The sequence below is a fragment of the Hylobates moloch genome, unplaced genomic scaffold, assembly GCF_009828535.3.
Source record: "Hylobates moloch isolate HMO894 unplaced genomic scaffold, HMol_V3 SCAFFOLD_1, whole genome shotgun sequence".
NCBI classification, from domain to species: Eukaryota; Metazoa; Chordata; class Mammalia; order Primates; family Hylobatidae; genus Hylobates; species Hylobates moloch.
The window spans coordinates 92538951-92611039 of NW_026652276.1; positions in this window are offsets into that span (position 1 = coordinate 92538951).

Here is a 72089-nt window from a genome sequence, read left to right on the forward strand (position 1 = left end):
TCCATCATGGTAACTTTCAAATGTTATTTTCTAAATCTAGTTTCCTTGCTGTACTCTGTACTCATTTAATTGCCTTTTTCACATCTCTACTTGGAGGTCTAGTAGTCACTACAAACTTAACATGGCCAAAAAATAACTATTGATCCCCTTGCCAAACACACACACATATACAAGCCCCAGAATCTTCTTCTTACCAAGTTTGCAACATTTATATAAACAGTAATGTTATCCATCTAGCTCTTGGGGTCAAAATTCCAATTTTATTTGTCACTTTCCAATTCACATCCAATGCATCAGTATAAGTTGTTCTGCCTGCAGTACTGGTTTTGAATTTGAACTCTACTCTACAAGAGTCAAATATATTCTCTCTAGACTGGCCTTCTGTAATTGTCTCCCCCACCACAGTTTTTCTACCTCATTATAGTTGAGTAATTAATTTTTTTTTTTTTGCCTGTGATCTACCCACATCATACATGATCTGGTACTTGTTACCTCTCAAAGCCATCTCCCTGTACCCTTCCCCATGTTTGTTACTCTCAGACACACTAGTTGGAATATTGACTTCCCAGCATATGACTGCTCCTTCTCCATATTCAAAATGCAGCTTAAATGATACCTTCTCAAGAGAAGCTTTCCCAGGCCAGTGTGGCTAAACAAGAACTATAAACCTTCCCTTCTACAGCCATTTTTTCTCTTTCTTATTAACTTATTTGTAGCACTTAATATTACTACAGGGTACTCTTTTAAATGTTTTTATTTTATTTTTTCATTGTCTGTCTCATACATGAAACAAGATTCTTGGGAGCAGAGACTTTGTTTTGTTTCCTGAAATCTTAACTAGTGCCTAGCACACAGTATGTACTCAGTAAATATTTGGTAATGTATTGCTTGACTTAATCATCATTCACACAGAGATTTTACCTCTGCTGTTGTATCTTTCATACCTGAATAAAGTTCATGAGGCTTCACTAAACCAAAGAAAGGTAATTAGCTTTTGTTTTTGTTTTTATTTTTTTAGTGTTACTCAAGACAGAGCTAGACAGAAATGGTTTTAGAGCATTAGAGCAATTAGAGCAATCTTTAGGAACAAGTATTAAAATGTTCTGACATATTAAGTAAGATTTTTAGATGATATAACTACCTACATAATAAATGAAAGCGAACTAAATATATGAATAAGTAAAATGAAACAACTCATACTGTTAATAGATTTAACAGATGTTGAATCCAGTAGTTGCCAACTCAATTTAACAATGTGCACAACTGACTGGTAGTTGACAACGTTCTCCTATTGGGCACATTGCCTCTGCCCTTTCCACTCTCACTCTTTTCAAAGCATATGCATTGTGCAAAATGTTTTTTATTTGTATTCTGTCACTTATCAGTACTGACGGTGTCAAGCAATATAGCCTATAGCTATAAGGTCCACTATTATTGCTCAAGATAAATTACAAAAACACATTTGATACTCGGAGAGGATTCATATGAAAATAACTACGACCTATCAAGGATGATCACAGGAAAATAGTGGCAGTAAACAGAAAGAGTCATGCTTTGCTTAAACGTGTTCAGTCCCTTATGAAACATAAATATAAAATTATCTGTGGTTGTTTTATAGGGATGGAGAATATATATTTTCTTTCTTTCTTTTTTTCTTTTAAAAACTAGACAGCTTCTCCTATGGAACTGTTGAACTGAAGACAAACTTTTCAAGGTGTTTATTGTTTCCAGGAGAATCAAAGAATTTTAGAAGGTGAAGGATGGATTTCCAATGTTTCTTGAACCAGTTTTCAGAGATAAAATTGGCGCAATTTATCCCCATTATGTTGAGACACTTCTCTTGTAGGTTTTTCTTTCAGTGTTTATCTTTTCCTTCTGTCAATACTGCTGACTAGTCCTGTAATTTTCTAAGAATCAGTTTTTAATTGCAAGCAAGAGACAGAAAACAGAAACACTCACAGGAAATGTGGGTGAGGACTCTATCTTATAAAGATTTTGCAGAATAAACTCATACGGTTCTCTTATGTGAGTGCCACAGCAAAGCCCACACAGATTGCAGAGCCAAGCTAGGATCTGTTATGCCTGATGATTTGAACAAATCCTCACAATCCTGAAATGGTGGTTATTTTATATTTCTTCTTCTCTTTTATATGGATAAACTAAGTCAAATCGGGTGTGGGAACAAGCAACTAAGCTGCCAGAGCTAATTCCCCGGCACATTTACACCACCCACTTTTAAAATAAAAATGCCAACCTGTTAATCAGTTTACTGTTAAGCCCTTTGCTTTAGTAACAAAATATATGCCAAGCCCATGTTAAGTGGACTAGAGGTCTTCTGATGCTATGCAGGACATAAAGCAGGCAGGCAACAGTCTGCTATGAGGCAGAATTCAATTTGGAGGATGAGAGGGTGATGGAGAAGAGTACACATTTAAATAAGAAGAATGGATATTATAAAGCATTTTAGAGTTTTGAAAGCATTTTTATATGTGTTATCTCATGAAAACATTAAGAACTCTATAAGATATTACCCAATTAAGAGCTAAACTCTTTAAATGGCAGAGAAGTAGAGAATAAACTAAGGTTGAAAATAAATGGGAAATGAAGTAGTTGGGGCTATGGTACTGAAACATCTGGGCAGGAGCCTGTGATTATGTATTCAAATCTCAGGGAAGGGTACAGATTTTCCAAGGCTCATTCAGCATAGTATTTAGTTGCCACATGATGCTAACCAGGGCTGCCAATAGTGAAAGGTGACTTAGAAACACAGACCCTGAAGGTGAAGAAATCTTAGGATCAAGGTTAATTGTAATAGTAAAGATTAAAGTGGCATGCAATTCTGTGGAGAAATCTATGTTAGATTTGTTACTAGAAATACTCTGTTTATATTCATATTGAAACGTATGTTTTTTTCCAAGAAATGCTGCCATAAAATATTTAGCATGTTTTAAAATCAAGGGCATGTTAGGATTGAGGAAATATGGAATATTTGTTTAATTCAAGATAATTTTAATTTAATACAACCTCCTTTTTCTGTTCTGCACACCAAAGCATCCACCAGGCATTGAAATGATATGTATGTGTGGTATTTTTATGCACTGTTTATTGCTCTTGAAAAGTGGTGCCCATATATTCTAGAGCTGAATATTGGCAGTAGTATGGCTCTTTTGGTAGAGTAGCCATACCTCCCCTGATTACCTGACAGGTGTATCTGAACTTAGAGCCAACCTCAAGAGTCAGAATTATGCTCCAATTTGATTTTCCTTTCCTTTTACTTTACTTGTTCTTCAAAGGCAACCTTTTTCTATCACAGCAAGTCCTCACTCAGTGTTGTCCATAGCTTCTAGGAAACTGACTGTAAGCAAAACAACTTAGAACAAAACCAATTTGACCACAGGCAAATTGATATAAACAAGAATAAAGCTTCTACGACATATTTCTGATCATGAAAACATCACTACACTTCATAAAGACCCCAAGCACTTCTCAGATTAACCATTGAAATAAATGTGAGCTATACAAACATTTAAGAACAATTAATAAAAGCAAGAATGATAATTATTGACTTGCTTATTCTAGTTCAGGATCACAGGTAGCCAGAACCTACCTCAGCAGTTTAGGGCTCCAAGTGGAAACCAGGCCCGGACAGGACACTATCCCATTGCAGGGCACATTGACACTCACGCCCACACTCAACCAGTCTGCTTTCATGGAGACATGCCAATTCACTTACCGTGCACATCTGTGGGATACGGGGGAGACTGGACTACCTGGAGAAAGCCCACGCAGACATATGGAGAATGTGCAAACCCCACAGGGAGTGGCCGCAGCTGGGAATGGATTTCTTTTCTCATCAATGTTATAAGGAAATGATGTTGAATGAAATGCCATTATTCTAGGACAGAATAATATATTTGAAAAGAGCTGATATTTATAATGAAATGTCAAAATCTTTTTTATTTTACCATGAAATTCAAATCTTTGCCTCCAAAGCAGATGCAAAATATCTGAAATCAAACCACTTTACATTTTTATTAAAACTTGTACTAATGGAAAGATAGTCTCAATTCAATGTTTACTTTAAAAAGCAGTCTTCTGTTGAAAACAGAAGTTTGGGTCATTCATTCAAGGACTTGGAAAACGTTTTCCAGCTAGACTTGAACTGTTTAAATTTAGAGGGAAATGTGTTGAATTTGGATTGGTATGGAAAGAATTTCTAAGCATTCCTAAGTTGGCATTTTTAAGAAAAGAGGAGAATAAATTAATGATAGGTATATTCTGTCAGTGGTATACAGCAGCTCTCTCTCTCTTTTGTCATAAGTAAGCTATTAGTGTATTTACTTTTGTCAAAAGACAAAATTATAGCAAATTTTGTTTAAGAAGTTAGTTTACTTTTATTTGTGATTCTGAAATTGGGCAATACCTTATTCCATAAAATCGAATGAATACTCCAATGAGCTGAGCAGAGGAAGTTGTATAGGCAGAAAAGGGCTGAAGGAAGCAGCAACAAGGGACAGGGATTGGTCATTTCAAAGTTACTTTTCTTATGCATTAAAATAAAGGAATGGGTTGAAATAGAACTTCCTTGTCATACTGTCTCAGGAAAACTAGGCCCCATCTGATTCGTTACTGCAAATCTCTTGTTTTTGGGAAGTTGGCCTGTTTCAAAGTTTAGTTTGATTACTTGGCACTTAGCACAAGTGACTAGATTCTGGTTTTGTCTTGTCTGTTAGGACGTAGTGCAGGAGGCTACTCCAAAACAATGGCCTCCCATGAATTTTAACACATTTATATACCTGTGGTTTTTTTGTTCCATATCTAGTGGCAATTCTAATACTGTATGGCTGAAATAAGACATGTAAGGCACTCTGCACACTCTAAGAAATGTAATTCATCACGTCATTACATGTTGCCTTACCATTTAATTTCCACAACAAAAGTAGCAAGTAGCATCCTTATTTTACAAGGAGAACACTAATGCTCAGGAACTAAAGTATGCTGCTTGTAGTGCTGTGAACAGTGAGTAGTGGTGTTAGAGGTAGACAGGCATGAGCGGGCAGGAGAGAGTGCTCCCCCCACCCACTAGAAATGTTGGGTGATGGTTTGGCAATTATCGCATTGCCTCTCTAAAAATGATAATTTGGCAGCCAGGGAGGGACTAGCTCCTGATGGTCCACACCTGTTAACATTAAAAGTGTTAATTGAATGCAGGCCCCAGGGAGAAGCAGCTTCTTGGGCATGCATGTTAAGAGACAAAATGGCAAAGCATGATGTTCCAGGAGCACACACCACCAAAAGAATGAAAAAAAGCCTCAGATGGGCATGAGTATAATTCCCTAAACACACGGCGTGTGCTCACTTCCAAAGGGTAAGCAAAGCACTGTGCATGCAGGAAGCCCACCCTAAGGGGAGAATCATGGGAAAGAGGTGAACCTATAAAGTCCAAAGGTCAAGTTTAAAGACCTCCTTTTTTTTTTTTTGCTGTCTTCTCCTCTCTCTTAGACTTTCGGGTACCTGTTCCCAATGAATTTTCCTTTCTTTCCTTTTCTAAAGCCTTTTTAAATAAACTTCCACTCCTCCTCAGAAACTTGCCTCGGTCTCTTTTTCTGCCTTATGCCTCTCAGTCAAATGCTTTCTTCTGAGACAAGGACTGAAGTTGCTATGGACCTCAAAGGATACGCTAGGGTAACTCAGGGTAACTCAGATCTCTTCCACCAGTAAGAGTGGAACTGAGATTTTAAGTACAGTTGGATCTCTCTGGCCCAGATTGATTCACACACCTTAGGGAAAAGACTGGAAAGTCTATGGAATCCATTTTGAGAAATGCTGTGTTAGGACATACATGTTGGTTGTATCATAATTAAATGCTTATGTTTGCATTTATCTCCCTAAACTCAGAGGTCCTTGAGGGACAGACATCTGCCTTCTTCATCTTTGTATCTCTATTTCAGTACAGCATTCTTAAATTAACACATGAAAGTGGCCTGAGGAGTCCAAGAGAGCTCCACTGGATTTACTTGGAAAAAGATTCATCACCTTTTTCCAAGCAGATTAAAAACAGCTGAGACATAATAAATAAAGTACAAAAATGATAGACAATACAGTGTTCTAGGGCTGAAAGATGTGGTCTTTCTAGAGACGCTATCACTCTTCAAATTCTTCCTTGACATTTTGAGCCTTGAGTAGATCTTCCTTGGAGGAAGTTAACATGGACATAAACACCATTGCATACGCATACACTCCCTACTCTCCACTCACTCAAGGGCAGTGCTAGACATATGATTACTACTCAGCAATGTTACTTAAATAGATGGACGAATGAATGAAACAGACGATGGTCCAACCTGTACGTTGTTAACCACACCACATGGGAGTGGTATCCATCACCTGATAGCAGAATCTACAGGCCACTTCTCACAGCACATCAACAAACTATCGCGGTCTAGGGTGCTCACTTGAGTGACCTCTGGCTTATTTTGGAGTCCTCAAGGGTGGACCTACTGACAGGTTGGTAACGCAGCCTTAGCAGATGGCTTTAGTCTGGACTGTGGGGTAAACATGGTGGCCTGACATGTCCATACAATTGGCATAATGCCAATGCCAGTGCCCAATCATTGTAAGTTCTTTGGTGAAGAAGACTGGATCCCCAGGAATTTGTGCTTGCTTTCTTGTTTTCAGGTTGGGAGTCCTCAGAGATGTGATATACTCTGGGAGGCAGCTCAGGCCTTTTCTTAAGCAGTTGCCTCCAGCATTAGAATTACTAAAAGAGAATTTTACAATTACAAAAAGTAAATTCTACCATGTGAAAAATTCTATTGTTTGCCTCCAGTGACATTATAGAAAGGAAATCTACTCCCCTCCCTTATTAGAGTTCTGCATACATGGGTAGACAAATGTGACAGATATTGTAATTTAAATACAATTGTTCACTTAGCAAGCCCCCTGGAAACCTGTCTCTTACAACTTGCCTTTGGGTGGAGTCCTTAAGACAGTTCTCTAAAAGAACAAAGCTCAACAAGGTTTGAAAACAGAAAATTACCGTGGTCTCATCAAACCAGCCTCCTCCAAAGTTCTCTCCTGCCCTTGCCTGTTTTCCCAGGCTTAGAATTCTGCGTCAAGAAAGTCTGAAGACTAGGCTTATTTGTGAAGAAATGGTGAGGCCTCAGGCTCTGTATTCCTAAAAATAAAGAGAATATGCACATTTTATCCATTTTTCATTCTTGAATCCCTGTGTTGTATTCAGGAGAACAGATATTTCTTCCTATTAAAGAAACTGTATTCTTCATTATGGGTTTTACAGATCCCCTGGGTTGACCTCACTGAAAGGTCTGGCAACAAGAGTCATTGAATAAATATTATTCTTTTGTCTTTATGAGACACCTTGAATTTGATTTGCTTAATACCTTGCCTAAACACAAAACATGGTTATTTTCCCAAACCTCTCCTGGCATGTGGATAGTTGAAGAGGTTATTGCCGAAATGTGGGGAAGCAAATCTCTAAATCAAGGCCTAAAGATCTGAGCTCAGCTGTAGCCTTTGTATTGTGCTTGGCTGAGGCAGGGGCTTGTGGGGCAACTAGTTATTCCTCTTTAAACTTAGAGAAAAGCCCTTCAGTCATTTCTGAAAACTTTCTTACCAAAAACGTTTATAGCTTCTATTAAAGCGTTTATTTACATACAATAATCTGTCTTTTTTGTGGGATAATTTCAGATGCTGTTTTTATTTTTAACAATCCCAACAGGGTTAAATACATTAGGAATCTTTTGTCCTCAACTCATTGTGATTTGTGTTCAAGGAATATTACATGGGACGTGCAGCCAAATGAAAGATAAAATTGATTCCTGCTTCCCTGTAGGATAGTCTCAGTTTTTCCACTGGAGAATCTTTCAGCAGGTAGTACATATCCCTCCCCAGTTCCCACCCATCTCTAGAGACTAGCAAGGCACAGCAGCTATTTCACACATTTTTATCTTTGAAAGCTTGAAATCAGAGCTTAGGGTGTAACGCAAATAAAGACTTAAGCACATATTAAGGAAAGCAATGTGACACTTTAAGAATTTCATCTCCTCCAAGCCAGCTCACTGACAGATTACATACAGAGAGGAACAGGTTAATACTTACATAACTGATTGAAAATTGGTGCTAATTGGCTTGGGGTTTAAATGAGCAAGCTCCATCAGGCAGCTAGGCTAGTTGATAGTTCCTTTTATGAAAGTACTATGTGGAAATATAATTTATCTCTATGTAATGATGTTTATTCTCTGAAAATTAGATTAAAATTGAAGAAATCATTTCCCGCATCCTCAGTTAAAACAAATAGCTCATATTTAGCTCAACTTTAGCATTCATGGGCCTTAGGGATGAATTTTCCCCATTTTACAAGTAAGCCACTGCCTACATTTTCCTGGGCCAAATGGCCTGGAGGATCAGAGTATTTTAGAAAAGGTTAAAAGAAAGTGTACCACATCCAGGAAGGCTAATTTTCATGCATCAAGGTTCTTTGAGCTGAATTTGTGTAATGAGTGCACTGGAAATTGAAAGACGAGATTAAAGTGCTGTTTGTCATGTACAGAGATTTCAGAAATGCTTATCAGCCTTTCGCAGCTGAACACAGCCCAGATTAAAAACCGATCTGACAGAAAGGGAGGCTGACTGCAAATGTGGGGCTTTACATCCACACTAATTACAAAGTGCATATTAAACATGAGGCCGACGATGAGAGCAGCTGCAAAGGTCTTTATCTATATTAAGAGACTGTCCACCTACATAATAAGAATAATTACCAATGAAATAATTCTTAAAAAGAAATTGCATTTAATGACACATCATACAATTTCTCCTAATTTCAAAAGTCTATTCCACCATCCCCCAATAAGGTTTGACTTTGTCTTCTCTGTGGAGCCAGGTGACATGTCAGATTTTGAAGAAAAGATCTATTCACATGTATTGTATTAATGTAAGACCCTCTGGTTTTAAAAGTGCAAGTGTGGAAACCTTATGGAGTTCCCAATCCTTGTCTCTAATGAAATGACAGGAAGCAACTGAAACTTCTTCAAAGGCCACTTTAATTGGAAGGTTGTCAATACCACCAGACCTGGGCTCCATCGCCTTTTTCCCCCTTCCTAATAAATGCTAACATTAGAGATTGCATGCCACCGAACTGAAGGGGTACAAGAAATTCTCCTCTGTTTTTTTTCCCCCTTTGTAAAAAGGAAGTGGCCTCTCCTGATCCTTGAGAAGTAAATGCAGTGCTACCAATGAAGACATCTAGCATACACTGAGCATTCCACAAGTAGTAGTTTTTCTTTTCCATTCATCTTTCCTTTCTTTCTACCATCTCTTTTTTCCTTCCTTTTTTTCTTCATGTTTTTCCGTTGGTGTAAACCTAAATTATAAAACTTCTTTTTAGCCTAAGTGCCACTTTTCATTATTTTATTTTCAAAATAAAATCAGTAAACACTTTTGGTTTACTTCTTATAGTTGTTCCTGAAAACCTCGGCACATAATAAATGACTAAAATCTAATACATGATAATTGTAAGATATTAAAAAGAGCACCTAATAAATTCAGCCTTTTGGGAAAAAGCAAAGTGAGAAATCAAGGACCATACAAATAGCAGCAATGTGCTATTGCAAGAAATATTATTTTATCTATATTACTATTAACATACTCCAATCAAATTCTTCAGGATTTCAGACAGAAATTCCAAACATCTAACAGACATTTAATCTCTGTTACGAGGCTCTAAAAATATTAGGAAACATACATAAAAAAAGTACATAAAAGCATTTGTATCATTTACCAATAGTTCTAAGACAAACACCCAAACCCATCCAGGATAACAAATGGAATGTGGTGACACCTAAGAGGCCCATCTCTCCTGTGTGTGTATTTCCATAGGCTCTTTCCTCTGTCAAGAGCAACTTTCTCATGACTTTTATAGTCATTTCTTTGCTTTTATAAGGCTCTTCTGTATAGCTTAATATACCTTTCATCTCGTAACATATACAATTTTTTTTCCTATGTTTCCTCTACAGTTAGTGTGAAAAAAAGTCAGTTTTCAGACTTATTTTCTCCAAGCTTCTTAACTTCAGTTGCTTCAGTAGTCAGCTACTATAACAAAAATGCATACTGGATGATATAAACAAGAAAGATTGTTTGACACAGTTTGGGGAAGATGGCAAGTCCAAGGCTAAGGTATTGACAGACCTGGCATCTGGCAAAGGTCCTTTTTTTGGTTTGCAGATGGCCATCTTCTCACTGTATTCTCAGATGTTAGAGAGCAGAGAGGGATTTCCATGTCACCTCCTCTTTATAAGGGCATTAATTACAGCACGAGGGTCCCAGCCTCATTGCCTAATCTAACCCTAATTATCTCCCAAAGGCCCCATCTCCAAGTACCATCACATTAGGGGTTAGGATTTCACCATATGAATTTGGAGAGAGGAGGCGTAAATGTTCAGTGCATAACTGTCCCTTTAGTTTTTTTCTTACTCAGTTTGGGAATCTCAGTGGTTCAAAATCACCAGCATAGACTATCACTATTAAATAGTCTTTTTTTTTTCTTGCCATTTGTTTTATTATCTCCTCCCTCAGATGCCAAGAACCTTAGGGACATCGATGGTAGTAGGGATCAACATTTCCAGACTGAACCTTGCTATATTCATGCATGGCTTTAATTATAGATTAAAATAGTTTAAATAAGAACCCAGAAAATGGGCGAGTAAAAACATTAAAGGATATTTCCCACCTACTGATATCTGAGATTCCTATCTCCCATTTTCTTTCTGTGCCGTAATAACTGGTAATCACCAGAGGTACAAGAAGAGACAAGATAACAAGGTGGGTGTTTTAAGAGAAAACTTATCACAGGAGTGCTGCTGGGAATCCCTGAAATCTCCAGTCCTCAGAAGAATCTTTACTTCAAAGACAGCTTTATACCATCAAAGCAGAAGAGATAGAGACAGGAGGCAGCCAAGGGTCCCCCTCCCTCACAAAACCCCCTACTTCAAGCCTAAAACAGCCTGAAGGCTGAAAAACTGGACTGCCCCTTCCAGATGAAGCCTGCGCTTTCCAGATGAAGCCTGCCCTTTCCCTACTGATTCTTTCTGAATAGTGCCCACCTGCACACTGGGAGGACAGGGTGGGGCCTCGGGAAGTTCACACCATTTGCAGAGGGGAGGAGCCTGGTCTCTCCTGTTCTTGGGTGGTGACCTGGGATTCAATCTGTGAGATGGGGGCCTGCTAACTGGAACCCCTCTTGCTTTGCTGAGTTTTTTTCCTTTTCGCTCAATTAATTCCATTCCCCCTCACCCTTCAAAGTGTGTGCAAGCCTAATCTTTCCTGATTGTGTGACAAGGACACAGTTTTTTCTACAACAAAAGTGTTTGCAGAAAAATTCACAGTATTATTTATTAAAGAGACGCTGTACTTTCTTCCCCAAAGTTAAAGTTTTTCTAATGGCAATAAAGGCAACGATAAGCAACAGTATTCTTTTTCCTGAAGTTAAGAAGAGATTGCTGATTTGAGCCAGTGGAGATGGCCCTGCTGCCCACCACCTCCCCCACCTGCTCCCACTGCTGGGGACTGTGCACTCTGGGCAGTGGATGCTAGAGCACTATTTCCTGCAGCCTGGAGGGAAGGCAGAACGGTTGACAAGAGGCCAAACAGGCACCTGCAGAAGATGTGGTGATGGCAGGAGTCCAAAGAGGAGTCTTCACCCAAGCACCTGCCACAGGAGGCCAACCAAGGCCCCCTGCCCTGGTGGAAATGAATGTTGTCCCATACCCAGGTCCTCTAATGCTGTCCCAGTCATCCCCTAGTACCAGGTTGGGCCCCCTCCCCAACTCTAAACCAACACCTGTAGTGATTAAAGCTGCCAGCTCCACCTCCCATGGGGCAGGCTCCTACAGAAGCCAGACATAATCACTGGAACTCAGGCACACTGAGGCCGGGCCCTGATCCTGCCTGCTTCCCCTTCCTGCCAATTTATTATTTAATAGGAATATTGTTCAATAATAAAGAAAAATGTTGTGAAGTCCTTTTCAGGAAGTGACCAGATTCAGGTCACTCAGGTCAAGCCTAGTGGCCTGAGTGACCTGAGGTCTAATCACTACTACATGGCATTATGACCTTGGGTAAGTTTTCTCATCTATAAAATGGGCAGTTTTGGCCAGATAATCTCTAAGATACCTTTAAATCAAAAAATTATAGCCTATTAGTAGATAGTGGATATTCAGCATCCTAAAATAGAGATTTTGTTTTTCTTATGAGTTTGATATTGGATTTTTATAGTGAAGGATAGAAAAAATTAATAAAAAGCAATCAAGATTATTTTTTAGAAGAATGGAAATTTTAGGAATAATCAAATCACACTGATCAAACAAAAAACAGCAAGCAAACAGGTAACACATTCAAATTTATCCCCCCTTACATTTTTATCGTATATGGATTATTTAGGAGTTACCAAATATTTCAGCATTGTAAGTTGATACAGGGGTGGAAATAAACATTTTCTTCAGCATCTACTATGTAGCAGGAATTGTGTGCTAAGGTATTTGTCTTCATAGTAAGACTGTAAAGGTAATGGCATTCCCTTTTGGAGATGTGGAAGCTGAAGCTCAGCTATTTAAAATAAATTATCTAGTGATCTACGGCAGAAGCTCTCAAAGTGCCCCATTCCCCACCCTAATATCATTGGCATCACCTAGACATTTGATAGAATTGTAAGTCTCAGGCTCCACCCAGACCTACTGAATCAGAGACTCTGAGGGTGGGGCCAGAGATGACTTTTTAACCAGACCTCCGGCTAACCTTGGAAACCACCAGTCAAGGGAGTTAAGAAACTAGGAATCAATCTGATATCCTAACTTGAACTCTCCACTACCCACAATTATTACAGAATTCCAATTTGCCCAACTCATTTCTGATTGCTTTTCTTCATATTGCTTTCAGAGGTGCTTTGTAGGTGGGGAATATTACAATCCCTTTGTTTTTTTTTTTTTTTTTTTTTTTTTCAGATTCATTGGAGGTAGATGAGAGACTTGAAACAGAATCATTTCAAGTTTGGGAGTCAAAAGGAAAAGTGACAATTTTCAAGCAGACACATGACAACAATGTATATAATATTAACATATTATGTCTGTGTGTGAGGAATGAACTGGATGATCTATGAGGTCTCCCTCATCCTAGGGGTTTACGGATTTGATTTTACCAGTGGCTTATCACTCCTTTATATCTACACATTTGTATCAGCATGTTTCTTCCAAGATGTAGATTTGGGAATATCATACTTTTTTTTCTACACACAAATCTTCATAGAGCTTTATTTGTAATAGCCAAAACCTGAGAACAATCCAAATGCCCTTCAATGGGTATACAGTTAAACAAACTGTGGTACATCCGTACCATGGAATACTACTCAGTAATAAAAAAGAATGAACTAGTGACACACACAACAACTTGGATAGACCTCAAGGGAATTATGCTGAGTGAAAAAGCCAACTGGAAAAGTTACATATTATATAACACATTTATATATCACTCTTGAAACAATAAAAATTATAAAGATGGAAAGCAGGTTAGAGGTTGCCAGGGATTAGAGACTGGGGACGGGGGTAGGGAGGGAGCTACGTGGCTGTCACTAGCATGATGTAGTCCTGTGAACAAACTATCTGTATCTTGACTGTGGTAGTCACATGAATCTACATATGTCATAAAATTACATAGAACTAACTACACACACACACATATATAATTGCATGCTTTCAAAACTGGTGAAATCTTAATAAAGTTGATGGATTGTATCAATGTCAACTTCTTGATTGTAATGTTATACTACAGCTAAGCAAGATGTTACTATTGAGGTAAACTGAGTAAAGGGTACACAGAATCTCTGTGTATTATATCTTACAGTTATATCTTAACTGTATCTAAATCAACGATTATCTGAAAATTAAAAAAAATGGTAAGAGAGTTCAGAAAAAAAGAGTATATTACATCCACTTGAGGAAGTCAAGAAAGGCTTTGGGGAGGAGGCAACATTTGAACTGCACTATAGATCTTGATATAAGCCAGTCACTCTATGGTTAATAAGGTTTATCATTTTTTTAAATTGAAGTGAAAAGCTAGAATAAACCCTCACAGTGACAGACCACCTTGACAAATATGTTTTGGAATGATCCCAATGAAACTTTTTTTGTAGAATCAGAATTGTTTAAAAAACTAGCACAGAGAATATGCTACAAATTTAAAATCTCACATATGCAATTAAAGTGAGAGAAGGTTTTACTTATTTTACTTACTTCCCCACTTCCAATCCCACCGCAATGCTTAGCTGTAGGTGATCAACAATATTTACTGGACAAATAAAGTTAGATCCTAGAATTATTTGGCAATTTTCCTTTAGCTTTAAATTTTATGTGAGTTGATGTAAAATTAACCTACAAGAGGTTGGAACCATAAGACAGTTTATAATAGCTCTGCCATAGAATTACATTTGTAAACAAGGAAGCTTTTGACCTCAACGTTATAGTATTTGCCACTTGACAAGGTCTCGATAAGAATGTACTTTTCCTTTCTATTCTGCTTTCAGAATACAAATTCACACGTTTCTTACCTTTCTCTGTCTTTTTCTTGTACAGAAAATTGAGGAGAATACTGATCAAATTCTTCAGTCCTATGGATAACAGACGAAACAGAAATGTGGTGATGAGGTCCTCAGTCAGTTCTACACATTCATAATAGAGTTTCATCCTCATTGCCCTGAAGTGATGTCAAATTCTCACCGGATTTACAAGAACTAAAGTGCAGGTAGGTGTAGGCTGTAAGTGTTGACTGTGGTCACATTTTTAGGGATGATGAAATTTGCCATTTTTCTTCCAGAAATGTTTTTCTGAGGCGAAACAGTTTTATCTAGAATTCGGAGCTGTCTGAAATCATTTTTTATTTACTGAAATATGTTACTTGACTCGGAAGTTTCTCTTAGACTAGTACATACTCTAACTCAGCCTTGTTACTGAGTTCATTAACTGCTGTCTTTCTATGAAGTTGTCAGTTCTGGAGAACAGGACATTTGGGTTAAGCATGGCAGGGGGAGGGGTGCCTTGTTACCTGAGCAATTACTTTACACAAAATGTATAATTTAGTGTTTTTTTTAATTTAGAGGGAGTTTGCAAACTTATAAGACTGCAAACTATCACAATCTTTATTTCCTGTGTTCAACACAATATATAATTGTGTTTTTGTTTTTTTTTGAGACGGAGTCTCGCTCTGTCGCCCAGGCTGGAGTGCAGTGGCACAATCTTCGCTCACTGCAAGCTCCGCCTCCCAGGTTCACACCATTCTCCTGCCTCAGCCTCCGGAGTAGCTGGGACTACAGGAGCCGGGCACCACGCTCAGCTAATTTTTTTGTATTTTTAGTAGAGACGGGTTTCACCGTGTTAGCCAGGAAGGTTCTATCTCCTGACCTTGTGATCCGCCCACCTCGGCCTCCCAAAGTGCTGGGATTACAGGCGTGAGCCACTGCGCTCGGCCAATATTTTTATTATTCAATATCTCTTGGGATTTTTTGTATTATATATACGTGAAATTTATTTAGAGGATTCAATAAGATATTCATTAGAGAAAATCGCAAAAGAACTATTATTTAATCAGCCAATGTGGTTAAAGATTATAATGCAAACTGCCCCTAAACATTTAGCATTGGCTGATTGGCATACTGGACAAACAAACACTGGTTCAAATCCCAGTTAGTTCGAACACTTACCAACTGTTAAGTTATTTAGCCTTTGAGCGCCACTTTTCACTCCCATGAAACGGAGATGTAAATAAAGCCTATCTATGCATAGCATTTGTGAGAGAATTAAATTAGACAGTCCATGTAATATACTAGCCCAGTGCTTCACACACGGTTAGGATTCAATAGATGGTAGTCATTATTCTTACTAGTTTATATATAGTGTGACATAAGGAAGCAGTAGAACACTAAAATATTCAAACCTAAATATACGACTAAAAGGCAGCCCAGTAAACTTCCAGTGTAAATTAAAAATAATCCCAGAATATTAGAATAGTGCTTGAGCTAGCAAGGAAGTCTCTACTGCTCATCCTAGGGTTGTGTGGTTCCTGTCTACCAAGAACTCACCTGAAACTAAGAGAAACCCGGGGAATGAGGAAGGACTGTTGTTTCTTTATAGTTTAAGGAAAGTAACACTTCTAAAAAGAACACAGAAACAGAAGGCTTCCAGCTGTGAGGAATTCCCTCCCTGGTTTAAAAGGTCATTGACTGTTTGCAAAAGGAGTTGTTAGATACTGTTTGCACAGTGCAAATCAAAAGGAATTGGGAGCAAGTCCATAGGTTAATGAGACATTAGCCAGCCTTATGATGTGAAATAGGAAATGCACTTTCCCCTTCCATCCTCAATGTTCCACCAACTTTTATGTAAAGAAGTGACTTAGTCAGACAAGGAGTCTCAAAAGCAGGCAACTGGGCAGAGAAAATCTTATCTTGGATTTTCCAAGGGGCATCCATTGCACTATTAAAATTAATACTATTTCCTGGTGAGGCCAATTTAATGCATCATTGCTTCTAATTGTGTGCTTAACATACACCTCTTTGAACATTTAGACTGGGATGTAAATAAATGTTAGCATTCACACATTCACACATCTAATTAATTTTCACCAGAAAATTCATTACAATATCATGCCATACAGACTTATCGTCATTAACTGTTATGGAGCCCTTCATAATGCAATGTTTCCTGAAATATTATATATCGGGTAGTGGCAGTACAGCAGGCTGAAAAAGCAATAACAAAAAGCTGTCTTAAAAGAAAAACTCTAGAAACTTTACAGGGATTTGTAATTTAAGCTTTACTTGCTTTGTTTGTAGGAAAAGATATAGCACATTAGAGTTTGTAGGCAAACTTCTAGAAAACCTGCAGTTTTAGATTCATCTAAATCTCACAAACATGGTATAATTTTTAGCCTTGCTCTGAATGTTTACTACATCTCCAAAATTCTAAGAACTCTGTTGAAATTTTATCTTTAAATTTGTTTTTCTTTTAACTTTTTGCAATGTTTCTTTAAACCACATCTTAGTGGTTATGCCTTAGAAGACTACGAGCTAAAATAAAACCCCGAAATGGTTTAGCATCCTAAGAATACATGCAATTTCAGATTTCAAGTCTATGCCATGATGTTGAGCACGGCCATCTCCTTTGGTTAGAAGACTGTCTTTGACAAAGGTTCAATTAAAATGTGGATGTAAAATATATATACCATGCAATGAAAATGGAGAGACTGAATGTCATGGCCCAGCTGAGAGAAACGGGGATGTCTTAAATTCAGGCTTCTCCTGAATGTTATAGAAGTTATTCTTAAAAAAAATTAGTTTCACATTAAATTTGGAGCCATTTTCACTGAATGTAATTTAGGTTGTGGGTCTTAAATTAGTCGTTTTTCTTAATGAATCATAGTCATTCTTTTCTGTAAAAATTCAAATTTCCTGCTCTACACAGAGTTTAGAAAAATCTCTGGATATTCCTTAAGCATCATTTTAAGTCCTTCATCAAGCATTTATTTATAAAAATAGCACTGTACAATTATTTTGTGCTTTTTACATTAAAACATTTTCATATGCATTATTATGTTTTATTAAGTTCAATAGAGGGTCAAGCATTGAGCAGGAAAGAAAGAAAAGAACTAACTGCTTTTCCTATCAGCATTTATGGGCAGAGAAACTCTTACTTGGATTTTCCAAGGAGCTTCTGTTGCACTATTCGAACTAATACTATTTCTTGGTGAGGCCAATTTAATGCCTCACCAAGGTATGGAGAAACAAAACATACCTTCTACTAGATAATACTAGACCGTATATAATCAAGGCAGACAGTGTGTGATAATCGTTTGCTTTGTAGAAATGGAAAACATTCTTCTTTGCTTACTAGAAGCGTATGAGGTCCCATATTCAGCACCATTCCAGCACAATATTGAGCAAATTATAGTTCTCGCGTTTGAAGCAGCAGCTGCCTTTAGCTGGCTGATTACTGGACAGAAGGATTAAGTATCATATTGCACATGCCTGTCTTATAATAGGCTCTTAAATGTTTGTGTTCATGTATTCATTCCACAAATCTTAGTGACAGAGCAAGTTTTTCCTGAGAAAGTGAGATTTGAGTCCAGATGTGAAGATGCGGACTATGTGAATAGGATGATCAAGCAAGTGTGGTGTGAGGAAGTTTTTCTAACAGAGGGAAGGGCGTGTGCAGAAACCCACAGTGGGAGGGAGCATGATTCTGCCCTGACCCAGAAGGAAAGTCAGCGGCTGGATGCAAAACGTTCTGGGCAGAGGGGCCCCAGGCGAGGCTCCACCAGTAAGGCTGTCACGTGGGGTTTTGGTGCCATTAGAAAACTAGATCTTCATGCAGTGAGTGAGCAGAAGCTACTGAAAGGTCTTAAGCAAAGGAAAGACATATTTAAAAGATCTTTGCTGTGAATCTTAATCTTTTCTAGGTCCTTGTCTGAGTCTGTTCAGGCCACTAAACTACAATACCACAGACTGGGTGGCTTATAAACAAGAGAAATTTATTTCTCACATTCCACCTGCTGGAAGTCCCAGATTCCAGAGTGTCAGGTATGGCTGGGTTCTAGTGAGGTCCAGTTTCCTGGTTCATCTTCTTGTTGTGTCCTCACAAGGAGGAAGGGGCAAAAATTTCCCTTGGGCTTCTTTTACAAGGGCACTAATCCGTGCATAAGAGCTCCACCTTCATGATCTAATTTCCTCCCCAAAGCCTGCTATCCTAATATTGTAACATTAGGGGAGAAGATTTCAACATATGAATCTGGGGGTACACAAATATTCAGACCATAGCAGTCACTAAAAGAGAAGCACAAAATTATAAAAACATTTTAAAATAGCTTTCACTGGTCCAGCAAAGTGGCTCACATCTGTAATTCCAGCACTTTGAGAGGCAGAGGTGGGAGGACTGTTTGAGGCCAGGGGTCTGAGACTAGCCTGGGCAACAAGAGAGACACCTGCTCTACAAAAAATAAGAAAAAAAATTAGCCAGATGTGGTGGGTACTTGCCTGTAGTCCCAGCTACTTGGGAGGCTGAGACAGGAGGATTGTTTACACTCAGGAATTTGAGGCCACAGTGAGCTATGATTGTGCCACTGCACTCCAGCATGGACAACAGAAAAGACTTTGACTCTTAAAAAAAAAAAAAAAGCTCTTATTGATTTTTTTCTTTTTAAAATATTTATTAAATGAAATAGATACAGTTCTCAGAATAGTACCTGGCCATAGTGGTTCAACTGCCAACTCAAATTGTCTTGGAAAATGTAGCGAGTTTCCAGTGACAGGGATCTCCAAGCTTACTGCTTAAGTTAAACAAATGTCCATTATTTAAACTGGGCTAAAGAGATGGTTTAAATTACTGTATTTGCTGTCAAAAAAACAGACTGTTTTCAACATGTGGAGAGTTAATACATCATGATCTTTTTATATCCCATTAGTTTTCCAATGTTTTCAGTAATATATTTTCCCTAGAATAGAAGAGCTCTATTTACACAATAATAGGTATTTCACGATTGCAGAAATGTGAATTGCAACTTTCTTAAAACTTGGCTATCATAAAGTTTACATTTCACATGTACACTTTTAAAGATAATTTTGAAAACTATTAGACTAACAGTAGCAATAACTTTCAAAAGATATTTGAGGCCTTTTTTGTGTAACTTGACAAGGGCATATCTTAAAGAGGAAAGAATGTCTTCAAGGCTAACCTGGCATCTGAATGATAAAGTAAATGAAAAACTGTGACTCATGAAAAGAAATGTTTCTAAAATCTAAAGTAAGGTTTGTCCAACCCTCATAGTAATCTTAGCCAATCAAAGGTTGCCAATTTTTTGTTAGATGCAACATCTTAGACAGTGGTTCCCAAAGCCAGCACCAGCATTTTTGCAATTGTTAGAAACAAATTCCAAGGCTCTACCTCAGACCTCTTTAATCAGCAAACTCTGGGGTGCAGCCTGAGAATTAACAAAAGTGTATGTTAAAAAGCCCTCCAGGTTCTCAAGTTTGAGAACCATTAGCCTAGTAGAAGATGTATCCTTCAGAAACCGTATCATCAGCTGATCAAGTCCTACTTTACTGAAATAGCTTTAAGTATTACAAAAGATAAAGAGGGAAACATTATAGCCCAGAACTGTTTCCCTCCTCTTGCCTAATAGAACCCTTCTCTGAACAGCCACTATGCTTCAGGGAAATCTGGTGGGTCCCTGCTGCAGAGATGGACCCTGATTAGGCTAAGCCACTGATGGCAATCCCAGCCCCTTACTAGGGAATGGTTCAGAGATATCGTAGGTCTGAACCAATCTGAGCTTTTAAAGTCCATGAAAGATGGTTTACTGTTTGGGCAAGGAATTTCATGATTCTTAAGAGCCAAAGGAAGCTATTTGTCTCTTCCACTACAAGAAAACATAGATGCTATCAGCAGACATCCATGAGCTTAGGAGAGGCAGCCAGAAGATGAAATGGGCACACTATGGGTTGTACAGAGTTGAATGTCTGAAAGGACCCTTTTGATGACATTATGGCCACTGGATTAGCTCCCCCTAAACAGCCTTATGTCAGGCTTTCCTGTAATATACCTCAATGCCCTTCCTCACTCTTGAAGACAGCTAGAGATGCAGCTTGCAACCAAAAGCATCTTAACATATTAGATCTTCCCTAATAAACAACGAGCTACCCAGAGACATGGGTCATGGATTTAATTTTCTTTCTATCCTGAGAGTCCAGATCAACACCTGGCAGATAATGACCGCCTAATAGACTTTTGTTGAAGAATAAAAAAACGGAATACATTTACATTTTGTAAGGATATCCTACTTACCAGAGCATCCAAAGAAGTAGAAATGTAATGGGTTTATTTTAGAAATAGTTTTCTTCAGAATGCTTTTATTTTGTGCTAGTTTTCAAACAGATTGGCATTGAAAACTGTAATGAGGAAGTCTACCTATGTTTTACTTTTAATAGGTTAAAACTTGAACATAAGATGAAAATATCCACTGCTTTTAATCATTAAGAATGTGTTCCTAATAAACCTACAACTTAAGAAACACGAACAACTCCCTGCTTTGCCATCAATTCCATTACTCACTTTCAGTTTTTCCTTTCTTTTCTTGGCAGATGCTCTTAATTGCTCACAAGTATGGATGAGAAGTGATTATAAATTTCAGATGTAATAACATCAGAGAAAAGGAGAAACAGACTGAACTGCTCTATCACTTAAGGGTTTTTTGTGGCTTCATTTTTCCTTTCTACCCTTTCTTATGTTAGTAAAAATCTCCAAATTTGAGTGATTTCTACCTAGCTACTCTTGTGTGCTATGGGGCCCTTCCTAGGGCAGATAGAGAATAAAAGACTTGAGCCCTCCCTAGAGTGACCCCGATAAGGTGGTAGGGCTAAGACTGAAACCCACCTCCTCATCTCTGGAAAGCCAGACCCCCAGGTCCTTCAAACAGCGAGGTAGCATCGATTACTCCAGTGTGTATCGAGCACTTGGCTTATCGCAGTCATGACTTTTAGTCTCAAAATTTTGTCCACCCACCAAATATGCCCAAAATGGTGAGCTTTCCAAGATGTGACTCTAATGCTTCCTGAATTGAAATTTCAGCTTAATTTCCACTACAAATGGCAAACCTTGTTATTCTAATACTTTTGCTCCTCCTTAGCCACATGTGATTTCAATACCACTTAGCAGTGAAATTATTCCTTAAATGTGTAGGTATAATAAGAAGTTGCTTTTTTGTGTTTAATTACACTAATCAGTAAATAAAGCACACTTTCACTACTTGAGAGCAGTGGAGTGTAATGGTTTTGGGGAATGACTCCCATCTTGAGCTCTCTTCCCTGTTTACACCTGTCCATTATCCCTTTTTGTTAGGAGCTCCTTTAGAGTGTTTACCTCATGTCCCTGTACAGCATTTTAAATTCAAGCATATTAAGATGTGAATGTATGAAAGTTTACATGGCCACTTTGTGTGTGCATGGGTGGGGTCCATTTGCATTTTAAAGGGGTGAAGCCCTCTCTGCAGAACTTCTAGCATTTGCAATCTGACAAAGGAGCTAATGGAGACAGGGGTGGCTGTACTCTCTGGAGTCTGCTGAACAGTCCTTGGGCACATTTTCACCTAGCCACGAGGTGCCCTTTGGGATGACATACCTCACTAAAAATAAAATGAAAACACCCAATGGCAATGACGACAGGATCAAGATTTATGTATTTGGGCCATGATAAAATAGGAAGGCAATTTAAATTTTGCCAGTGTTATTACACTTGTTGTTAGACACCTAAAAGCAAAGCTGTTTTGCCAGTTGCAAATGCAGCTGCCATCCAGGCAAGTCAGAACTCTTGCTTGCTCATGGATTGTTCTGGGAGTTAGTCAAGACTGGCTGATAAACCTTCATGTGTTCTCTGTAAAGAGTTGTTTACTATGAATGATTGTGTGAAGAGCTGTCACCCCAGGCTAATCAGAGGGGGCTTCTTACCTTCACCACATCCCACTATTCTATAAGACACCAGGGTCATACATGCACTGCAACTGTCTTGCTCTGTGTGTCACACCTGAACCACTGAAAATGTAAGAATCTAAGTGCTCCCAGTAAACCCAATTACTTTGACTACACACCAGCAGTACAGTGGGCCTGTTAGCCATAAGCCAATTAAGGCAATTAGTGCTATTTAATGTGAAATGTTCTCCAATACCCACACTGGCAGGAATATTAAAAAATACAAGCATCAAGAATTCTGATTTATTTTCCTGTTGCTCGGGCCAGCTGCTGAGTGCCAAGCAGCACTGTATGTGCTCCTGGCATAACTTGATTAATAATCTTGGCAAACAAAGAATCCTTCAACAAATAGCAGTAGCCTTTTGATTATATCGTGCCAGAGATAATAATTGCTTCAAATTGACTGTAGTGGAGTCTATTTGCTCATGCATAATGAAAAAAAAGATCATATAACAGCTTGATTATAAAAATGAACGACATGCTGGAAACCTACCAAGAATTCTCCCAAATTGGATATTTTAATTGTTTTACCTCACTTTCTGATCCAGGCCAAATTCATTTAAGAAAAATTTTACATACCAAAATCTCTATGAAACAGGGAGATTTCCAAGCCTACTGGCAATAATTCATTTAGAGTTAATGAATGTGAAAATGTATTTTTAAGCTACATAAAAATATATTATTATTATTATTGGAACAATATTTAATTCATCAAAATTCCAGTATACTGAAAAGTTTAAATTGGTTCTTACAAGTCTGGAAAAGGAGACTTGACCTGTCCTTTCTGTTAGAAATGGGAATTCTGATCTTTGCATGTAGGTATTCTACAATTATTTCAATTTAAATATGGATTGTGCTTAGTAATGAAAATATGGAAGTGTGCCTTTGATTATTGCCATTAATCTCAGTTACCATTTGCTGAGCAACTACTGTTTCAAACACTGGGCTATACAGTTAACAAATATTATTCAATTTAATCTTCACAACAATCCTATCAGATATTCTTTCCACACTTTGCACATAGTAGGTACAGGATAAAGATTTGTTGCATGAATAGAGTTAAGATACTTCCTTGACATCGCAAGCAGGTGGAGCACTATTTCAATCAACCTCAGTGCTCTTTCAGTAGCTTTTCTCTGAAATCCCTTGTCTATGCTTATTTTTTTCCTTTTCAGGAGTGACACTTTAAAGGTTCTAAGTTCTAATGGTCCCCAAATGGGGCTAAGTGCAACCATACTAGGAATTCCTCCAGGTACATGTTCTTCAGGCATCCAGGCAATGTGAAATCTTCTGAATGTACCACTAACACCTATAGGTAATGACAATGGCTAATTGTCCTCAAGACTCAGCAGAAGGAACTGCTCTGGTGACATTTCAAACATGCTCAATGTGAGGCTGCCAACACCACAAAGGAACTGATGGCAGAAGACAAGTCAGCTGGGACACAGTTTGAATTTAGCTAAAAGGATCCAACACTCTTGCCCAAACAATTTTCTTGTTTTTTTCTCTTTCTTTCTTTTTTTTGGGGGGTTGGAGTCTCACTTTTGTTGCCCAGGCTGGAGTGCAGCAGCATGATGTCGGCTCACTGCAACCTCCACCTCCCGGGTTCAAGCAATTCTCCTGCCTCAGCCTCCCCAGTACCTGAGATTACAGGGGCCCACCACCACCCCTGGCTAATTTTTTTGTGTGTGTGTATTTTAGTAGACAAAGGGTTTCACAATATTGGCCAGGCTGGTCTTGAACTCCTGACCTCAGGTGATCCACCTGCCTCAGCCTCCCAAAGTGCTGGGATTATAGGCGTGAGCTAACGTACCCGGACCCAAACAATTTTCTTAATGAACATTCTACTTAGAAAAGTCTGTCATTTTGAATTTTCCATATTTGCGACAGATTGACCAACATTCTTAATGCTGATCATGGCCAGTCCTAGGTCACATTTTGAAGGGAATTAGGTTTCCCTTTGTCATCTTCTCCACACCATTTCAGCACCCCATTTTCTCTCCACCTGCTACAAACACCACCTCGCCCCCATCTATTACCTTAGCAGCCTACCTTTATTAAAAATGAAATTAAAATAGTTATTTTAAAATATTTTAGCCATGAAATCCTTGTCCAAATGTATGCTTACTTGGAAGCACAAATAAAAGAAGCAAGCCTCTCAAGAGTATGGGAATAAAGTTCTAGGATATTAACTCAATATCAACTCAGTGATGCTTACACCTGAGTAAGAAATCTTTCTAGACCTTATCTCAGTGTCCACTTCGTTTCAAAGAGTTCTCAGATGAACACAACAACTCAGATGACCTGTTTTCTGAATCTTTCTGTGCTAATAGCCAAGGACCTGGCTCAAGTCTAATTCTTCTTTGCTTTTATGTTTGGATTTATCTTTTCTGCTGAGATAAACTGTAAACTCCCTCATGGCAAAAACATGGCCTTTTACTTATTTTCTGTTCATTTAAGTCGAAGATTCTGTCTATAGTAAATAATGTACCAGAAGTACAACTTAGAAACAATTGTCATTAAGTTAAAGCAAAACAGAAAGATAAAACAGAGGTATTCAGCTTTGATGAGACCTGCTGCCTACTTTTTTTTTTTTTTTCTGAGACAGAGTCTTGCTCTGTTGCCCAGGCTGGAGTGCAGTGGCATGATCTCAGGTCACCGCAACCTCCGCCTCCTGGGTTCAAGCGATTCTCCTGCCTCAGCCTCCCGAGTAGCTGGGACTACAGGCACGTGCCACCACATCAGGCTATTTTTTTATTTTTAGTAGAGACGGGGTTTCACTGTGTTAGCCAGGGTGGTCTCCAACTCCTGACCTCGTGATCTGCCTGCCTCAGCCTCCCAAAGTGCTGGAATTACAGGTGTGAGCCACCACGCCCAGCCCCTGTTGCCTACTTTCTTGTACCCCCCTAGTTTTGGGTAATAGCTAGAGCATTGGGTAGAAGACAGAGAGCCAACCAAAGTTGAAACTGGACACCTCAACTTACTGTGAGACTGTGGGCAATTATATTTACCTTTCAATGCCTCAGTTTCCTAATCTGTTAAGTGGACATAAAGGCTTCATCAACTAATTATGAGGATTTAAGGAGACTGCATATATGCAGCATATAGTAGACACTCAATATCTTTATAAACTACTACACTTTCCTGTTTTAAATCCTTTGGGACATGTGACTTACTGTTTCAGACACTGGGCTATACAGTTAACAAATATCCAATTTAATCTTCAAAACAACTCTATCAGTTAGATATTCTTTCTACACTTTGCAGGTAGTAGGTACAGGATAAAGGTTTGTTGTCCACAAGTTTCTTACTATAGGTTAATTGGGTAAATAAACAAACAGAACTCCCTTTTACTAACACAGAATTACAGGCTCCTGTTCTGAGATTTAGTGTCCTCTATTGCACTGTTCTGGAAACAAATGAGGTAGGAGGCAGGCAGCACTAGTCTCAGGACCAGAGTGAAGACTGGCCAAAACTTGGAAGAGGGGCCAAAGCACCTCTTGCTGCCATCACCCTAAGACACTACCACCAGTGCCATGACAGTTTACCAGTGCCATGGCAATGCATGAAAGTTAGTGCCCCTTGCCATGGCAACACCTGGAAGCTACCTCTCATTTTCTAGCTATTTCTGAATAACCCATCCCTTAATTAGAATGTCATTTAAAGTGGGTTTATGACTGCAAATGCCATAATGCTGCTCCTCTCAGTGCATTGCCTATGAGGTAACCCTGCTCTGCAGAGGCAGTCACAGAGCTGTAACACTGCCCACGCCTTTAAAAAGCTGCTTTCTTCAGCCACTGGCTCACTCTTGAATTCTCTCCTGAATGAAGAACCTGCCCTGTATGACAAACATTATGGATTGCACTACTCTACGTGGTTGTGTACGTGTATGATGGGTTGACTGTGTGTGGGTGGCAGTAGGGGAAATCTTCCTCTTTGGTGGAAGAGCAGGCAAGAAACAGAGCATTGTTTATTCCTCCTTATCTAGCCATCCTCCCTGCCTCCACTACAGAGAGATGACTTGGTTTGACCTTTCCTCTATTGGATTATAATAGTTCAAAAAATATTAAAATGAGACAGTTTCTCCTTAGTGAAGGATTTTAGCATGGTTTTGTACAACAGGGCTCACACATTAATGTGCTTAAGAATCACTGAGGATCTTGTCAGAGTGCAGATTCCAAGTCAGTAGGAGCTGTGGGGTGGGACCTGTGGTTCCCCTTCCTTCCTTCCTTCCTTCCTTCCTTCCTTCCTTCCTTCCTTCCTTCCATCCTTCCTTCGTTCCCTTCCTTCCTTCCCTTTCCTTCCTTCCTTCCTTCCTTCCTTCCTTCCGTTCCCTTCCTTCCTTCCCTTTCCTTCCTTCCTTCCTTCCTTCCTTCCTTCCTTCCTTCCTTCCTTCCTTCCTTCCCTCCCTCTCTCCCTCCCTCCCTCTCTCTTTCTTTCCTTCTTTTTCTTTTTTTCTCTCTCTTTCTCTTTCTCTCTTTTTCTTTCTTCTTCTCCTTCCTTCCTTCCTCCCTTCCTCCCTCTCTCTCTTTCTTCCTCCCTTCCTTTCTTCCTCCTTCCCTTCCTCCCTCTTTCTCTTTCTTCCTCCCTTCCTTTCTTCCTCCTTCCTTCCTTCCTGTTTTTGTTTTTGTTTTTGTTTTCAGAGTCTCACTCTGTCACCCAGGCTGGAGTACAGTGATGAAATCTCGGTTCACTGCAACCTCTGCCTTCTGGGTTCAAGCGAGTCTCCTGCCTCAGCCTCCTATGTAGCTGGGACCACAAGCGTGACTCCAGGCATGCATCACCATGCACAGCTAATTTTTGTATATTTATTAGAGACTGGGTTTTGCTATGTTGGCCAGGCTGGTCTCAAACTCCTGGCCTCAAGTGATCCACCCACCTCGGCTTCCCAAAGTGCTGGGATTACAGCTGTGAACCAGATGCCCGGCTGCATTTCTAATAAGCACTCAGGAAATGTTACTGCTGCTGCTGCTCCACAAATCGCACTTTAAGGATCCAAGTAATTGAATCAAGGCAACCAAAGCCAATCACATAAAACACAAGGAAGAATACCACTAGAAACAAGAACAACAAAGCAAAAACTCAGATTGAAAATTCAGTTGGCAGTGGCACAATGTGTATTATAGGACTAGAGGGAATTACATGCTTGTTTATGCATTTGAATTCTAAAAAATCTTTTATTTGCTTACATATATAGTTCAGACTCTCATTCTTGGTCTCATCTTATGTATCACTGGGAAAAGCTCTACTCATCTTCATGCCCCTCACATGTGATACTCACTTTTACGTTCCACATATTTTAAGAAATGTTCATAGGTATCTTGGAAACCAAATAAAATGGAACAAAAATGTATTTTAGAAGATTTTTAACAAGTATCTCATATCTATGATGTCTGCTTATATACACACAGAACAAGCACATGAAAAATGCTGTTCTCAAGCCCATGTGAAATAGTCATTTCCAGCACTGATTTGGACCCAGATGGCCTGCATCTGAATCTCGGCTCTCTTACTCACTAGCTTTGGTGGGTTATTTCACATCTCTGTACATGAGCTTCTTCATCTACAAAATGAGGACTATGATAGTTTTTTTTTTTTTAATCTCAGGTTGGCTGTGCGGATAGATGGAATTAATTTAAGTATAGGACTTAGAACAGTGACTCATACATAGGGAGCACCATATAAGTCTGTTCCTGTTGCTATTGCAAATTACCCTAGACTGGGTAATTTATAAACAACAGAAGTTTATTGCTCACAGTTGAGGCACCAGCAGATTCAGTGTCTGGTGAGGGTTTTCTCTCTGTGCTTCAAGACAGTGCCTTCTTGCTGTGTCCTCATATCGTGGAAGGGCAGGCAGTTCCCTTGGGCCTCTTTGATAAGGGCACTAATCCCATTTACAAGGATTCCAGTCTCATGACCTATTTACCTCTCAAATGTCCCACTTCCTAATACCAAGAGATTAGGGGTTACATTTTAGCATATGAACTTCTGAGTGACACAAACATTTAGACCATACTAGGTATTATATATATAACCACGCTTATATAATTCTTAACTTTATGGAATAGTTTGACTTTAAGAAAGGAGTACATGTAATGCAAATCAGCATTTCGGGGTCAATCACTCCAGAGCACGTTATCTGTGAATCATCACATGTCATATAGCCTGTCTTTTTATTTGAATGTGTGTTTGCAATTTTGGTCAATATTTTACTATTTTAGTCATATAAACTCCAAATATTTTCTTATAGTAATAAATTTATCTATGAGACAATAGTTGGAGTATACTTTAATTTAAGGCAAATTATATATCAGAAGCTCTTGGTGGAGAAAATCAATATGTTATATTTTTAAAAGTATTCTAGGGCCAAATACTTTGAGATGCATATAATACAGTGGGTTTTGTATTTACAATCAAGGGTGTTAGTATGCAAGTCTTGGTTCTGCCATTTACAAGCTGTGTGACCTTGGCCAAATCACTTTTCTTTTAAGTTTCATTTCCAAACTAACTATAATCGTAGTACCTACCTTATGAGATTGTTGTGAGGTATAAATGAGAATAATACAAATTAAGTCCTCAGCACACTGCCAGTCCTATAGTAATTTCTCTATCAATGAAATGATAATAGCAACAATAATAAATACATTTAGAAATTACGAGCCTTGGTAATCAACAAATCTGAAAGCCAATGCAAGCATATCTAATATAAATGTAAAGATCTCCAACATCAGGAGAAAGTCATATGTTTTCGCCCACTTCAACCTTCTTCCTGCCTCTCTTCAACCTCCAAAGTCCAGATAATCGAATATCTCAGCTTGTCCAGCAGAGTCCCATTTTATGTCTGTTGTTCCAGCGTAATTGTTAATAGGACAGCCTATTACACACGAAGTGTACCACTTAAGACAATAAATTGCATATTCACCCACCTGAGGGACTTTTCTTAGCTGATCATTCACCTCATTAAGATTACAAAGAGCCCTGCATGATTTTCAGATAAGAAAAAAAAATATGACTGACCTTTTTTTTTTCAAGTATTACAAGCCCCAATTTCCCTTAAAATAGAATCAAAAATTTAAAAATTTATTTTTATTTTGATCGACCACAATGTGTCTCACTGGCTCTGTCTGAAAGACAATTATTTGAGATAGTTTGATTTTTCTGAGATGAACTTTGTTGGGATGTGAAGAACTAAGCATAAGAAGCAAGAACAAATTGGGGGAAATCAATGGCTGAAAATATGGGTGGGGCCTAGAATTACTATTGTCAGGGTAAGGGGGAAGTGACCAAAAATACCATTAAGAAATATACTTCAGGCATGGATCAATTTTCTGCCACTGATTTTTAATTTTACCTTCTTTTTCCCCTTGTTAATTGAATCATGAATATCCTGCATTGCAGCAGCATGATGTTTAAAAACACACAACCTGGGCTGGGTGCAGTGGCTCACACTTGTAATCCCAGCACTTTGGGAGGCTGAGGCTGGTGGATCCCTTGAGTTCAGGAGCTCAAGACCAGCGTGGGCAACTTGGTGAAACCCCATCTATCCCCAAAATACAAAAATTAGCTAGGGGTTATTGTGCTAATTTTTGTGTTTGGGGGAGATACGGGGGTTTCACCATGTTGCCCAGGCTGGTGTTGAACTCTGAGCTCGAGTCTTTGGTCCCAGCTACTCAGGAGGCTGAGGCACAAGAATCACTTGAACCTGGGAGGCAGAGGTTGCAGTGAACTGAGATCGCACCACTGCGCTCCAGCCTGGGTGACAGAGCAAGACTCCATCTCAAAACAAAACAAAACACACAGAATCTGGAGCCAGACAGCTTCTGTTCATGTTCACCCTCCAACACATACTAGCCGTGTAACTTTGGGCAAATTCCTTAATATTGCTGAGCCTCATTTTCCTCCTGTGGTAAAAATGGGGCTAACAACCTATTTCATAGGGTATATATCAAGATTAAATAAGGTAATATATGTAAAGCTCTTAAAATAGTACCTGGTGCTTAGTAAGTGCTTTTGTGCAAACTTTTATTTTACTTTTACTTTTATTTTACTTCAGGACTATTATAATAACAGAGTAGATCTAGAATTTGTCCTCATTCTAGCTTTAAATAAAATTAATTGGTCCACCTTCTGTAGCAAGGGTACTGTTATTATTGTTATTACTAACATTTTCTTTTGATTCATTCTACTGAAAGTTTTTTAATGTTAATGTGTTGTCTCCTTGAATTTTCACTGTTCAGTGTTTACTTTCACACATATGACTAACCATGGCTCAAAACACATATGTACAGTTGAAGTGAAAGATGGATTTTTGATTTAATGGCAAAAAAATTAATCAGTGGTAAAATAAGAACTCTTAAATGAGTGCTATTCTTTAAAGGGATGATATTTCTATCACTATTATATGTTGATTTATAATCACTATTATATACTCTCTTTGATGTAATTTATACACATTATGGTGGGCAGGAGAAGAAATGAGATGGGCCATTGTGAATCAGTGGTTTAGAAACAAGCATATGTCATGAATAGGATAATGTTCCTATTTCTCAAGGAGCACAGTATGAAGAAATAATTGTTTTGAAATGTAAGATTCAAACGAGATGTCTGATTTAAATTGTATAAAGCTTATTTACCACCACTGGCAAAAATAAGAGGTGAAAGACCTTCTGGGTCATGCATGTGTTCTTTTAACCGGGAACCAAGGAGACAGGCACCATAGAAAGAGGTAAATCTCATATTTTACTTTTTGAAGCTTTTATACAATTCTTTTAGCTTTGTCCATGGAAATTCAGGGCGAAATATGAGATAAGTATCTAGATGTTTCAAAATTTTAAACCACACTTCATTTTATCTTTAAAGCGAATATGATTTTAAACATGATTTTAGGATAATTGTCTCAGTTCTTCAAAGAAGCTGTAGAAAGTATGTTGGCAGATGTTACAATCAAGAGGTTTCTGTTGATTAGTCTTTAGGGACTGGAATGATGAAGGAGGCTCAAAATAAATAAATCATAGTAGTTAATGTGTCCCATTTCCCTCTTTAAGGTCTTATCTAATGCAAAAAGTGCCCCTAAAACATTGAAAAAGCCATATTTTTCTTCTATAGAAATACAAGATAGAGGTTATTGAACATAGAAAAAAATCTAAGATCAAAAGTGCCTCCTGAATAATCAAAAAGAGAGAAAAGCAAATTTATTATGCTTCTGTAATGTTAATTATTACATTTAGTCCCTCCAAAAAGTGATTATCCACAGACTATATTTGTGGAACCACCAGATAGTTTAAGTAACTAATATGTCTCACTCCCTAAGCATTCTACACAAGTCAGAGTTGTTTTACATTTCTTCAGATATGGCATTGGCTAGCTTTTATGTAGTACTCCAGGACTACAATCATAACATCAGAGCAGTCCTGAGATTCCTTTTGATCCTAGCTTTTGATCATAGTAATCAATAGGTCCATGTACTCTAAGTAGTTAAGTACCTGATGCTTCTGGGCCTCTGCTGATTGTGCTACCATGGAGAGGATTGGTTTGAGGAATCTGACTAAAATTACCACCCAAAGAGTTCTTACAGTCATTCTCTGACGTCACAGCTGCTGCCTCCATCTTAAGAATGGCTCCTGTACACAATCAGTTTCAATTCATCCTGGCAGAATTATACAGAGAAGTGGTGAAGATTCATCTGTTTTAAGAGACTTGGCCTTAATTTTGCTTAAGTATGTATGTTTAGCATGAAAGTCTCTGAGTCTTGCTTCATAAAATTGAGGGTAGTAAAGAAGTTAAAGTGATGGATATTATGATGAGTTCTATCACACTTCCAACTCCTAATTTCCCTTGCTATAGTATCTTGGTGCCCTCTCAATGTGTTTCTGCAGATGTCAGGAAATACTTCTTTATACATGGCTTAAGCCATATAGTGATCCATCCTTCTTACAGGAAAGGAGTACACTGAGATTATTATCAATGTTCTGAAGAAACTTGGGCAAGGGTCACTGAATACTTATAAAATATCTGCTTTGTTTGCTCTGAAGGAAAAGAAATAACCCTACTTGGATCTCCTTTGTTTAGAAAGCCTACTTTCTTTTCTTTTTCAATTTTTTTTTTAAATTATACTTTAAGTTCTGGAACACATGTGCAGAATGTGCAGGTTTACCACATAGGTAAAACCATGTGCCATGGTGGTTTGCTGCACCCATCAACCTGTCATCTACATTAGGTATTTCTCCTAATGCTATCCTTCCTCTTGTCCCCCAACCCCTGACAGGCCCCAGTGTGTGATGTTTCCCTCCCTGTGCCCATGTGTTGTCCTTGTTCAACTCCCATTCGTAAGTGAGAACATGCAGTGTTTGGTTTTCTGTTCTTGTGATAGTTTGCTGAGAATGATGGTTTCTAGCTTCATTCATGTCCCTGCAAAGGACATGAACTGATCCTTTTTTATGGTTGCATATTATTCCATGGGTAATATGTGCCACATTTTCTTTATCCAGTCTATCATTGATGGGCATTTGGGTTGGTTCCAAGTCTTTGCTATTGTGAATAGTGCTGCAATAAACATATGTGTGCATGTGTCTTTATAGTAGCATGATTTATAATCCTTTGGGTATATACCCAGTAATGGGATTGCTGGGTCAAATGGTATTTCTGGTTCTAGATCCTTGAAGAATCACCACACTGTCTTCCAGTTGAACTAATTTACACTCCCACCAACAGTGTAACAGCATTTCTATTTCTCCACATCCTCTCCAGCATCTGTTGTTTCCTGACTTTTTAATGATCACCATTCTAACTGGCATGAGATGGTATGTCATTGTGGTTTTGATTTGCATTTCTCTAATGGCCAGTGATTATGAGCTTTTTTTCATGTTTGTTGGCTGCATAAATGTCTTCTTTTGAAAGTCTCTGTTCATATCCTTCTGCCACTTTTTGATGGGGTCGTTTGTTTTTTTCTTGTAAATTTGTTTAAGTTCCTTGTAGATTCTTGATATTATCCCTTTGTTAGATGGATCAATTGCAAAAATTTTCTCCCATTCTGTAGGTTGCCTGTTCACTCTGATGATAGTTTCTTTTGCTGTGAAGAAGCTGTTAGTTTAATTAGATCCCATTTGTCAATTTTGGCTTTTGTTGCAATTGCTTTTGGTGATTAGTAATGAAGTCTTTGCCCATGCCTATGTCCTGAATTGTATTGCCTAGGTTTTCTTCTAGGGTTTTTATGGTGTTAGGTCTTATGTTTAAGTCTTTAATCCATTTTGAGTTAATTTTTCTATATGGTGTAAGGAAGGAGTCCAGTTTCAGTTTTCTGCATATGGCTAGCCAGTTTTCCCAACACCATTTATTAAATAAGGAATCTTTTCCCGATTGCTTGTTTTTGTCAGGTTTGTCAAAGATCAGATGGTTGTAGATGTGTGGCATTATTTCTGAGGCCTCTGTTCTGTTCCATTGGTCTATATATCTGTTTTGGTACAAGTACCATGCTTTTTTGGTTACTGTAGCCTTGTAGTATAGTTTGAAGTCAGGTAGTGTGATGCCTCTAGCATTCTTTTTGCTTAGGATTGTCTTGGCTATACAGCTCTTTTTTGGTTCCATATGAAATTTGAAGTAGTTTTTTCTAATTCTGTGAACAAAGTCAATGGTAGCTTGATAGGGATAGCACTGAATCTATCAATTACTTTGGGCTGTATGGCCATTTTGATGACATTGATTCTTCCTATCCTTGAGCATGGAATGTTTTTCCATTTGTTTGTGTCCTCTCTTATTTCCTTGAGCAGTTGTTTGTAGTTCTCCTTGAAGAGGTCCTTCACATCCTTTGTAAGTTATATTCCTAGGCATTTTATTCTCTTTGTAGCAATTGTGAATGAAGGTTCAATCATGATTTGGCTCTCTGCTTGACTATTACTAGTATATAAGAATGCTTACGATTTTTGCACATTGATTTTGTATACTGAGACTTCGTTGAAGTTGCTTTTCAGCTTAAGGAGATTTTGGGCTGAGATGATGGGGTTTTCTTTTTTTTTTTGAGATGGAGTCTCGCTCTGTTGCCCAGGCTGGAGTGCGGTGGTATGATCTCGGTTCACTGTGAGCTCCGCCTCCCGAGTTGACGCCATTCTCCTGCCTTAGCCTCTTGAGTAGCTGGGACTACAAGTACCTGCCATCATGCCTGGCTATTTTTTTTGTGTGTGTGTATTTTTAGTAGAGATGGGGTTTCACCATGTTAGACAGGATGGTCTTGAGCTTCTGACCTCGTGATCTGCCCACCTCAGCCTCCCAAAGTGCTGGGATTACAGGCATGAGCCACTGTGCCTGGCCAACGATGGGGTTTTCTAAATCTACAATCATGTCATCGGCAAACAGAGACAATTTGACTTCCTCTCTTCCTATTTGAATATCCCTTATTTCTTTCTCTTGCCTGATTGCCCTCACCAGAACTTCCAATACTATGTTGAATAGGAGTGGTGAGAGAGGCATCCTTGTCTTGTGCCGGTTTTCAAAGGGAATGCTTCCAGCTTTTGCCCATTCAGTATGATATTGGTTGTGGGTGTGTCATAAATAGCTCATATTATTTTGAGATACGTACCATCAACACCTAGTTTATTGAGAGTTTTTAGCATGAAGCGGTGTTGAATTTTATTGAAGGCCTTTTCTGCATCTATTGAGATAATCATGTGGTTTTTGTCATTGGTTCTGTTTATGTGATGGATTACGTTTACTGATTTGTATATGTTGAACCATCCTTGCATCCCAGGAATGAAGCCTACTTGATCGTGGTGGATAAGATTTTTGATGTGCTGCTGGATTTGGTTTGCCAGTATTTATTGAGGATTTTTGCATTAGTGTTCATCAGGAATATTAGCCTCAAATTTTCTTTTCTTCTTGTGTCTCTGACAGGTTTTGGTATCAGGATGATGCTGGCCTCATAAAATGAGTTAGGGAGGAGTCCCTCTTTTTCTATTGTTTGGAATAGTCTCATAAGGAATCGTACCAGCTCCTCTTTGTACCTCTGGTAGAATTCAGCTGTGACTCCATCTGGTCCTAGGCTTTTTTGGTTGGTAGGCTATTACTTGCTGACTCAATTTCAAAACTTGTTATTGGTTTATTCAGGGATTCAACTTCCTCCTGGTTTAGTCTTGGGAGGGTGTATGTTTTCAGGAATTTATCCATTTCTTCTAGATTTTCTAGTTTATTTGTGTAGAGGTGTTTATAGTATTCTCTGCTGCTAGTTTGTATTTCTGTGGGATCAGTGGTGACATACCCTTTTATCATTTTTATTGAGTCTATTTGATTCTTCTCTCTTTTCTTATTAGTCTGGCTAGCAGTGTATCTATTTCTTTAATCTTTTCAAGAAACCAGCTCCTGGATTCATTGATTTTTTTGAAGGGTTTTTCGGTCTCTATCTCATTCAATTCTACTCTGATCTTAGTTATTTCTTGTCTTCTGCTAGCTTTTGAATTTGTTTGCTCTTGCTTTCTAGTTCTTTTAATTGTGATGTTAGGGTGTCGGTTTTAGATCTTTCCTGCTTTCTCCTGTGGGCATTTAGTGCTAGAAGTTTTCCTCTAAACACTGCTGTAGCTGTGTCCCAGAGATTCTTGCAAGTTGTGTCTTTGTCCTCATTGGTTTCAAGAACTTATTTATCCTGCCTTAATTTCATTATTTACCCAGTAGTCATTCAGGAGCAGGTTGTTCAGTTTCCATGTAGTTGTCTGCAGTTTTGAGTAAGTTTCTTAATCCTGAATTCCAATTTGATTGCACTGTGGTCTGAGAGACTGTTTGTTATGATTTCCATTTTTTTGCATTTGCTGAGGAGTATTTTACTTCCAATTATGTGGTCAATTTTAGAATAAGTGTGATGTGGTGCTGAGAAGAACGTATATTCCGTTGATTTGTGGTGGAGAGTTCTGTAGATGTCTGTTAGGTCTGCTTGGTCCAGAGCTGAGTTCAAGTCTTGAATATCCTTGTTAATTTTCTGTCTCATTGATCTGTCTATTATTGACGGTGAGGCATTAAAGTCTCCCACCATTACTGTGTGGGAGTCTAAGTCTCTTTGTACGTCTCTAAGAACTTGCTTTATGAATCTGGGTGCTCCTGTATTGGGTGCATATATATGTAGGATGGTTAGCTCTTCTTGTTGCATCAATCCCTCTACCATTATGTAATGCCTTTCTTTGTCTTTTTTCATCTTTATTGGTTTAAAGTCTGTTTTATCAGAGACTACGATTGCAATCCCTGCTTTTTTTTTTTTTTTTTTTTTTTTTGCTTTCCATTTGCTTGGTAAATCTTCCTCCATCCCTTTATTTTGAGCCTATGTGTGTCTTTGCATGTGAGATGGGTCTCCTGAATACAGCACACTGATGGCTCTTGACTCTTTACCCAATTTGCCAGTCTATGTCTTTTATTTGGGGCATTTAGCCCATCTACATTTAAGGTTAATATTGTTATGTGTGAATTTAATCCTGTCATTATGATGCTAGCTGGTTATTTTGCCTGTTAGCTGATGCAGTTTCTTTATAGTGTTGATGGTCTTTACATTTTGGTATTTTTTTGCAGTAGCTGGTAACAGTTTTTCCTTCCCACCTCTAGTGCTTCCTTCAGGAGCTCTTGTAAGGCAGGCCTGGTTGTGACAAAATGCTTCAGCATTGCTTGTCTGTAAAGGATTTTATTTTTCCTTCACTTATGAAGCTTAGTTTGGCTGGATATGAAATTCTGGGTTAAAAATTCTTTTCTTTAAGAATGTTGAATATTGGCCCCTACTCTCTTCTCGCTTGTAGGGTTTCTGCAAACAGATCCACTGTTAGTCTGATGAGCTTCCCTTTGTGGATAACCCGACCTTTCTCTCTGGCTTCCATTAACATTTTTTTCCTTCATTTCAACCTTGGTGAATCTGATGATTATGTGTCTTGGGGTTGCTCTTCTCAAAGAGTATCTTTGTGGTGTTCTCTGTATTTCCTCAATTTGAATGTTGGCCTGATTTGCTAGGTTGGGAAGTTCTCCTGGATAATATCCTGAAGAATGTTTTCCACCTTGGTTCCGTTCTCTCCGTCATTTTCAGGTACACCAATCAAACGTAGGTTTGGTCTTTTCACATAGTCCCATATTTCTTGAAGGCTTTGTTCATTCCTTTTCATTCTTTTTTCTCTAATCTTGTCTTCACACTTTATTCCATTAAGTTGATCTTCAATCTCTGATATCCTTTCTTTGGCTTGATCGATTCAGCTATTGATACTTGTCTATGCTTCACCAAGTTCTCATGCTGTGTTTTTTGGCTTCCTCAGGTGGTTTATGTTCTTCTCTAAACCGGTTATTCTAGTTAGCAATTCCTCTAACCTTTTATCATGTTCTTAGTTTCCTTGCATTGGGTTTGAACATGCACCTTTAGCTTAGAGGAGTTTGTTATTACCCACCTTCTGAAGCCTACTTTTGTCAATTCATCAAACTCATTCTCCGTCCAGTTTTGTTCTCTTGCTGGCAAGGAGTTGTGATCCTTTGGAGAAGAGGCATTCTCGTTTTTGGAATTTTCAGCCTTTTTACATTGGTTTATCCTCATCTTTCTGGATTTATCTACCTTTGGTGTTTGATGTTGGTAATCTTCAGATGGGTTTTTGCATGGGGGTACTTTTTGTTGATACTGATTGCTATTGCTTTCTGTTTGTTGCTTTTCCTTCTAGCAGTCAGGACCCTCTGCTGCAGGTCTGTGGGAGTTTGCTAGAGGTCCACTCCAGACCGTTTGCCTGGTTATCACCAGCGGAGGCTGCAGAACAGCAAAGATTGCTGCCTGCTTCTTCCCCTGAAAGCTTCGTCACAGAGTGGGACCTGCCAGATGCCAGCCAGAGCTCTCCTGTATGTGGTGTCTGTTGACCCCTGCTGGGAGGCATCTCCCTGTCAGGAGGCATGGGGGTCTGGGACCCACTTGAGGAGGCAGTCTGTACCTTAGCAGAGCTTGAGTGCTGTGCTTGAAGATCAGCTGCTTTCTCCAGAGCTGGTAGGCATGAACATTTAAGTCTGCTGAAGCTGCCCACAGCCACCCCTTCCCCCAGGTGCTCTGTTCCAGGGAGATGGGAGTTTTATCTGTAAGCCCTTGACTGGGGCTGCTGCCTTTCTTTCAGAGATGCCCTGCCCAGAGAGGAGGAATCTACAGAGGCAGTCTGGCTACAAGGACTTTGAGCGCTGTTGTGGGCTCCACCCAGTTCGAGCTTCCCAGGGACTTCGTTTACACTGTGAGGGGAAAACCGCGTACTCAAGCCTCAGCAATGGTGGAGGCCCCTCCCCCAACCAAGCCCAAGAGTCCCAGGTTGACTTCCGACTGCTGTGCTGGCAGCAAGAATTTCAAACCAGTGGATCTTAGCTTATTGGGCTCCATGGGGGCTGGATCCGCTGTGCAAGACCACTTGGCTCCCGGGCTTCATCCCCTTTTCCAGGTGAGTTAATGGTTCTGTCTCACTGACATTCCAGGAAAGCCTACTTTTTGGATATATGTCCTCTAATCTATTTAGAAGGGACTTGTCCCTTTGTTTAAGGCCTGGTGGGATTTCCTCCAGGTGAAGTTTAATGGGATTAGTCTATGAGAAGCTTGCAAGTTTTCATCAGCAACCAACTGACCCAGAAAGTCTATAAAAAGTATATGTCTTCCTTTTGCTGAGACACTTACCTGAGTGTCCCTACAGAAGACCAATTATGGGTTGTAGGCAAAATCTGTCTTTGTACCCTCCCATCACCAAATAAATTATTCCATGTCTGATCCTCACGGCTACTTGAACTGATTCCCACTTTCTGGAAAAGACTGAAAGAAAGCAATAAAGGGAATACTTAAATTTTTTGAGCACTGCATTTGATAAGGAAAAAGAAAAGGTGTAGGAAATCATTTGACCCACTTCCATCTCTCCTTACTCTTGTGAAATTTTATGTCTCTAAGATGTAAAGAAGATAAATGGTCAATCTCTAATAAAGGAAGCATTCCTAATTTTCCAAGAACTATTCTGTTTGTGTTGTTCCCTCTAGTGCATTGTTAAAGTTTTCCTCCACTGCTTTTCCAGTTAATGATCTTGAGGACAATACCCCTTCCGTTGATCTCTAGTTTGACAGCAGAATGAAGTTGTGTCTTCTCATCACTATTGCCTCTTGAACAGAGAGAGGGAAAAGGGAAAAAAAAAATTCCATCTTCAATGAAGACAGGAAATGGCTATGACCACATACCACAAAATTATTAGAATAACTTGCCAAGTCTTGCGAGACAATACCAAGGTCAGACGCACATTCTGTAGAATTCTGGCAATGTTTCAGCAACAGCAGACACTGCTGGTTGTCTAATGGAAAACTACGTTTTTTGCCCATTCCCTCCTCGGGCTTTATTCTTCGTCAACAGTGCCTTGGTTTTTGTAAGTATGAGGTGGTCATAAACTTCAGAGACTAATTATGATTAGTTGTAGTCCCCGATCATAATTGGTCCTGGTTTGAGAATGAGAAGTGACACAATTCTGGGAAACGTATGCAACAGTGGGCTTCTGGGAAACATTTGCTCACTTTAAAAAGGGACACTGGTGCCAGGCACAGTGGCTCACGCCTGTAATCTCAGCACTTTTGGAAGCTGAGGCAGGAGGATCACCTGAGGTCAGGAGTTAGAGGCCCACCTGGCCAGCATGGTGAAACCCCATCTCTACTAAAATTAGCCAGGCATGGTGGTGTGTGCCTGTAGTCCCAGCTACTCGGGAGGCTGAAGCAGGAGAATCGCTTGAACTAGGGAGGTAGAGATTGCAGTGAGCCAAGATTGCACCACTGCACTCCAGCCTGGGTGACAGAATGAGACTCCATCTCCAAAAAAAAAAAAGGACACAAATAAGGATAAGCCCCTTTAGGGCCTCTGAATAGCATTATCTGCATGTAAGGCTTGGAAATATGGCAACTGGGACCGCAAAGGGAGCCAGACTAAGGGGAAAGTGAGTGTGCCCAATTTGGCAGTCAGAAAAGATGCAGAGGATTTGAGTGTTTCATAAGGTCTCTGTTCCACTGAATAATCACCCTGAAAATGCTTTTCTCTTCATTCTTCAACATGCAAGATAATGCATGTCCTAGTGATTTCAGCCTTCTTACTCGTAGCGAAAATCATCCTAATATAGCAGGGTCCTCAAACAGTAGGGCTATCTCTGATGGATCCAACACTCCTTTACTATTATAATGACAAAATCTAGGGGTGAAGATTATCTGTGGAAGCATCCTTTAACCCTGGTTCTTAAAACATAATGGAGGAGACATTGTGGGAAAGGGTTGGCTATACATCTATTTGAGCATTAATAGATAATAATCTATTCAGATATAGTATTAACAATAAGCAAATGTAGGAGTTATTTAGATCACAATAGAAATATTTAAAAATGTTGAGAATTTCAAAATAACAATATAATTAACATACTCTGGAAGGTGAAGTGTGATAGAAAGAAATATAACTAGGTTAAATTTCTGATTTTTCACACTGGAAGTTGATTGATACTGTTTAAAGTAGGCAAATCAAGCAGCAGATGTTTAAATGTATTATTTGAAGATACATACATATATGTATATATATGTATTATTTTAAGAGATCTGTAAGAAAAATTTAAATTGACAACATAATAACCAAAATCAAGAGATGAAGTAGAGAAGGAAAGTGGGAGAAAATATGAATGTTCCAGTTCATTCACTATTTAAAAGGGACAATTCATATACACTCTGTAAAAATGAAAGAAATAAGAAGCATTAAAATTATTGTTACAATTTGTAAACATCAACACTACAGGATCTAAAAATAGAGAATGTACTCTCCAAGCTACTGGTTGGGAAACATACCCAAAACAAAACATAGAGACAGATCATATATAAAAATTAGACAATTTACAAAGCGGCAATGACAAATCATACAAGAACTAAGAGCAAGCCTGTCTGTCATGTCAGTAAATGTAAATAAGATGAACTCAAGTTTTAAAAGAAAGAGACTCTCAGATTGGGAGGAAAGCCTCAAGACCTGACGGGGTTAATGAGGTGCTGACAAGGTATAAGTGGGGAGAATAACCCATCTGTCCCCAGTTTTAAGCTGCACTTGTTTTTTGTTTTCCCAAGTAGCGCTGCTTGTGTTTAGAATTTCACAAAGTCTTTTATGAAAACATTTTTCTTCGGCTTAAGGCTCTGAACCTTTCTGTTGATAATCAAAATTCTATTTCAAGCTGGATTAGAGAGCTGCTATGCCATCCTCTCTACTGCTTTGACATTTCCAATCTTTCTCCTGGTGAATACAAACATTCCTTTCCTTTTCTTGCACCCTCAAAGAAGAGTTTCTGTACTCATCAAGTCATAAGCTATCAACTACCTACCCTATTCAAGAACGTTAAGACCTCATTTTTAACATTGGTCAGTTGAGATACTCTGTGATTCTAGTATCACAAGAATTCTTCCCCATTAATTGAACATCCATTTGCTATCATGAACCAATTGCTGGCATTGCAAAGCTAAATAAGTCTTGATAACACCGCAGGCTGCACGTTATAGGTGATGAGCTTTATGATTAGGTTCAGAAAATAACAAATATATGCCATTGATATGGAAATGAATGCCACTGCAGTCAGATGGACACATCAGCTTTCATGTTTCAACAGACTTGAGTGAGTGAGTTTGTTAAAATAGCACATGCTTCTAAAGAGTAAATCAGGTTGACTGACTACAAAAAATCTTTAAAACCTCAGTGTGTATATTTTTAAACTGTTATATCATGGATGGGCAGGTCAAACTCCATTGCTGTTTAAAAGAGCAGTTCTCCACCTCAGTGGAAAAGACACCTGGATGATGCAAATAGGTATGGGGTATGTTGCAATTTGTTAGCTATGACAGTTAGTGTGTGAAAGTTTGAGAATGATTTACTGAAAAAAAACCAGAACAAATTCAAGGTTATCTACATAACATCACACTTGTGAGCATTTTGATATGCATTATTGAGCTTGAAATAAAGGGATTTAAGTATAATTACTCCTCAGAGAATCCCAAATAAATCTGTGTATACCCATGGGAATATGTATAAACCATTGGCTTAAATGCTGATGGTTGAAGAACAACCTAAAAGAAGAACTTGCAAAGGTGCTGAAAATAAATAGTATAGGGAGATTAGAAAGATAAACTGAGAGCCTGCCCCCAAAATGCTTGAATTTCCCCAGCAAGTCTAAAGTAGCTATGATTTTTTTTTGAAAGAAAATAAACACCTGGGAAAACTACCATGAACAATGTGTAAATCCCCTTCCTTTGTTTGTCCAAGGAACTATACTGAGCCACCCGAAGCAGCATAAAATCTGTGGAATTTTTGTTCCCTAGGAGGTGGAATACAAAACCCTGAATAAGCTAGGACTGCTGTCTTTCATAACCAACTATAATTTTATTGATTTCCATGTGTTATCCAAGTCTTATTAAGAGAGATGAGAAGTCTGCCAAAGCAAATAGAAAGATTCACATACTGCCATCTGAGTTTTATGTTATGTGGGCTACACCTATTGATGGAATTTAAAATTGGAGGTTGCCAAGAAGCCAGAAGGAAAGTACAGGGTGATTTATGTTCTCAAAACACAAATAATACTCTATATTAAAAATTTCTACTTTTTTCCATGGAACTATATTCATCTTTTGGTAATAACATACAACACATTTTTCAATGCAAAATAATGATTTTTATCATTGTAGATCATTATCTATCAATTATCATTGTAGATGGCTAAATGTGGTCAGTCCTTGACTTATGCTTTTCTTCCCCCATAAATTCCAGTGAAATAGTTTAGATTTTATTATAGTAAAGTTACCCTTTCAGAATTTATATAGCCAATAGTCGAGACTTTTTTAAAAGGCTACAATTATTTAACATTTCATTGAAAAAATCAAAATTTCAACAGAAAATAAAGTGGAATCATTTATTTTTGCATATCCTTTGATATTTCCTAGAAGATTAAGGGTCTATATTTATAGGAATCCTCTATAAACCAGTCTTAACTAGTGATCACTCAGCTTCTGTCATGCTAGTTCTGTCTACTCCTTTTACTCACGTATTTGCTATATAATAGAAATCATATTTTCACATAAAGGATCTTAGATACTTTAAAGCATGGACCTTGATTCTCTTTGACATTTTCTTTCTTAGTCTAAATATTTAGAGGTCCTAAAAGGTCCTCTATTTTTGAAAATGTGGACACTGTTTCACCTTTCAGTTTTAGGGATGTTTTATTTCTGGATTATGGTGATTGCCTTTTTTTTCTTTCTAAAAGAGATGAAAAACAATTTCAAGATCGAATGCTTAAATTTAGCTCAGTTTCTATAATTACAAGTGATAAAGGAATTATAGAATCTCGCCAATATTTTGCTGAGGAATAAGACAAAGAGATTCAACCAAAAATGGTTCAAAGTAGTGATTGACAAAAACAAAGAAATCATGTTTATGTTTGTTTCGCTTGGGATTGAACTCGTAGTAGTTAACAGATATCCCTATAAATAAGGGCTTAAACTCACCGGTATTGTTTGGCTTAAGAGGTAAAACGTTGTTAAGGATTGTGTTAGTTCATTTTTACACTGCTATAAAGGAATACCTAAGGCTGGGTAATTTGTAAAGGAAAGAGGTTTAATTGACTCACAGTTCCACATGGCTGGGGAGGCCTCAGGAAACTTAACAATCATGGCAGAAGGGGAAGCAGGCACCCTCTTCACAAGGCAGCAGGAGAGAGAAAGAGTGTATACAGGAGGAAATGTCAAACACTTACAAAACCATCAGATCTCATGAGAACTCACTCATTATCATGAAAACAGCATGGGGGAAACTGCCCCCTTGATTCAATCATCCTCCACCAGGTCTCTCCCTCAACACTTGAGGATTACAATTCAAGATGAGATTTGGGTGGGAACACAAAGCCTAACCATATCAAAGATAAGTATTGCAGGGCTGGTATGACACCTCAAAACTGTGATTAAAGACACAGACTTTTAGTGTCTCCCTGCTCTGCCTTCCACAACTTGTGGGTTTTGATTCTGTGGCTGAAAGGCTTTTGCATGTCTAAGGTACAGAATCTATCCTCCAGGAAGGAAGAAGCGCACAGAACAAAAGGCAAAAGACCAAATGGAACATGGCTGGAAAACTGTCCCTTTGCAAAACTTCCCCAGAGGTCCCCTTGATGGACTTCTGCTCATACCTCATTGGCCAGAACTGGGTCACATGACCATGTCAAGTATAAGCAATCGGAGAAACTGAATCCATCCCTTTAACTTTGCACAATGGTGTGGTGCTCTAATGTTCTCTTGGTAAGGAGGGAAGGGAATGACAATCAGTAGCACCTGCCACAATACCTACAGCATTGAAAGCCTTCAATAAGCTGGTAACATACATGTACACATGCATAAATCAAAACACAAATGTTGCTAATTTTATTTGTATATTTCATTGAAGGGTGCTGTTTTCACCATCCATCCATTTATATAATATTTAAAATATCAGTAATAATTACATGCATTTTTAAAACTTATAAGCAAATGCATGTAATTATTACTGATATTTTATATATTATATAAATGGATGGATGGTGAAAACAGCTTTCAATGAATAAGAATGTTTAAAAATAAGAATTATGAATTTTCTTGTTTTATACATAAGAAAACTGAGGCTCCAAATAGCAAAGTGACTTGCCTGGTAAACGCTTAACAAAAATTTAATGATGACCTTTTCTGGATTAAAACCTTCTTGTATTTTATCATCCCCAACAGAATAAAGCATTAAGCACTTTGACGAGGCTCTTCCTTTACTTCCCATGTCCTCGTCACCCCATTCCCCTCCATGATTTTGTCAAGCAACTCGGAACTGCTACGGCATCTCCACAGGCCTTTCTCTTAATGCCCTCTGTCCCTGGAGCACCCATCCACCTCCCCCTCCTCTGCCTGACTCTAACCCAGTGTTCAAAATGTGAAATAAACCACTGGACAGTCATAAAACTGTCTCTGCTTCCCTCAGTTTGGGGTACAGGCTTATCTGTGACCTCATAAGACTGTGATTATCTTGATCACAGTTCTTAGACTTTTGAAATTACCTGTTAATGGTTTCTGTCCCATCAATCTCTGCATACTTTAAGGACAGAGATTGCGTCTTTCAGTGTTTTGTTAAGCGTTTACCAAGCAAGTCACTTTGCTATTTGGAGCCTCAGTTTTCTTATGTATAAAACAAGAAAATTCATAATTCTTATTTTTAAACATTCTTATTCTTTTAAAAATAAGAATTAAAGAATTCTGCCTTCTACAGCTTTGGGGTTTTGATTCATGGCTGGGAGGCTTTTGCATGTCTACACAATGTCTTATTTTTAAAAGAAGAATTTTTTGGGGAAAGGTTAGAATAGATTATTTTGGAGATCATTTCTGAGTAGAAAATTTGGAAAAGGAGTTAAATCAAGAAAAATTTTACCCTTCTATGATTCTTAAAGTTTAAAAATCAGACAGAGCTTTAAGTTGTTAGGTCCTTATATAGGATCTGAGTTCCATTGTCCCCATGCTACTTAGCTTTAGCTATGTAAAGCAAGGGTAACTTTCAGGACAGGGGTGTGTGTGTGTGTCTGTGTGTGTGTGTGTGTGTGTGTGTGTGTGTGTGTGTGAGTCGGAGAGATGGGGGTGGGGAAGAGAAAGAAGAACTGGAGTTTGCTGTTGAAAGAGAAGCCATATATAAGAGTATTCCAAATAGAATTTCTAAGAAAAATACTCTCAATGATAAAATATCAGATAACCCAATGGATATTGATAATATGACTGATAGGAAAAACGCCGGCAGTTGTTACTTGAAATATATTTTTACGCAGCCCCTTGGTTCTAGAATATTTTTCCTGTTCAAACAGCATCAACAAATAATCGATCATCTGCTTGCTCTGTAGAATATACATGCAGATCAACATTCTTGGATTGTTTCTCTTTTCTTCTGCGGCTGCTTGACAAGCTAGAGTACAGTCGTAAGTATTCATCTTCCAATACAGCTCTGTCCTTCAGGGCAAGTTTTCAACAAAGTCCTGAAAGTTATTAATGCCTCAACCAAGTCTTCTTTATCTTAACAAATGAACACTCAAAAACGCCAAAGAATAACTTTCTGACTTGTGCATGTGCGTACACACACACACACACAGACACACACACACACACACACACACACACACACCGCCCTCTCTATGCATGCTATCAACCTGCCTTCCCACTCCTTCCACCTGACCTTGCTTTAAGGTATAATGCAGTGGTTTATAATATTGTTTAAAAATGCCTTGAGGTCTGAGTTGATTGATGTTCTTGAAAAACCAATGAAAAATTTTTTAGTCTCGCTCTGTCGCCCAGGCTGGAGTGCAGTGGTGCAACCTGGGCTCACTGCAAGCTCCGCCTCCCAGGTTCATGCCATTCTCCTGCCTTAGCCTCCCAGGTAACTGGGACTACAGGTGCCCTCCACCACGCCCGGCTAATTTTTTGTATTTTTAGTAGAGATGGGGTTTCACCATGTTAGCCAGGATGGTCTCCATCTCCTGACCTTGTGATCCGCCCACCTCGGCCTCCCAAAGTGCTGGGATTACAGGTGTGAGCCACTGCACCTGGCCTCAAAAAAAAAAAAAAAATTGTTTTAAATCAAGTATGAATTGTCTGGATCACTGCTCCGAACCGGTTAATTTTGTCCCTTTTGCTTAGTATCTCTTTTTATGAGATTTTTCTAGTGAGTTTATTGAAACTTAGTAGCAGCTATTGTTTCTTATCATATCTTGGTCTATGTGATTCTACTGAAATGACTTACATAATTTGAAGGAAAATGCCAGTTTTACTGAAACTGGCAATAAAAACACCCATTTGTATTCTCCTTCTCTCTATCAGAGTATATAACATGTATCTGATAGATTTAATAGAGACATAAGGCATATATGTGCTCATATCATTGAAACATTATGCATCTGCCCATTATCTATAGCGCATAATTTTATCTGCAGAACCAGATGTGCAAATCAGAGTGCTTGTGATAGAAGTACATGCTTACATTTGTTATGAAGGCACTGTGATATTCAGAAATCATAATGGGAATATATAAAATGTTTAATCCTCGTGCAGATTGTTTTCTACTGTACTTAAGTTTCCATGCACACACAGTCTATCCATTTGCATCAGAACAATGGCTGTCTGCTTATGAACTCAATATACAAATTATCAGCCATTCCGGATCTGCCTTTGATCTCCAGTCTTCCACTTCAGGCATTCAGTGCAGTAGGTGCCAAGTGATATCAATCATTCTATTTTTGCCATGTCCCTCGTAAGAGATGGCATTTATTTCCTTATTCAGAAGATAAGCCAGACATGAGTGGAAAAAAAGTGTAAACAGGAAAAATCAAGCCTTGTTGAGAAATCTTTGAACTAAACCCAAAACATGTTAAACATCTTTTATTAAGTGCAATTACAGTAAAATTTAATTATCTAAAATTAGAGAAGGCCGGGCGTGGTGGCTCATGCCTGTAATCCCAGCAATCTGGGAGGCCCAGACAGGTGGGTCACCAGAGGTCAGGCAAAATTAGAGGAGGCCAGCACAGTGGCTCACACCTGTAATCTCAGCACTCTGGGAGGCTCAGGCGGGAGGATCACCAGAGGTCAGGCAAAACCCCATCTCTACTAAAAAACAAAACATAGCTGGGTATTGTGGCATGCGCTTATAATCCCAACAACTAGGGAGGCTGAAGCTGGAGAATCACTTGAACCCAGGAGGCAGAGGCTGCAGTGAGCCGAGATAGCACCACTGCACTCCAGCCTGGGTGACAGAGCCAGACTCCATCTCAAATAAATAAATAAAATAAAATAAAATAAAATTAGAGGAGAAAGGATAATAAAAATTAATATGGAATTGCAAAGAAATTTAAATTTTACCCTAAAGCCAAGTGTGTTATTTTATGTAGGCACCTAATTTAATTGAGAGATTGCTCATATTAAGACCTTCTACGTCATAATGGCATTAGATCTATTCTGCAGCTCTCTTAAGGCTTTAAGGCTGAAAATTGGTTTGCATTAAGAAATTAAATATTGTTCTTTTTCATTTTGTACATAATTGAAATCTGCAAATAACTTTAGTGGATTTTTTTTTGTTTTAAATAAACCAATATTTTCAAAAGATATCAAGCCCAGCAACTTCTCCCATTGTCTGTTATAAACTGAAAATTATTCATAAGCAATCTGGGTTAGACTAAACAAAAAGTTCAAATGTTGTGTATGGGAATGTATGTGAAGGTGCCATTGAATTTTTGGCACTAGAAGTCTACCCCTGACCTACAGAAACAATCTCTGAATACCTTATTTTACTGACAAATCTCTTTAAGGCTTGGGTGACCATCAAGTGGCATCTGAAATGAACCATCAGCTCTTCCCAACCAGAGTGCACGGGAAACAACCTTCCTACACAAGAATAAAGCTAAAGTAGCACCAGAGGAGCATGGTAAAAGACATTTCCCCAATCCCAACAAAAGCCACACATTTCAAGGAGCTAAAAATTACCACAGAATGGAATGTAAATGAGAAGTTGCTTTTTAAAATTGGGTCACTGGAGACAGACAGAACTTCTTGATAAGCAAGTCACAAGTGCAGCCATATGCAAAGCAAGGTAAGTAGACCATCTCTTAATGGATGGTTTGGCATGCTCTCAAGAAGAAAAGAAACTCTTAGTGGCCATATTTGGGGACTATTTACCACCAAGGGTAAGCAGGGCAGCCTTACAGAGACCTATTTCACTTGAATGGGTTTTAAGCAAGGACTACAAGCACACAAGTGGTCAAGCAGTACAATCAAATTTTCTTAAAGAGAATTTAACTGTACAACTTGCTTCAGACTAGTTCAAGGAGATAAGTTGGGAAAAGTTTTGCTAGCTCAATTATGACTCACCTAAAAAAAAAAAAAGCAACAATATACCCTGTCACTGAGCATTTTGAACCTCGTGTTCAAAACCTAGGAAATGCATTCACCACATGCTTCTCTAGCTGCAGTCAGCTTCCGCCTGCCTTCTCTTCCACATTTCCATTTGCTCTTCAAACTGCAATAACTGATTTCAGCCTCCCTGCTCAATCTTCTATAGGAAATGTGCCTGCACTCAGTAGCCTTTCTGACTTTGTCACAATCGAAAATAGAGACAAGATAATTAGGTAAACAAAGAAAAATGTTCCTCATATTTGCATTTCCTCCAGATAATGTCAGTTTGCTATTTCTGTTAACAGCAAACTCCTCAAAAAAAGTAATCAGTACTTGATATCTCTACTTCATCTTCTGTTTGCACTTCAGTCAACCGTGAACAAACATCCACCACCAATTCTTGCCCAAGTTTGCCTTCTTTGAGGTCATCAATGATCTCCTGATTGTAAAATCCAGTTTCATTTCAGTGCTTAATCCTACATGATCTTTCTTGTGGATTGCACATTGCTGGCATTTTCTTCCTTCAAACTCTACAGTCTTTGGCTTCCACCATTGCATAATTTCCTGAATCCCCTTCTGCCTCTTTGTTCGCTCCTTCTTAGTTTTATTCATCCATACTTTAGCTTTTGATCACTCCTTATAGACTGGTGGTTCCACATTATTATCTTTCATGCTCTTCTCACTTTCTTCAATAAACTGAATTATTATTAACTATTATTATGTGTACTAGACACCCTATATCCACTAGGATATAAACATGTCATATATCCTAAAACTAAATACAGTTATGCATTGCTTAATTATGGGGATACATTCTGAGAGATGTGTCATTAAGTGATTTTGTCATTGTGTGAACATCATGGAGTATACTTATGCAAAACTAGATGGTACAGCCTACTACACACCTAGGCTTTATGGCATAGCCTATTGCTCCTAGACTACAAACCTATACAGCATGTTACTGTACTAAATACCATAGGGAACTATAACACAATGGTATTTGTATATGTAAATGTACCTAAACATAAAAGTGGTACAGTAAAAATATGGCATAAAAAATAAAAAATGGTACATGTCTATAGGACACTTACCATGAATGGAATTTGCAGATGAAAATTGCTCTGGGTGAGCCTCTGGGTGAGCCTCTGGGTGACTGGTGAGTGAATGCAAAGGCTTAGAATATTACTGTACACTACTGTAGGTTTTATAAACACTGTACACTTAGGCTGCAATAAATTTATAACTTTTCAATAAAAAATTAACATTAACTTGCTGTAACTTTTTTACTTTATCAACTTTTAAAGTTTTTTTTTAACTTTTTATAGGTTAAAACACAAACACATTTACAGCTATACAAATTTTTTTTTGTTTATGTCCTTTATAAGCTTTTTACTATTTTTAAAATTTCGAAGTTATTTTTAAATTTTAAAACTCTTTTGGCCGGGCGCAGTGGCTCACGCTTGTAATCCCAGCACTTTGGGAGGCCGAGGCGGGTGGACACGAGGTCAGAAGATCGAGACCACAGTGAAACCCCGTCTCTACTAAAAACACACACACAAAAAAATTAGCCAGGCGTGGTGGCGGGCGCCTGTAGTCCCAGCTACTCGGAGAGGCTGAGGCAGGAGAATGGTGTGAACCCCGGAGGCGGAGCTTGCAGTGAGCCGAGACTGCGCCACTGCACTCCAGCTTGGGCGACAGAGCAAGACTCCGTCTCAAAAAAAAACAAAAACAAAAACAAAAACTCTTTTGTTAAACACAAAGACACAAACATTCACGTTGGCCTGGGCCTACACAGGGTCAGGATCATCAATATCACTGTCTTCCACCTCCACATCTTGTCCTACTCAAAGATCTTCAGGGACAACAGCATACATGGAGCTGTCATGTCCTATGCTAACAATGCCTTCTTCTGGAGTACCTCGTCAAAGATCAGCCTGAGGTTGTTTTACAGTTAATTTTTAAAAATGTAAGTAGAAAGTATTCACTTTAAAATAACATTAAAAACAACAGTATGGCAAATACATAAGCCAGTAACATAGTCATTTATTATCATTATCAAGTGTTATATATTGTACATAATTGTGCTATGCTTTTATATGATGAGACTGGCAGCACAGTAAGTCTGTTTACGTCAACATCATCATAAATGCATGAGTGATGCATTGCACTATGATATTATGATGGCTATGACATTGCCAGCTGATAAAAATTTTTCACCTACATTGTAATTTCCTGGGGCCACCATCGTATATTCTATCCCCATTATTGACTAAAATGTCACTATGGGGCTCATAATTATATATGCAATCTTTTTCTTCTCTGTTAATTTCTCATCTTATTTAATGACAAGACTTCTCACACCAGATGCTAATACCAATATTTTTAATTTATCCTTTTCTCCATCATATTGTGTCAAGTCTAAGTGCTAATAATTCTAACTCTCTTCTCATCTTCACTAACTCTTCCTTAGGGCTTAGGTACCTATACTATCTCATCTGAACTACTAATGAATAAGCTATTAATTGTCTTAAGATTATAACAGCAAATCCAATCATGACATATCTCTGTGTTTAAACATTTTCAAGCAGTTTGCCGTTGCTAAAGTCTTAAACCTGTGCCTTTTTGTAGTCAAGAAGCTTGTCTATGACTTGAATCCTGATAGCCGGTCTCTCTTAAAGTCCTCTCCTTACTCATGCCTGAGGTTGCAGTCATGCAAAATGATTCCTTGGCTAATCACATTCAGTGCGTTTAATTGCACTGCTCCCCTTGGATACATCAGTTCCAATTGGTTAATGGGTTCCAAGTCTTGTATCAAATATTCTTCTCCCTATGAAGCTTTTCCTGACTCCCCATCATCCCTCCTTTAGGGTCCTGTGGCACACTGAACATAAAAGTAATGACTTCAAGACTGTAAGCATTTTGACAGTGCGGACTGAGTTCATCATGCTTTCCCCAGCTCTTACTGCAATGCTGAATATAAGGCATTAAGGCAAAATAAATATTATTGAATGAATAAACAAGTTTCAGATGTTCCTAGAGAACCAAGGGGAAACAATTTGTCACGAGAAATTATGTTAATTCTACTAAGTGATCTAATATTTAAAATTCCTAAAATAATTCACTTAATGCTTGATAAACACTATGTGCCGAGTCTTATGAAATGTGGAGATACAGTGAACAGTGTCCTTGCCCTCATTGAGAGAGCCACTCTCTTACATGGGGATTTAAATGCAAGCTCACTACATACTAGCTGGGTACTCTTGAGGGGGGGTATTTAACTTTTCTATTTCTTGCTCTTTTCACCCATAAAATGGTCACAATATAAAACCTACTTGAGAGAACTGTTGTAAATATTAAATGAAGAAATATCTCTAAAATGGTTTTTTAGTATCTAACAGATAAGTGTTCAATAAATATAATAGGCCAGACATGGTGGCGCACGCCTGTAATCCCAGCGCTTTGGGAGGCTGAGGCAGGCGGATCACGAGGTCAGGAGTTTGAGACCAGCCTTGGCCAACATGGTGAAACCCCACCTCTACTAAAATTACAAAAAAATTAGTTGGGCATGGTGGTGTGCACCTGTAATCCCAGCTACTTGGGAGACTGAGGCAGGAGAATTGCTTGAACCCAGGAGGCGGAGGTTGCAGTGAGCCAAGATCATGCCATTGCACTCCAGCCTGGGTGACAGATCAAGACTCCATCTCAAGGAAAAAAAAAAAATATATATATATATATATATACACACACACACACACACACATATAAAATATTATTATTACAATGTTAAGTAGAAAGTAGCAAAATATAGTATCAGATATAGTAAGTATAGTATAGTATAATGTTATATAAAGGGATTTTATTCAACTATCAACAGAAAAAAATGATTTTGGTGGGAATCACACATATTAGTTTGAAAACAAAGACAAGTAGACATGTGGGATTTGTTCATGTCTGAGGCAATGAGAAGAAAGAGCTCAGCTCATCAGTTATCCTAAGCTGAGAAAAATCAGGGTGATATCTATTGCTCTTTTGTTCCAATTTGTTATTCTCTCTAATTGATGAAATGGAGCATGGTGGTAGCTTTAGGGGCCAAAGAGCACAAGCAAATATATATTTTAACAACCGGACACCAGAATCAATCAGAAAAACCAGAAGATTGACTTGAAGAGTTAGAAAAATTCTGGAGCAGAGAGTGATCCTTAGCCAGCTGTACAAGGACATGCCCCACTGTCAGTCAGATAATACATTTTTTCCAAGTTTTATTTTCTCACTTCTAGTTATAGCCTAGCATTACTGATTAAAATTTAACAGTTGTCCTAGTTCATATCCATTTGTTTATTTCTGAAACTGATATTGGTGATTACAATGGGTGGTATGTGCTATTATAAAGCCAGTTTGTTCCAGATACACTTTATTGTTTTTAGTGTGTTTATTGGCCAATTGCTTTATGGCCATTTTTAGTATTCTTTACAACAACCATCTGTAGCTAAAAATGAGTGTGAAGTTTTTCATTTCAAATATACCCTTGTGACTATTAAGTAAAGACATACAAGATTTTGTTCTATGCTGACAAAAATTTTGAGTCAATCATACCTAAAGTAAAACTCTAAAGTATAAAATTTACAATTTTAACATTTAAGTAAAAACATCCTATTAATCTTTTGGCTTTTATTTTCTTACATAAACATTTCTTGGAGATAGTCAACGCTTCCCAAAAAATTACTTCCAGTTCCTGGCTTTATCTTTACATAAATTTTTTTATGTAGCTTAATGGACTCAAAACATATACAAGTAATAGATAAGGTGTTTAAAAAATTGATACCTATGCTAAGTTTATAGAAACTTGGATGTTGCAAAGGTATGTCGTGTTCTAGCCAATATTTACTTTCTAAACAAAAGAGTATTATGCAAAGAGTAAGATAAATATTATAATGTAGTTAGTGTCTAGAAAATTTGAGAGCATGAGAAGTTAAGATCACTGGGGCCAAGTAAAATTAGATAGTTAAAAAGTTATAAATATGCAATTATAGACCTATAAAATATTAGCATGTAAAACTGTAACTATTTCAAATTGAGGTCATGCTGTCACCCTTCACTTTTTCTATAATAAAACAGACCTGTTTTCATAATTACTCAAGGCGTGCACTGGGAAGAACCAGAAAATACTGTGAAATCATTCTTAATCAATAGACTCACAGGCATTATTAAACTCATAACCAAAAGCGCTATACGTAGTGCAGTTTCAAATAGTGAATCATTGTGTAGGATTTCTAATCAGACAGTCTGGGTTTTAATCCTACCTCTGCCATTTCTACCTAAAAAACACTGGAAATATTATTTAACTTTTTAAGCCACAGTTTTCTAATCTCTAAAGTAAAACATGAATGCTTTGGAAGATGCTGTGATAACGTAAAATGCACATGTGTATGACACAGAGTCAGCACCTACGGAAGTTAATGACTCACTTTATTAATATTTTAAATTTTAATATTTCTTAAAATATAAAATGCATTTTACATATTTTATATTATTTCTGTTTAAATATTTAAAGACATGCATTATGTTTTTATGTTTAAAATTTTTTTTTTTGGTGGTGGTGTTGTTTTGTTTTTTGTTTTTTGGAGACTGAGTCTTGCTCTGTCGCCCAGGCTGGAGTGCAATGCCGCAATCTCAGCTCACTGCAACCTCCACCTCCCAGGTTCAAGCTGTTCTCTTGCCTCAACCTCAGTAGCTACTGTTGCCCCAGTAGCTGGGACTATAGGTGTACACCACCATGCCTGACAATTTTTTTTTTTTTTTTTTAGTAGAGACAGGGTTTCACCATGTTGGCCAGGCTGGTCTCGAACTTCTGAACTCAGGTGTTCCACTCACCTCGGCCTCCCAAAGTGCTGAGATTACAGGCATGAGTCACTGCGCCCGGCCTAAAATGTTTAATTTTTGTAGGCAGCACATATTTGTGTCCTGCTTTTTATTCAGTCTGACAATCTGTCTTTAAACTGGTACATGTAGACCATTTACATTTAAAGTGATTATCGATATGGTTGGATTAAAATCTGATATCTTGCTAGCTGTTTCTCTTTGTTACATTTTTTCTGTTTCTTTATTCTTCCCTATCGGCTTTTTCTTGGGTTAACTGGGCATTTTCATGATTTCATTTTATCTCCTTTATTGACTTACTAGTTAAACCTCTTTTTAAAAACTTTTAAATGATTATCCTGGGGCTTACAGTATACATTTTAAATTAATCTGAGTCGACATTTTAATAACATTATACTGCTTCACATGTGGTGTAAATGTGTTTACAACAGAATAGTCCCATTTCCCTCACCCATCTATTGTGCTATTGTTGTCATTTATTTTACTTTTATATATTGATTATCTTTTAGAGCAATCTCAAGCAAGAAATAAATTAATTTTTTTCTGTCATTTATTCCAGTACCTGTTCTCTTCATTTCTTTGTGCAGATTCAAGTTTCTGACTGATATCATAGTTCCTCTGCCTGAAGAGTTTTTTTTAGCAGTTCTTACAGAGTACGTCTAGCAATTAATTGCTTCAATTTTTGTTTGATATGATTTTTGGTTTTCCTTTCACTTCTTTTTACTAAATATAGAGTTCTGGGTTGACACCCCCTGACACATACGCACTTTCAGATCCCCAGCACTTTCAATATGTCACTACATTTTCTTTCCTTCTGGATAGTTTCTGATAGGAAGTCTATTTTAATTTTTAGCCTTGTTCCTCTGTAGATAGTATATATATATTTCTTCTGTCTAACTTCACCATTTTCTGAGTTTTGTTTTCAAAAGTTTAAATACCATATACCTAGATATATATGTGTGTGTGTGTGTGTGTGTGTGTGTGTGTGTGTGCATGTGTCGTATTTAACCTACTTGGCATTCTGTGAGCTTCTTAAATCTGGTTTTATGTCTGTTGTTAATATTGTAAAATTTTATGCCATTGTTTTTTCAAATACTGTTTCTGCCCCATTTTCTCCTTCTTCTCTTGGGATTTCAATTACACCTATGTTACTCAGTTTAGAATTGTCCCACACTATTGGATGCTTTGTTCTTTATTCACTCTTTTCTTTTCTCTATATTCCAGTTTGAATAATTTCCACTGGCCTATCATGAAGTTCACTGATTCTTTCCTCAGCGGTGTTGGCCCTACTGATGAGCCTGTTGGAGGGTTTATAGCTGTTACTATTTGTTTGCTTGTGTCTTCTAGCTTCTCCTTTTGATTCCTTCTTAGATTTTACACTCTCTGCTGAATTAATCTGATCTTACATGTTGTCTACTTTGTTCCATTAAAGCTAATAGCCTATTAATCATAGTTATTTTAAATTCTCTGTCTGATAGTTCCAATATCTGTGGTGTCATATGCAGTCTGCTCCCAAGGATTACCTTGCCTCTTCAGTGTGTGGGGTGTGTGTGTGTAAGTATTTATCTTTTTACATGCCTTGCAATTTTTAGTTGACAATTAGACATCTTGTGTAGGGCTACAGATACAGAGATAAATCTTCGCTTATGGTTGGAGATGAGCATGCCTTTTCTTCAGCTGGACCTTAACTGTGGGTTCATATTCATCTATTCAGGAGTTGGGCTGAGTTTGGGGGTTTGTTGATATCATGTTACCCCAAGTGCCCCTCAGGCTTAAAATTCCTCTTGTGATACTGTGTATTTAACAGAGATTATTTCCTCAGTGTCTGTTATTTCACTGGCTTTTAATCTGTCTTTGTACTGCCCCCCCAATAATGATCTATGTCTTGCAGCTCTTCCAGTTGAATTTCATGGCTATTTTTACTGAGTGTGTTAGGGTGGCAGTGGGGGAAGAGAGCGTTCCCTAATGCTCTGATTAAGCCTTAATCTCAAGCTGGGCTTTCTCCTGACATCTGGAGCTACGACCTCCATAGGTGCTCTGCCACTCTTTCACCACCAGTTCGCCATACTCACTTTTTTCTATCATACTGACAGATGACAGCATGCCAGCAGCCCTCCCTCGCTCTCGGTGCCTCCTCAGCCTCGGCGCCCATTCTGGCCGTGCTTCAGGAGCTCTTCAGCCCGCCGCTGCACTGTGGGAGCCACTTTCTGGGCTGGCCAAGGGCAGAGCCGGCTCCCTCAGCTTGGGGGAGGTGTGGAGGGAGAGGCGCGGGCGGGAACCGGGGCTGCGCGGGGCGCTTGCGGGCCAGCGCGAGTTCCGGGTGGGCGTGGGCTTGGCAGGCCCAGCACTCGGAGCGGCCAGCCGGCCGGCAAGCCCCGGGCAGTGAGGGGCTTAGCACCTGGGCCAGCGGCTGCTCTGCTCGATTTCTCCCCGGGCCTTAGCTGCCTCCCTGCGGGGCAGGGCTTGGGACCCGCAGCCCGCCATGCCTGAGCCTCCCCCCTCCCACCTCCGCCGTGGGCTCCTGCCCGGCCCGAGCCTCCCTGAGGAGCGCCGCTCCGTGCTCCACAGCGCCCAGTCCCATCGAGCGCCCAAGGGCTGAGGAGTGCGGGCGCACCAGCGCGGGACTGGCAGGGAGCTCCATCTGCGGCCAGGGTGCCGGATCCACTGGGAGAAGCTAGCTGGGCTCCTGAGTCTGGTGGGGACTTGGAGAATCTTTATGTCTAGCTAAGGGATTGTAAATACACCAATCAGCACTCTGTGTCTAGCTCAGGGTTTGTAAATACACCAATGGACACTGTATCTAGCTAATCTAGTGGGGACGTGGAGAACTTTTGTGTCTAGCTCAGGGATTGAAAACGCACCAATCACCACTCTGTCAAAACGGACCAATCAGCCCTCTGTAAAACACACCAATCAGCTCTCTGTAAAATGGACCAATCAGCAGGATGTGGATGGGGCCGGATAAGAGAATAAAAGCAGACTGCCTGAATCAGCACTGGCAACCCGTTTGGGTCCCCTTCCACCCAGTGGAAGCTTTGTTCTTTTGTTCTTTGTGATAAATATTGCTGCTGCTCACTGTTTGGGTCCACGCTGCCTTTATGAGCTGTCACACTCAACGCGAAAGTCTGCAGCTTCACTACTGAAGCTAGTGAGACCACGAACCCACCAGAAGGAAGAAACTCCAAACACATCCGAACATCAGAAGGAAAGAACTCCAGACACGCTGTGTTTAAGAACTGTAACACTCACCGCGAGGGTCCGCCGTTTCGTTCTTGAAGTCAGTAAGACCAAGAACCCACCAATTCCGGACACAATACTGGTTGCAGCTTCTCAGTGTTACCTGTTGGTTTTTCCTTTCTTTAGATCTCTAAATATTAGGGCTTCCCACGCTCTGAACTTGAAACTCTTTTCTTCTATTCCTTAATGATTCCCACTCAATTTTCCAATGCAGACTTTCCCTCTGAACTCCAGACTTACAGATCACCTGTCTTTGTGCAGCTCTCCTTTTATGTGTAATTGACATCTCAAACACTAAACCACAAAATGAACCCTGGTTTAGCCCTCCTAAAAGTCTACTCCTCATCTGTCTTCTCCAGCTCTTTCAAAGGCAACTCTCATTTCATTGCTTATACCCCAAACCCTTGGAGACATCCTTGATTCTTCTCATGCTCTATATTCAATTAATCAATGAATTTATTTGCCTCTACCTTCAAAATATATCTAAAACTCAAGCTACGATGATGTCTTTTGAAATTTGTAATACCTCTTGTGGCAATGAGTACCACTTGACACCCAATAGATTCTTCTTTATCAGTAATAGAATCTGACTTTTTGCTGACACATGGCCTCCTATATAAAAACTATAGTTTCCAGGTATGATGGTTAGTATTAGGTGTCGACTTGACTGGATTGAGGGATGGCTCGGTGGCAGTGAAGCATTAATTCTGCGTGTATCTGTGAAGGTGTTGCTAGAGGAGATTGACAGGAGAGTCGGTGGACTGAGACTCTCCTGAGGAAGACCTGCCCTCAATGTGCGTGGGTACCATCTAGTGGGCTGCAGGAATACTTAGAACAAAGGAGGTGGAAGAAGGAAGACATTCAGCTTGCTTGCTTTTCTTTTTTTCTTTTTTTCTTCCTTTTTTTCCTCTCTTTCTCTCTCTTTTCCAGAGCAGTACCCCTTTTCTCCTCCTGCCCTAGGACATCAAATTCCAGGTTCTTTGGCCTTTGTACTCTGGGACTTGCACCAGTGGCCTTCTGGGAACTCTCAGGCCTTTGGCCTCAGAGTGAGGGTTGTACTGTTTGCTTTCCTGGTTTGGAAACTTTTAGACTTGGAGTGAGTAATGCTACCAAAGGCTTCCCTGGCTGCCAAGCTAGCCATGCTACTGGCTTCTCTTGTTCTCCAGCTTGCAGACAGCCTCTCATGGGACTTCACCTTTGTGATTGTGTGAGCCAATTCAATTCTCCCTAATAAACTCCCTTTCTCATATTTATATATATATATAACCAATAGATATTTGTTCTGTCCCTCTGGAGAACCATGATTAACACACTAGGCTTTGTTGCATCTAAGTGAGGCCAAATAACTAATTTCTGACCAATGGGAAGTAATCACAAATGTTATGTTAGCTTTGAAGGGGAGGAATATAGATAAAATGGCTGGAACAAAAATATCTCCATATGGGGAAGGGCAGGAGAACCTTATAAAAACACTCAAAACTTTATTCAAATCTTTGTGATTTGAATACTAATGACTCATATATTTAATGTTATTTATATCAGATGGTGCAATTAAAATTTATTTAGGACCAAATTTCAGCATGCAACAAAGGTGAACATTCCCTACTCTGTCAAGAAGGGAAAAAGGAAAGAGAGCAAGTAGCATTTATCAAATACTAGGAGCTCTGCTATGGCTTTTTTCATGTTATCAAGCTTGGTTCTTACAACAACTCTTCTTAGCAGGATTATTATCCATGTTTTATGCAGAGATATGATCAAGGCTCTGGAGGTTCACTTAAAGTGGTGCTGAAATGGCAGGGCTGGGTTTGACCTCAGTGAATGAGTGTGAATTTGTTGATTTAAATAATAGATTGGTTTAGTGTAGAATATATTGAATTATCCCTAATGTCCCACATGGTTTTGTTTAGCAGAAATGCAGTTTCCACCCCTCAAAATCTCATGACTTTTTAGTGATGAAATCATATGTGTGGATTCAGTACAGAGTCTAGGACCTAAATAATTTTCTTAGTTCATTTTGGCTACTATAACAAAATATCATAAACTTTAGGGCTTGTAAGCAACAGAAATGTATTTCTCACTGTTCTGGAAACTGGGAAGCTCAAGACCGAGGTGCCAGTAGATTTGGTGTTTGGGGAGGGCCCACTTCTGACTGTAATTTCACATAGCAGAAAAGGGGCAAGGTAGCTCTCTGGGGCCTCTGTTACAAGACCACTAATCCCATTCATGAGGGCTTATGATATAATCACCATCCAAAGGCCCCACCTTAGACTATCTCATTGGTGTTTAGATTTTCAACATATGAATTGGAGGGCATTCAGACCATAGCAAAGATGTTTAATAGAAGCTAATTTTCTACCCCTCTACACCTTCCCCTTCTAAGGAAGATTATGTAAGAGCTTTGGTATAGATTTTTAAGAAAATATTTGAATATTTTAAGAAAATATTTGAATATTTGAAATGTTTGAATGTTTGAAATATTTGAAATAAATAAATGCAAATAAAGCATGCCCTAGAAATATTTCCCTCAATACTCAGTGTTTGCAGTAAGTGTTTGATCTAAGTGCATTTCGATTTACTGATTTGCACTGTAAGCCTGAGGGACAAATAATAAAGGTTTGTAAAACAATACCAAGAAAAATGGAAACCATAGCTTTCAGATAAGAATGATTGGTATGGCTTATCTCCTGGTGGAATCACCAGAGCAGGCCCATTGTACATTTCTGCCTGGAGAGTACACCTCCACGACAACCCAGACCTTTCCCCATCCTTACCCTCAAATTATTAGTAAATATAGTGGGCATTTATCAGTTGTTCATTTGTAGGTAGCTTACGTGAAGCAGCAGTTTCCTCCTTGCATATGGCTTTAATTTGCATACTGTTATATATGGCCTTCCAAGTTCCAAGGGGTAAATTCAACTATGTCTCTTTCATAGTAAAATTTTTTTTAGATTTAAATTTCATCAACCTGCTTAAACCTTTAAAGAAAAGCAACAGAACTAAGTCCTCAGTTTCTTTTTTTTTTTCTTTTTTTTTTTTTTGAGACGGAGTCTGGCTCTTTCGCCCAGGCTGGAGTGCAGTGGCGCGATCTCGGCTCACTGCAAGCTACGTCTCCTGGCTTCACGCCATTCTTCTGCCTCAGCCTCCCAAGTACCTGGGACTACAGGCACTCGCCATCATGCCTGGTTAATTTTTTATATTTTTAGTAGAGACGGGGTTTCACCACGTTAGCCAGGATAGTCTCAATCTCCTGACCTTGTGATCCGCCTGCCTCGGCCTCTGTTTCTAGTTTCTATTTCCTATGTGGAATTTTTAAAAGAACTATATTTTAATGAGAAAGAGGCAAATTCCATTTGGCAGCACTTAAGATACAGGGACCATACTTGGGAAATATTCATTAACATTCAGTAATTTAAGAATCCTTAAGGCCTAATTATCAAAGTGAGTTCAATTACCACAGGCACCCATTCATTTAATTGGCTGGAAACACAAAAAGAAATTAAATGATACCAATGCCAATTTGGCCCCAAAGTCTCATTCCGTATTTATTTATCATTTTTATAAGAAGGGTGTTCATGGTGATTGCTGCTAGTTCCTCTGCTGAAACAAGCCCACAAAACCACGAGAGCAGCTCAGCATTCTCTGACCTACTCGGGAACCCAATTAAAATTAACAGGCCTTGCATCTTCATATATCACATGTTATAGATTGTAAATTCTCATCCCATTTGAGAGCAACAGGATAACTGGGTTCATAACAAATCTCCATAAGTCTAACTGGTATTTACCAGTTAGGGAAATGTGACAGGTAATGGAGAAGAGACTGAGAATAAAGGAGCCCTCTGCAGTATGATCCTCATTTCACTCTGCCTAGAAATACTGCTGTGTCATTTCTTTGCTCCTTCAGAAAGCCCGGGGGGTTCCTGCGCCAGTTGTCACTGATGTTGCTTCCACTGGCTGGAGGTGCTGACTACTTTGGCTTTTTCCCTTGGGAGGTCAGACAAAGGTCATGTGGGAAGCATGCTTTGTTTACCCAGAGAGGACCTCCTGTTCTGCTCCTTGGCATGTTTACTTTCCTGGTTGCCTACTTGGAAAGCCCTATGACTGCTGGCAGGGAGAGCTCTGGTCACTTTCACCACCTTCTTAGATTTTCAGCTCTTGGGGCTTCAGTAGGACCTGCCTTTCAGTAACTTTCAGAGGCATGGGGAGCCCTTCCCTAAAAGAGGGGAGAAGGGAACACCTTAGAAACTGTGATAAAATGATCTCAGGACCCAAAAAGAAAATTGACAAGCCTCCTGGCAATGAGAGTTTGCAATGTGATGCAATCACAGGCAATACCAGGGTGGAAATTGGATGGGCAGCTTTCTTCTCTCTAGAAGATTTTCTTTCCGAGTCCATTCTTTCTTTTTATATTTTCATGTAAGTGTGCCTTCTTTTTTGTATCTCTTCTTTATGCTAAATTTACTACCCAATTTGATTAATGTCGGTTACAGCTCCTAGCAGATGTTTAAGAAATATGAATTGGTTATAATTTACAGCCTAGAGAACTGATTTTAAAAAACACACTTTTTTTTTTATAAAGTGCTTTTCTGAGCTTTAACAAAAAGGCACAGGTTGTTGAAAGGGTGTCAGACACTTAAATTGACAGAATTCTGAGGATCATCTCCTTCCTGCTGCTTAATATGAGTACAGTGTCACAATTTCAATTTCCGAGACTCCACATTTACCAGGGCCATTGCCGGCACCATTGTGGATGCTGGTGTTCATTCTGTCTTCCAGTTGGCAAGCCTTTTGATTTATTTAGCATTGAAAAGTCAATGGCAAGACTTACATTCTTTCTATCCCACTTTCAAAAACTTGGCAGTGTCTTATTTTCAAAGTGGTCTGATGGAATGAGAATGGGGCTCTTGAAACTGCTTGATTTTCCAGCATGAATTTTGTTTAAACCTTCACCACAAATTAGTTAACATGCAGTATGTTGCCAAAGGATGCAGCCAAGTCTTTCCCTTTATTGTTCAGGAAAGTAAGACTTAACACAATGCCATCCCTAGTCCACCTTTCTTTAACCAGTGGCCCACTACAGTAATTTATTTTGGGTTATAGGTCCCATGAGTTTACACATACATTTTATTTTGAAGTAAGAACTACTTCAGCTAGTGCTTTAGCAGAAATTTTTAAAAGTAAAGTCAAAATTTATATAACAATCTTGGTTAAGTGTTGTGTAATCAAGTCTTAACTCCCTTGAATAAAAGATAATAAAAAAAAACAAATACAAGAAAAAACAAGAAAAAAATGATTATCAAGAAGCCCATGGCTAAATTAAACCCATTAAAGCTATAACTGAAAGGGTTTATTTGTGTAAGAAAGCCAATTTCTGTCTTAATGCAAGCCTTTTACATCCTTAGATCTGGGCACCCGATTTGTTCTTATTGATCTTCATCTCCAACCTTAAAAGCATCTCTTAAAAGGCTGTTCGTACAGCCTAGAGAATAACATCTATAAAAGGACCTTTGAACAACAGTATTGGGTCAAGCTAACTGATGTCTCTGACTGATCAACTTACTTTGAGTACCACACGCAACTATGTTTTCTGGAATCCAGAGTAGCAGAGTAGGCAGGTATATTGTGAAGAGAGAAACTCAGAGGGAGAAGGAGCAAGGGAAGGTAGACTAGTAAGCAAATTCTTTAATTACAACTTCCTACTTCAGTTGAGCAAGATGATTATTGGTTCACGTAAGAGTCAATAGTGCTCCAAGACTACAGACAATAATGAACATCAACAAAGACAACTATATTTGCCATAGCATGAGTATGTTTAAGTTTTTTTTTGTTTGTTTGTTTGTTTTTTTCTGAGACGGAGTCTTGCTCTGTCGCCCAGGCTGGAGTGCAGTGGCGCAATCTCAGCTCACTGCAAGCTCCGCCTCCCGGGTTCACGCCATTCTCCTGCCTCAGCCTCTCTGAGTAGCTGGGACTACAGGCACCCGCCACCATGCCCGGCTAATTTTTTGTATTTTTAGTAGAGACGGGGTGTCACCGTGGTCTCGATCTCCTGACCTCGTGATCCGCCCGCCTTGGCCTCCCAAAATGCTGGGATTACAAGCGTGAGCCACCGCGCCCGGCCTGAGTATGTTTAAGTTTTAAAGTTTATATATATAAATCCCACCACAGAGCAAAGTTCAGGAAATACAGTTATGTGAAACATCAAAACATAAAGCAGTGTTTGGAATATAATTTTACAAAAGAAGTAAATACATTGAAAAATTCTTTTTTGCTGAATGTTTGCTGCTATTTCAGGCCGTCAGTCTAAATTTATGTGGAACCATCAAAAAAGCATATATATAAAAGTATATAGATTTTCTGTGGGATTTATTGGAAATTATCATATGTGTATGTACATGTAGTAATAGTGGTGAGTATTTACTGAATGTTTACCATGTACCAGGTGCATGTAACTGGTATATTATGCATGAATACTTCTGGGGTAATCGAAAGACTTGTTTTGTTTTGGTATACTGCTATTCTTTTTAAAAAGTTTAATATTTTAGCCTGCTTGGGCAGTATCAATACTTTCTTTACCGGCATCCTAAGTCTACTTTGGGTTGTACAGATACTTTTATGTGAACAATCAGAGGATCTAGTACATAATAAATCAAAGTCACCGTGTGATTTAACGTCAAGTCTCCTCCCTGCTTTCCCAAGTTCCGCAAACCCGAAGTGGGAAAGGGATGTGTCTGGCTTTCCTCTTTTATTCACTTGCTTGCATACACTTCCCTGCAACCCACCTGTGATGATTAAATATATGTGTCAACTTGGTTAGGCCATAGTACCCAGATATTTGGTCAATTATTATTCTTGATGTTTCTGTGAAGGTATTTTTTTTAGATGAGATTGACATTTAAAACAGTACATTCTGAGTACAGCAAATTGACCACCATAACATTGTGAGCCTCATCCAATCAGTTGAAGGCCCTAATAGAACAAAGACTGACCTCCCCCAAGCCAGGAGGAATTCTGCCAGCAGACTGTCTCTGGATTCTAACTGAAACTCTTTGCTGAGTCTCCAGCCTGGCAATTGTTGAAAAAGCTGTCGATTTCTCTCTGGAACACTTGCTTGATTCTTCCCAAATCTCACTGCAGAAGCTAGGTGCACTCACCCTCTTGCAATAACCTTGAACACACCGATGCATCCTTGCACTGGGTGGTTGCATGTGACTCCTTTCAAACATGGACGCTCTCCTCTGGCTTTAGCTGCTGGGGTCCTCCATCCCTCTCAGGCAACTCTATGTGACTGTACATGTACCAAGTAACTTTCTCTCTCCTGGGTAGTCAGCATCTGCTCCTCAGAAAAGCAACTAAACCCTTTGCTCTGACAAATACTGGCTCCGCAGGCTGTCTCTAACCCATAAAAATGGTCCTGCCTCTGTTTCCCAGGCACTGAGCCCATCTCTGTTTATTCACCTTTCCTGATTCCTGAAGCAGGAGTGAGATCCACAATGTTCTTCAGCCCCAGACACGGTATAGAGAGGTCTCAAAATATTCACATTGAATCCCTTTGTCAGTTCAAATTTACAAAACAGTGGGCCAAAAGGTAACAAGACCACACATCCCAGCCATCCACTCCCAGACAAATTCTAGGGACCAGTCAGCTACAGATCTTTCCAAATAAATCTCTTCATAACTAGTTCCTTTTTTACTCCCCTCTGCATTTTATAGTTTCGAAGAAGCTGGAACTTCTAGAGCTGTGTAGCCAATTCATTGCACTTTCCTTTGTATGTTCTAAGTTCAGCTTTACCATCACCTTGAAACCTACATCTATCACACAGATACTTCAGTGAAAGTAGACATACAAAGCCATATTTGAATTTCTTGCTATACACCATTTTAAGCATTAAATAGAAATTGCGTTGTTTTATTCCTGGAGGAAACTCAAGAAGCAGGTACTTTATTATTCCCATTTTACATGTGATGAAACTATGCCAGATGTATTAAATAACCTGCCCTGGGTCACCTGGTACATGTCAGAGCTCAGTTGGAGACCCAGGGGATCTGATTCTGATTCACAATTGTAACCACTGCAACATTATGCCAGTCAGTGAATATTTAATTGGCACTCTTCCAAAATGCAAGTGTACAGCATGATTGGCGAGTTTACAATTTAATTAACTTTTATAAGGAAGAGAGATGCATATTTCTAACATTCAGAAATCAATCAGTGTTTTATAAGACCAGAGCACTGAGCACTGGTTATCTGTTGAATACCTAGCAGGAAGTAGGGGCTGTGGGCAGTTTGGTGGATAAAGAAAGAAGCACAGGCTTGAGCTATTAATCCAGTACTATGGATGAGAAGAGGAAGGTATGACTTCACTTGGAGCTCATCCATTTCAATTCTTTTGTTAAAGTAAGCTAGTCTATAAAAGGGAGGCATATAGAAAGATGGAATAGGAAGTCATGTTATACTGTACAATTCCAGGAAGCTGGGAAGGCCCCTTTCCCCCAAAGACATATTCTCCGTCTGCTTTGGGATGATTAATATCTCACAGCCAGAGATGCTCATTTTTCCTTTAAACTCTCTTGGCTTAAGATTGTGTTGCACATTCAAATGCGGTGCTTCTGGGAGAGTTAACACCTTGCAACAGGTCTTCCTTTACTTTTTTCTCTATAAGTGTTCATCGTCTTTATTAAAGAAAGCAGGTGAGGAAAAAGACAAGGAGCAAAATTCATGATAAAGTAAAGAGGAAAGCGTGTTTTCACCAAAGGTGAACTGTGTCAAAGACCCCATTTGCCCACTCACGAGTTTTAATGATGTAGAGATCAGCTGCTTCCAAGCTGGGGTGGCTGTGGATCTTTAATGGGGCGTGTTGAAGGGGATTCTAAGAGGTGCACCAATGCTGCTGTAAGCCAGATAAGTAGTTCTCAGTCATAGTTATAGCTGGGAGAAAAAGCTACTGTGCTACAATTGACTGAAATATGGGCAGATTGCTCTGAGAGGGCAGGAAGAAAGACACATAATGGGGCTTTCTATATTAATCATAAAACACACAATAATAACAAACGGATTGAAATTTCTCTGTGTAATGAAATAATAGAGATTTTCAATTTACCCCGATGTCAGAGACAAGCCAGGTTGGAATCCTCATTGCTGTGCTGGAGGGTCTGAGGCAGGAAGAAAGGTTGTTGATAAAGGGGTGCTAGAGGTAGGAGAAATTATTGGTTAAAATAATTATTGGTTAGAAGAGAGCAGATCACTACTCAGGAGAGGCTGAGGTGGGAGGATCACCTGAACCCAGGGGTTCGAGACTGCAGCTAACTACAATCTCCCCACTGTGCTCCAACTGCTCCATCTGCCGAAAAAGAAGAGAACAGATCCCAGCTAGGTCCTGAGAAGAAAGGGGCAGGGGGTGGGAGTGGGAAATAATATTTGGTAAGGCATGCTTGACACATGACTGGCCAACACAATGTGTGATGTTCAATTTTAAATGGCCTCCTTTGCTGTGGTGTGATAGCACCCTGCTGTTACTCCCAGATCTTTATTGAAAGTCTTATTTATGCACAACACTATTGTATGGGTAACATTTTAGCCAATGAAGGGGAGGAATTTGTGTCCACGCCTGGGGTGATGAAATCAGATGGAAGGATGGCAGTCATGAAAGTCAGGTGAGTTGCAGGGAAAAAGAAACCGAGTCGGAAGGAAGAAGCATCCTACTCAGAAATCTTCAGAACATAGTGAGCGAACTGCAGACAGCTAGGATGGCTACCTAGTAATGTATTTTGTTTGTCAAAGGAAAGAATGACCATTGACTACAAAACAGGGAGAAACTTAGGTGACCTTGTATCTACCACTATTTTTCAAATGTATGCAAATGCAATTGCAGTTCATAGTATATATAATATATAAATGTATATTATACATGCATACATACATAGGAGCTTTTGAGCATTGTGTGTTTTTCTGAATTAGGGAGACTACAATCACATAGGAGATGGCAATAATTTTTCATGTTAGAAAGGAATACACTTAAAAGGGATGAAAAGAAAAGCCTGAAAAATCTCCTTTGAAGTTTTCAGTACACCAATAAGAAATCTATGAGAAAGGATCTGGATTTAAAATCCATGGGAAGGTTTAGTTTCCCCATGAACAGGATGGCTTCTCCCACACTGACTTGCTATGATCCTCTTTCTTCTCAGAACACGTGCTTTGAGAACCATTGCATTTCATTTCTCTACCCTCATGGGTTTCAGGCCTTGACATTAAGAAAAAGATTGCCAGAGACAAGAAAAATGTATTAATCTGCTCCTCTTGTTTTGATTGCTCTGCTTTTAATTTTAATACATGTATTTTCTTACATAAATAGGGTGTTTAACCATGATTCTCATTGATTAACTTTTCCCCCCAATTACGACTATCCCATCAAGGTCGGGGTCCCTAAGGAAGCGGCTGAGAGAACATATACTGCACACATGTGCCAAATTATTCTGTAGGCGGAGAAATTAGCTAAAAATGAGTAATATGCTCTCAATTTAAACCTGGCAGGGGGGAATTGTACTTTCATACCCACATTGGAATCAGATTTCCTCCACAGAGACTTTTCCAGCTTTTGGCATAGCCTATGAACAAGGCAAGCTTGGTTCCTCATGGTATAACAAAACTGGGTTCACATTATTGCTTCATGTGGTTTAGTGAGAGCAGCAGGGATGAAGATAAAACTAATGGGAAAGCCCTGGATTCCCTTTTATCACCAAACAATAAGCATCAGCAGAGCCTTAAATAAAGCCAGCACAATCCATTCTTAATGCTCAGTTTTCACAATTAGCACACTCCCTAAGCATTTATAATTATAGTTGGACACTTTTTGGGTACGCTTTTTGGGGATACTTGTTGGGCATCCTTTTTCAAAAAAAAGTCTTTTCTGAGTAATTAAGGGTATCTGCAACAAAACATATCATTAAGTGGCCCTTGACATTTCTACAATTTATTCTAAGGTGTAATTTCTCTGTCTCTGGCATCCAATCATTTTATTGCTAGAGGGATAGCTGAGACAGGACAGAACGGAAGAGAAAGGAATATGAAATTTATCAGCAATCAGGTCATTCAGAACCTGTTGAAAATATATCAATAAATTTTTGAAGTATATTTTCTTCAAGCAGGATTTGAAGCTCCTTGATGGGACATTAAATTTTGTTTTTTATTCATCTGTCACAGTAACATCAAAGTAACTCTCAACCACAGCTGCAGATTAGAAAAGCCTGAAGAGCTTTTACATCATATCAGTGTTTAGGCCCCACTGCAGACCCATTAAGTCACCATCTCTTGTGGGTGAAGTGCAGACTTGAGTCATTTCCGAAATCTCCAGGTGATTCTATTGTTCAGGCAGGACGGAGCTAGCTCATTGCTTTACCCAGAATAGGTGTCATTTGCTATTTTAAGGAACCATTAAATCTTTTTAATCACCCCCCAATTCCCATGAAAATAGCAACACTTCATAGATTTAACACAGTTTTTCTGTAATAAATTATCATTAACCTATCCCATGGTTAATTGGATAAAGCTTTCGTTGAAAACAAGCAAACAAAATAAAGCCACTACCTTATTTGCACCTCTATTTCATCCTTCTTGCAAAAGGTCCCTGAGATACCTGTTGATTAAAATCCCATGAGGTGCCTTTGCATACATGACATATTCCTGCACATATACCTTTAATATTCTCCTTATTTTTAAAGAAAGACACACAAAAGGAAAATGAAAGAGGCTTACTTGAATATGGTACTTCTGACTGAATGGTCAGAGTATAATTTAAGAACATTTTGTCATGATCAAAATTATAAAATATAGTTCAAAGTCATATTAGTTTAAAATAGTTGAAACCGATTTTTGGAAATGTCTGAGACAGTCTTTAACACAATCGATTTATACAAGTGCAAGGCAATATTTCTGCTTTCTGTGTATGAACTCCCCAGAGAGATTAGTTTTGGTTTTCTCTCCTGGAACACGGAAATATAGAACCTTGAGATGTCTGTGAACAGTAAATGACATAATGGAGGAAAAATCGATATTTAGGTTGCAGCACAATATTCTGGTATATGGTATTTTTATTACTGTTTCACCTTATTAACCTTAAAATTTTATATGCGAATGAATATTTTAGCTGGGAAATAATGCAAATATAATCATCAATTGTAACTTTTATTAAGCAATTACTAGGTACTCAACTTCTCGTTAAGTACTTTACATGATTTCATTAAACCTTCACAGCAACCCAGTAAAGAAAGTACAGTTATTATCCTTATTTTACAGATTTGGAAACTGAGGTTTATGGGTTCTATGTCTTCCAGCAATTTCAAGTGAAGGTTTCCAGTAGGTGTAAAAATACTTAAATTTTTCTGCAATTATTGGCCTAAGAATCCAGACTGATTTGTTCCTCTTTATATCTTAGTATGTTCTCATATCAAAGACAATTTCATTTAGATGTAGATGCACAGTGAGAGCACTGAGAAAAGGAATGCCATTGTTACTTGGTTCACCAGAGTCATGCACCTCATACATGCTAGATTCCAGCTGCAGATGACAGTCATTCTCTCCATGGCCTTTGCTTGAACTCTACTTGACTCTAAAAATAAAATAATTGCCTTATTCTTATATATTGATTATATGATACGTGTGCCATCCTAACTTAAAAGACAAACTCTAGATGTAGGGCTTCCTAATTCTTCAAATGAGGTATACTGTACTAAGGTTCCAACTCATTTTCTTCTTGTTTTTCATCTGAAATGGAAGCATGGTGACACGGGAGAGATTATTTTAGATGATAAAGGCCTGTGCAATTGTACTATGAAGGTAACTCTCAGGCAGGGCTGAGGAGAGAAAAGGAGGTGACCTGAATACTCTTTTACATATCCACAAGGTGATCAGTCCCATCTGAGAAGAGGGAGTAAATTATGCCTAAATCCAGCATCACATGCAGCTTAATAGATAATAAGCAAACACCATTGCAACCATGTGCTCTTTCATTACAATGCCATCTTTGATTTGTCTCTGTCTACCAGATTCTAGTGATTTTAATGAAGCTTTGCCATTCTGCAAAATTACTAATTCATTGGCCTACATCTCAAGTGTATTGTGTATCATAGAATCATCTTGAAAAAGCAAGAGAAATATATCCATCTTAATGCTGACTGGGACCTCAGTTTGGATTTTATTTTAGCTTATATCTTATTTCAAAGTTACTTTATCAACGCATTTAAGGGATGCAAACTTTACCTTTTGACACCTAAAGTCAAAGTACTAACATCAGGAATGGTTTCAATAGACTTCTGCAATTTGTTGAGGAGATCATAAAAAATAGCTTGCTTAAATTTGCAGAAGCTTTGAGGACAGAAATGAGGATGAAACAATGATATTTGTTCAGTCTTTTCATATATCCTCTGTTGAAACCTCATGAGGACCTGGGAGATTTCTTAGAAACAGTATTGCAAATGGTTGATTTATT